At 36.3% G+C, this 72,089-nt stretch overlaps 2 protein-coding genes and 1 pseudogene across 2 annotated transcripts; 1 reads left to right on the top strand and 2 right to left on the bottom strand.

Moving 5' to 3' along the window:
- Positions 1–28,470: 28,470 nt before the first annotated feature.
- LOC105060464 (alpha N-terminal protein methyltransferase 1-like) lies at positions 28,471–30,264 on the top strand (annotated as a pseudogene).
- A 3,920-nt stretch (positions 30,265–34,184) lies between these two features.
- LOC105060422 (exocyst complex component EXO70A1) lies at positions 34,185–52,636 on the bottom strand. Its single transcript, XM_073260661.1, has 12 exons — positions 52,360–52,636; positions 52,101–52,196; positions 51,300–51,505; positions 49,037–49,294; positions 45,315–45,453; positions 45,026–45,238; positions 42,654–42,859; positions 41,848–42,048; positions 41,668–41,767; positions 39,395–39,504; positions 38,920–39,066; positions 34,185–34,621 (listed from the first exon to the last, which is right to left on the bottom strand). The coding sequence occupies exons 1-12, from the start codon at positions 52,507–52,509 to the stop codon at positions 34,504–34,506; spliced, it is 1,944 nt and encodes a 647-aa protein (XP_073116762.1). The 5' UTR covers positions 52,510–52,636; the 3' UTR covers positions 34,185–34,503.
- A 3,348-nt stretch (positions 52,637–55,984) lies between these two features.
- On the bottom strand, positions 55,985–67,152 carry LOC105060423 (serine/threonine-protein kinase Nek5). The gene is made up of 14 exons (XM_029260540.2): positions 66,246–67,152; positions 66,075–66,141; positions 65,924–65,989; positions 65,254–65,300; positions 65,117–65,162; positions 64,954–65,034; positions 64,813–64,855; positions 64,668–64,717; positions 63,834–63,915; positions 63,692–63,741; positions 59,689–59,762; positions 58,515–58,566; positions 57,742–58,395; positions 55,985–57,660 (listed from the first exon to the last, which is right to left on the bottom strand). The coding sequence occupies exons 1-14, from the start codon at positions 66,341–66,343 to the stop codon at positions 56,224–56,226; spliced, it is 2,847 nt and encodes a 948-aa protein (XP_029116373.1). The 5' UTR covers positions 66,344–67,152; the 3' UTR covers positions 55,985–56,223.
- Positions 67,153–72,089: the final 4,937 nt, after the last annotated feature.

Below are 72,089 nucleotides of genomic sequence, written 5' to 3'. Positions count from 1 at the left end.
GATGGGGAGGAGATGGGAGGTGGGGAGGGCATGGTCATAGACACAGATAAAGATAATATTTGGTGATCTTAGTGAAGAGATGCAAACAGAGATAGAGCCACAAGGGCTCAATGATCAATTATCATTAGATGTCCTAGATGGCAAGCACATTGGCCGCCTTAGGAAAGTGGATGGAGATCAAAGAAGAATAAAAAATATTAAAAGATGTTTTATTTTGAAAATAATAATAATAATAATAATAATAAAAACGAGGTTGAGAAGAAAAAGGGTTGAGCTAGCTTTCCATGTGGTTTAGCTAAGTCAAAACTAAAAATAATGAAATATTATTTTTTAAAAAATAATAAAAATATATATTTTTTTTAATATTATTTCCATGTGACTTAGAAGGAGATCACCTTGGTTAGAAGGAGATCTATTGAAGGACTCATTTTATTTATATCACGTTCAGATATTTGATAACTAAAGCGAAGCGATGCGAAAAGATTTCTTGCATCTGGCCATGCTTCAAGATCTAACCAAAGTGCCAGCACGTGTTTGCGCCGCCGGTGGCAAAGGAATGAAATGGGATGGTTCTCAAATACAAGTTCCAAACAAGTACAAGTTATCAATTTTGCCTATCAAGGCAATCTTGCCATATATTATGCCATACCATACCGTCAAAAGCAATTATTATAAAGTATCATTAATTTATAAATTATTTTTGAATTAATTTTTTTTTTTTTTAAATCTCTTGCACCTTTAAGGAAAAAATTGTTTCCAACATATCTAAAATAGATCTTATTACTACAAAGCTCCGAAAGATAGATGTTGACGTCAATAATGAAGCGAGTTGGAGAGCTGAGGACTAAGCTAAGCCGATGTAGACTGCGAATGAATCTACAAAAAAAAATTTAAAACCATGGAATACCCTCCGATTTAGAATCCTTCGATGCTTAAGTTAGTCTGGATCTTGAGAACAGGTAGTGAAAATAAAGAAGTAGAAAGCAAAAAATATGAATTTAAAAGCGGAATGAAGTGGAGAGAACTCTAATTTCTTTCAGTGAAAAATTTAGCAGAGTTTTATCTCTGTAAGTTCAGACTTATCCTCCGAAAAGTATCCCGTCCCCCTTATATAGAAGGAGCTCGCTTAGGCCTTAAGAAAAGTTTGTTAGGCCATTAGAGATTTGTTAGGTCATTGGAGATCTGTTAGGCCGTTAGGGATCTGTTAGGCCATTAGGTTGTTATAACAGAATGGTCAGCTGTGTAGAGATCATGGGGCGGTTGCCAAAGTACTGATGAACTGAAATATATTGGAAGACAATTATTGCTGAGCTAGATGACAGCTGCCGGATAACCGCCTATATATCTGATGGCATGTCGATAATAGACTGATATGGAATAGCTGATATCGGTGACTATCTGAATTGGACATCATGCTTTTAGTGTTAATAGTCATGTCGGTTGAGTACTAAAGTAAGGTGATGAAGATCGGACACAAACCAAGATGAGCATTCTGCCTACCAGCAGTTCTAGATTAAGCCGATCAACAGGTAGTACTGAAGAGGTAGATCAATCATAAGCCGATGTAACCATGAAAAAACTATTAACTCGGATAATAATTTGCTGTCACATGTCCAAATGATGATGAGGTCAGATAATATATACAATATGCCCCCCACTTTTCAAACCGAAATGAAATGCTTCACATTGGTATAGAAAGTCTTTTCAAAGACCTCATCGGATCTGTATTGTCACAATAAATGCTCTATTTTGCAGACGACTGAAAATATTAATTTGTTAATCATCCAAAACGATACACTGTCCTTCAAAAATAATCCACCGTATGAAGTAATGATGGTGTCTAAAAAATCTAAATTTCATAATTGTCCGAGCGGCTGACCTCTAAGACGTGTGTGCCAAGTGTCAAAATGTGATTGGTGGCTTCGGTTATTATCCGGATTCTGCTTATGTGGCTAAATCAGGAAGAGATGCGTTGAAATGATTTTCTGCAGAATTGTTGGATGGCTGATAGGTGTCACCGATATGTGATATACCAAATCAATCCAGGCCATTGAATAGCTCTACAAAAAAGCTTGCCCTACGGTTGAAAACTACTTACTATTTTTCCTCCATCGAAACTCTACCAAAATATTCTCGAAGCCCTACCAGTATTGGAGAAGAAAATCCCTTAAAGTTGCTGAAGCCGGAGAAGAGAGAGAAAAGCATAAAGTCCATCAAAAGCTTCCTTAAGCTCTTTCCTTTCGCTAGGTATTCACCTCCATTTCCATTCCATAAGATCTAGATTTTTAGAGTTTTAGAAGCCTTCCATTTCCTCTTTTAGATAGTTTTCCCTCTCTGTTTCTGTTCTTTTTCGAATCCTTTTCTTTTCTGTCTACTTTTGTACTTCTTTTTTCTGTCTACTTTTGTGCTTTCTTTTTCTGTCAAAATGTCTTCCAATAGCAGTAACGAGACATGTCAGAGCAGTCGGGTACCTCGATCGATCCAACCACTACTTGATTTTGAGGTGGAATGTCCACCTTCGGCAGCAATTGAGGTCAACACCTCAAGTCGAGATGACCCTGAGTCTCCTATAAGGAGACTCATGGATTATCTCAGACCGACTACTGAACAATCCGTTCTGACCAATTCGATCTTCAAAAACTTAGGGAGAAATACTCGATTCCTGAAGAATTTCAACTGATAGAACTAGATCGAGATGGCAGGATAACTGAATCTCCAGATGATTGTGTCATATTTTACGATGAGGTACTTCGGTCTGATCTTCGATTTTCTTTACATCCTTTTTTTAGTAATATTTTTGATTTCTATAGAATCCATCCAGCTCAAGTCACTCCCAATGCCACTAGGGCAATCATAATTTTCATCATTTACTGTAAGTTCTCCACCATAGAGCTTAGGATTTCTCTCTTTAGGATATTCTTCGTCCTAAAGAAATATCTATATAAAAAAGATTGATGATATTTTTTACCTCGGTTGAAATATAAATTTGATCCTGCCCTTCCTTCTTCTATACACAATTGAAAAGACCATTTCTTTTTTGTTTCTTTCAATATAAATTTGATAATGCCCTTCCTTCTTCTATACACAATTGGAAAGACCATTTCTTTTTTGTTTCTTTTGATATTCCATGGGGTTTCAATTACAAATGGCATAACCCCGAAATGAAATAGAACTCGCACAATGAGGTACTTCTTGGGGATGAGGAGGCTTTTGCAAAGCTTCTGGATATGAAAATACCCAAGATGAGCTTACTAGTAATTGATCAGTCTCTGCTTGAAGCCGATATCAGTCAAAGCACTCTCCAAGATAAGTTCGATGTCAATTTATTTCATAACTTTATCATTTTTCATCAGTATTTTTATCCACTAATAACTTCTGCTTTTATTCAATAGAAATAATGATGTTCCATCTACAAAGGATGGCAGAGGCCAAAAAAAGGAAGCAAACTCAAGCCAATCAGTCTGCTCCTACCCCTGCACCTAGAAAGGCCAAGGAGACTGCTCCTTTGAGGTTAGCTGCTCCTCAATCATCATCCAGGGCCATAGTTATCGACAACGATGCCATGCCAATCTCCGCTATCATTTCAAGGCCAGCTCATCAATCTATCGAGGTGGCTCGACCGCTACCTCCCAGAGGATCAACACAATAGAAGGGGTCCTCATCATCACCTCCTCCGATGTCAGCCAAGACAGCTCGGCTAGATGATCAGTGCTTGAGGATCCAGGCCTCAGAGGATCTGCCATCTACTTCATCAGAGAGTATTGACCTGGCAAAGGCACCACTTCTAGAGATGCCAAGGCTGGGCCGAGATCTCTTCACCAAGATGATACCTCAGAAAGATCTCAATGCCCAAAGGAGAGATCTTTCTTCGGATCAGCTAGTGAATTATGGATTCAACAGCATCATGGACGTACATTTTCATTCCTCTATTTTCTTTTCTTTCTTCTTTTTTCTTTCTCAATTTTTTTTTACATTGGCTTTATACCGATCTAACCATATTCTTTCTTTTCTGTTCTTTTTGCAGTCTACCATGTACTTCAGACTACTACACAAACACATGACATGGTTCTATGAGAATAAAAAATCCTTGGAGGAGGGGCTCAAGGCTAAAAAAGATGTCAAGAAAGTGATCGAGGAGATCCAAAAAGCTAGCAGAGAAGAAGATTGCTAAAGAAAATGAAATAATAGAGGGGCTGAAGAAACAACTCCAAAAGAAAATGGATTCAATAAAAGACAAGAATAAGCAGCTGATAGAGAATTAACGTCAACTCAATGAAAAAAATAATCAGCTGATCGAAAAAGATGATCAGCTACAGAATAATGTTGAAAGGATCTCCAAACTGGAGAGCAAGCTGAAGGAGGTTGAAGCAACTATCAAAAAACGTGATGAGGCTTTGGTCACATATCGATGTCAGTTCAATAAGGATAAAGAACGAATGTCCTAAATTATCAAAGACTATAAGAACTCCGATGCTTTTCAAGACAAGGTGACTGAAGCCTCAGAAGAGGCCTTCGACAATGGCTTCAAGAACTGTCAGTGCTTAATTATCAAGCAATTTTCAGACCTTGACCTTAGCAAGATCATAGTAGTGGAACTTTTGGAAGCAGTAGCTGAGATGACTTCGATGCCACTGCCAACCAACTTCCTTCAACTCCTTCAAACTTAATGAAACACCAATAAGATGTGACAACACAAGTGCCATAAATCTATCTAAAAATCCAATTCAACACTCAAGATCCAAACATATTGAAATAAGACATCATTTTATAAGAGAACATGTTCAAAACAAAAATATAATTCTTGAATATGTTTGCACTGAAAATCAATTAGCTGATATCTTTACAAAGACCCTTAGTGAGGATAGATTCTGTGAAATTAGGAGAAATCTAGGAATTCTAGATCCATATACCTAAATTTTTCTCAATTTCAAAGAATTGATGTCAAAAATTATTAGAGCTCAATTTTCAACATCTATCCTGATCCCAAAAGCTCAAATTTATCATTCTAAAAACTTATCATTGAGCAAAACTCCTTCTCCCAAAATTTTAAATTTTTCTGGAATTTATTCACATTTTTCTTGATTTTCTGAACTTCATGAGTCGACCCCCATGAGTCGACTCAATGGCAAACTTGTAAATCCCACCAACTTTCAACGGGCTCATTGTTTTTATATGGGTTACTGTTCATGAGCCGACCCATCCTCTCATCTTCCTCCTTCCAAAAGCCGACTTCTCAAATTCCTTTTGCTCCAAATCCAAGGATCTAGTTCGAGGCATTTCTCCCTCCTCCTCTCCACCAAAAATCGCCACCTTGGAAAGGAATTTTTTGTGCTTTCTCACATTGCTTGGCACGGTTGGAACGTGCCCTAGCACTTCACCGATCTTCCCAAATCCACTTCCTTTCTCCACCAAAATCCTTCTTCACTCTCTTGTGATCCCTCCTCCACTCATTCAAGTGTTCCTCCAAGTCTTCTTACCTGCTACAAAATTGGATATGGCTCCAAAGATGAAGCTTCCTCAAAGAAGAAAGTCAATCCGTGTTCCTCAAGAAGTTCCTAAGAAAAAGGAAACAGGGGATGAGAAAGAAGTCATTCACAAAAGGGGAACAAAGCAAAGAGAAAGAGAAAGATCAACCCCTTATATGCTACGAGTGCAAGAAGCCGGGACATTTCAGATCCGAATGTCCACAACTGAAGAAAGGTCCCAAAAAGTTCAAAAAGAAAGCAATGATGGCAACTTGGAGTGCGAGTGATGACTCAAGCTCCGATGAGAAAACCTCAACAGAACAAGCTAACCTGTGCCTTATGGCACACGAAAATGAGATGTGTCTAGCATCCCAAGGAGGAAACAGGAAATGGTATCTTGACAGTGGATGCTCGAGACATATGATTGGTGATGAATCACAATTCATCACGCTTGATGCTAAGGATGGAGGGATGGTCACCTTTGGAGATAATGGCAAAGGAAAGATCATCGGGATAGGTAACATTGGTATCACTCCCTCCAAATACATTAAAAATATTTTGTTAGTTAAAGGTTTAAAGCATAACTTACTTAGCATTAGTCAATTTTGTGTTAAAGGGTATAAAGTTATTTTTGAATCATCTGTTTGCATTGTGACTAGTCCTATTAACGATGGCATTAAATTTATAGGACATAGGCATGGCAATGTTTATATGGTAGATTTGAATGATTTAGCCAAATTAGACATGCAATGCCTAGTATCCTTGAATGCTAAAGTTAATGAGACTAGTTGGCTGTGGCATCGTAGACTTGCACATATTAGCATGCATTCTCTTTCAAAATTAATTAAGAAAGAATTAGTTCTTGGTTTGCCAAAACTAAATTTTGAAAAGGATAGAATTTGTGATGCATGCCAATTAGGTAAACAAACTAGAGTTTCATTTAAATCCAAAAATACTGTTTCAACTTCTAGACCTTTAGAGCTCTTACTATGGACTTATTTGGACCAACTAGAACCACTAGTCTCGGAGAAAAATGATATGGCTTTGTAATTATAGATGATTACTCTCGTTTTACTTGAGTTTTCTTTTTGGCACACAAAAATGAAACTTTTCATACTTTCACTAAATTTCATCGAAAAGTCACTAAAGAAAAAGGGTTTTCAATTCAAAATATTAGAAGTGACCATGGAACTGAATTTGAAAATCAAGATTTTGAAAATTTTTGTGATGAAAATGGAATAGGCCATAACTTCTCTGCTCCTAGGACACCCCAATAGAATGGGGTAGTTGAAAGGAAAAACAGAACCTTAGAAAAAATGGCCCGTACCATGCTTTGTGAAAGCAACCTTTCAAGATATTTTTGGGCGGAAGCAATTAACACAGCATGTTACACTTTAAATCGTGCTTTGATTAGACAATTTTTAAAGAAAACCCCCTATGAACTTTAAAAAGGAAGAAAACCAAATATTGCATATTTTCATGTTTTTGGTTGCCGATGTTTTGTAATAAATAATGACAAAGAAAGACTTGGTAAATTTGATGCAAAATCAGATGAAGCAATCTTTCTAGGTTACTCCTCCACTAGTAAAACATTTAGAGTTTTCAACAAAAGAACTTTAGTAGTTGAGGAGTCCATACATGTTGTTTTTGATGAATCTAACGATCTTTCTTCAAGGAAGAATGAGGGTGTTGATGATGCAGATCCACTAATAGAAGGTATGAAGGAGATCTCTCTGAAAGATTCAGCAACTCCAGAAGACAAGGATCAAGAAGACAAACAAGATGAGAGAGGTGAAGAAATTCAAGAACAACCTCAAGGTACAAATGACCTACCCAAGGAATGGAGGTATGTTCACAATCACCCTAAGGAGTTAATTATTGGTGATCATATGCATGGGGTAAAAACCCGTTCTTCACTTAGAGATGTAGTTAATCATTGTGCTTTTGTATCTCATCTTGAACCTAAAACTTTTGAAGAAGCTAAAAATGATCATAACTGGATTAATGCTATGCAAGAGGAACTTAATCAATTTGAAAGAAATAATGTTTGGACCTTAGTATCAAGACCTAAAAATTATTCAATAATTGGCACAAAATGGGTCTTTAGAAACAAATTAGATGAGCATGGAAATGTAATTAGAAATAAAGCAAGACTGGTTGCTAAGGGATATAATCAAGAAGAAGGAATTGATTTTGATGAAACCTTTGCACCTGTTGCTAGATTAGAAGCTATTAGACTTCTACTTGCATATGCTTACTTTATGAAATTCAAGTTATTTCAAATGGATGTTAAAAGTGCATTTTTAAATGGATATATTGCTGAAGAAGTATATGTAGAACAACCCCCTGGATTTGAAAATCATGCTTTTCCTAATCATGTCTTTAGATTAAATAAAGCTTTATATGGATTAAAACAAGCACCTAGAGCATGGTATGATAGGCTAAGCAAATTTCTACTAAATAATGATTTTTCAAGAGGTAATGTAGATACAACCCTCTTTATTAAAAGAAATCAAAATGATATGCTAGTTATACAAATTTATGTTGATGACATAATTTTTGGGTCTACTAATGAATCCCTTTGTCAAGACTTTGCTAAGCTTATGCAGGGGGAGTTCGAGATGAGCATGATGGGAGAACTCACCTTCTTCCTCGGACTCCAAATCAAATAATCAAAAGAAAGAATCTCCATCACCCAAAATAAGTACACCAAGGAACTACTCAAAAGATTTGGAATGGAGAACTGCAAACCAATTGGCACACCAATGAGTCCCTCATGTAAGCTTGACAAGGATGATGAAGGTAAATGTGTAGACTTAAAATACTATAGAGGTATGATTGGCTCATTATTATATTTAACTGCAAGTAGGCCTGATATCATGTTTAGTGTTTGCTTATGTGCTAGATATCAATCTAATCCTAAAGAATCTCATTTGAATGCTGTTAAAAGAATCCTTAGATACTTAAATGGTACTCAAACTCTAGGGTTATGGTACTTTAAGGACTCACAAATTGATTTATTAGGATATTCAGATGCTGATTTTGCTGGATGTAAATTAGATAGAAAAAGCACAAGTGGAACTTGCCAATTTCTTGGAGTTAACCTAATCTCATGGTTTAGCAAGAAACAAAACTCGGTGGCACTGTCTACGGCTGAGGCCGAATACATTGCAGCCGGAAGTTGCTGTGCTCAAATCTTGTGGATTAAGCAACAACTCGAAGACTTTGGAATCAAACTTAATGAAACACCAATAAGATGTGACAACACAAGTGCCATAAATCTATCTAAAAATCCAATTCAACACTCAAGATCCAAACATATTGAAATAGACATCATTTTATAAGAGAACATGTTCAAAACAAAAATATAACTCTTGAATATGTTTGCACTGAAAATCAATTAGCTGATATCTTTACAAAGGCCCTTAGTAAGGATAGATTCTGTAAAATTAGGAGAAATCTAAGAATTCTAGATCCATATACCTAAATTTTTCTCAATTTCAAAGAATTGATGTCAAAAACTATTAGAGCTCAATTTTCAACATCTATCCTGGTCCCAAAAGCTCAAATTTATCATTCTAAAAACTTATCATTGAGCAAAACTCCTTCTCCCAAAATTTTAAATTTTTCTGGAATTTATTCACATTTTTCTTGATTTTCTGAACTTCATGAGTCGACCCCCATGAGTCGACTCAATGGCAAACTTGTAAATCCCACCAACTTTCAACGGGCTCATTGTTTTTATATGGGTTACTGTTCGTGAGCCGACCCATCCTCTCATCTTCCTCCTTCCAAAAGCCGACTTCTCAAATTCCTTTTGCTCCAAATCCAAGGATCTAGTTCGAGGCATTTCTCCCTCCTCCTCTCCACCAAAAATCGCCACCTTGGAAAGGGATTTTTTGTGCTTTCTCACATTGCTTGGCGTGGTTGGAACGTGCCCTAGCACTTCACCGATCTTCCCAAATCCACTTCTTTTCTCCACCAAAATCCTTCTTCACTCTCTTGTGATCCCTCCTCCACTCATTCAAGTGTTCCTCCAAGTCTTCTTACCTGCTACAAAATTGGATATGGCTCCAAAGATGAAGCTTCCCCAAAAAAGAAAGTCAATCCGTGAGCCTGAAGAAATTGTCCGAAAGAGGTTCTTTGAGAAAGAGGGCTTTACTTTTGCAAGTAAGATTAAAAATCAAGGATGGGAACTCTACTGCTCCCTTAAGGAAGTCACCTATGTTGACCTAGTTAGAGAATTCTACCAGAATCTACTTTATGGAGATGGGTCAGTGACTTCAACAGTCAAAGGAATTGATATCTGCTTGGATTCTAGGATATTGGGAGAAATACTTCAGTTGCCTAGTGAAGGTTACTCTTATATGGAACTCCCAGTAAAAGAAGAGGGGATCAGAATTATTCTAGGAGAAACTTATTCAGGAAGTTTAAATAAGTTAGAAGCAAAGATTTTGTCCATTGAGATGAGAATCCTGCATCAAATGGTAACAAAGCTCTTCTTTCCTAGGAGTGGTAGACATGACTTACTTTCCAGCAGAGATGTATGTATCATGTTTCATGTCATCACTCAGACCCCCCTGAACCTCCCTGCACTTATGATAGAGGCCATGAGAGAAACTTTGAACAGATCCAAGGCACACTTGCCTTATGGTATGGCCCTTACTAGAGTATTTAGGAGGTTTGGAGTTAGCTGTGAGGGGGAGGCTTCTACAAAGCTCTCTCATGTGGACACTTTCAACCAACACACCCTGCACCGAATGGGATTTACAAAGACTGATGGTGGTTGGATCAAGGGATCTGAGGAGAGAATTGAAGAGAGAACTGAAGATAGAGCTGAAGACAGAACTGAAGGCAGAGTAGAAGAAGAAGGTCCATCATCTCCTGTCCATGACTTCAGGGCAGCATCACCAAATATCCAGTTCATTCCTGATACAGAGGCTGGCCCTTCAGAGTTTACTAGGATGCCCACACCAGTGTATCAGCCAGAGAGCAGAGCACCTCAATCAGAGTTCAGACTGGCTGACGATCAGATCGAGCAAATATCACAGCGTGTGGCTTCTTTGCTATCTAGCCAGTGGAGCAGTACTACTTTTGCACCAGGAGCCACTTCTTCTGATCAGACCATGACTCCCCACATATCCACTGTATTTCAGATGATATCAGATCAGTCCATCCGAATTCAGCAGCTTGAGGACACAGTCTGGAGACTGATTGGCAGAGTTCTTGACTTGCAGGGGCAAGTCCTTGCTTTGGCCCATCCCAAGCCACAGGAGTCAACTATTGAGGTCACAGACCTCACTGCAGAGGCTGGCAGGCTCAGAGGAGCACAAGAAGGTGGATATGAGTTACTGAGGAAAGAGATCCGAAGATCGAGTGAGCATGCAACCACTCAGTTCACTGCTCTACTATAGTCTGTTTCCAGAGCACTGAACGTACTTGATTCCATTAGACTCACCCTCTCTGTTCAGTCCTTAGCCTCTCAGCGTTCTCAGCCTCCCAGTTCATCTCGCTCTCCTGCTCATGCCAGAGGCAGACGAGGTAGAGGACGCACTTCTGATAGAGATCCATCAGCTTCTCATCCCATATCTGATGACTCCGATCCATGACTTCTCATGATCATTACTAGATCCTAGGTGTTAGTGTCTTGTTCTAGGATCTATATTTTGGGGCCATGTATTGACAATTAGCTGGTTGACTTTTATATTATGAACTATGTATTGAAACAATTATCGTTTTATGGTATCATCTTTTACTTATATTTCTACCTTTTGTAATGATGTCAATCATATTTTGGATATATATATTCTCCTTGTTGAAATATTGTCTTCTCTTTGTTGTTGTTTGCTGTTAATAAATGCTGTATTAAGGGGGAGCAAACATCTGTGATTAACTCTAAAGGGGAAGAAATTAAAGAATATTTCAGAAAAAAGAGAAGTTAACCATGTTTGATGATGTCAAAAAGGAGGAGAAATTAAACAAAAAGCAACTCATCAAAAGCAAAACCCTAAATTATTCAAAAGCAAAACCCTAAATTATTCAAAAGCAAAATCCTAAATTATGAGAAATTTGGTATCAGACAGAAATTAAACAAAAAGCAATTAAATTATGAGCAATTAAAGAAAAAGCAACCCATCAAAAGCAAAACTACAAATTATGAGAAATTAATGAATGAATTGAAGAATTTAAAGAACAATATCAAAAGTACAATGCTAAGTACAATGCAATTATGTAACTTTTAAATTACTTCTTTACATATGCTCTGATTTACTTTAAAAATTTTAATATGCTCTGATATACTTTAAAAAAAAAAATTCCAACTTGCTTTGATACATCTTTTGAAATTTTATTTACCTTGATACATCTTAAGAAATTTAACTTACTCTGATACATCTTAAAATTTTTTTTAACTTGCTCTGATACATTATAAAATTTTCTCTGATACATTACAAAATCTTCTCTGATACATTGTAAAATTATTTTCTTGCTCTGATACATTGCAAAATTTATTTTGCTCTGATATAACTTAAACTCAAAATGAGCTAATACACTCTTAAACATACTTTGGCACACATAATTTTTTATCATAAAGCAATTAAAGCACATAAGTATTTTTTGCTCTGATGCTAAAACTAAAATCAAATGAGAATGAAATTTTCAAAATACAGCTTAATCTGATAACAAAAATAAGTTTTCTGCTCTAACACCAAAATCACATATTCCAATGAGCATATCTTCAAATCTTTAAGAAAATAGATAAACTATTTTTGTATATGACCATTTATATTACATGCCAAAAGAATCTTACTCTTTTCAAGCATATAAATCTATAATGCATTCTTTTGAAATTATTGATTCACATAAATGCTTTTGTTCAAATATTTTGTCATCATCAAAAAGGGGGAGATTGTTGCTCCTAGATTGATTTTGATGATTACAAAGCAGATTGAAGGGATACAAATAATTTTAAATTGAAAAAGTTCTTATGCTCTTCAAGGGCAAAATCATAATTTCACTAAAATCCTAATTTGATAGTATCATTTGGTAGAACAAATGATTTGTAATCTATTGGTGAAAATTTCATTATTTTTGGACTTATATTTTTGAAGTTATGAAGGTTTGAAGTGCATGAGTCGACTCATGAGTCAACTCATGGCACTATGAGCTGATTGGCACGCAAAAATTTCCCATGGCACGCTAGTTTTCTGGCTTGGCACGACCTGTGAGTCGACTCATGAGTCGACCCACAAGGCATGAGTCGACTCATGAGTCGACTTCTGCTATTTTGAGCCAAGAAAATCCAGAAACTGAATCTCTGGTCTTTGCAACAGAGGTCGACTCATGAGTCGACCCCTGAAGCATGAGTCGACTCATGAGTCGACCCCTGCGACGGAAAATGTCAGCAACGGCTATTTTTTTGCCCATTTTAATTGCCTTTTATGCTTCCTAAAATTGCTCTAACGGCTCTTTATCTGCCTAAAATGTTTTCTCTTGTTTCTTAAGGCTATAAAAGGTTTCAAATGGTGAAAAAAATAGCAGAGATCAAACATATATACAAGAGGATCCAAAATCTACACGAGAAAGCCTGAGATCAATAAAATACCCAAAAGAATAAGAGAGAGGATCCACAATATACACGAGAGATTGTGAAAAAGAAAAGCAAGAGCATTCAAAGAGAGGATTTTTCAAGCCTATTGTTCAACCTTGATCAAGAGATCTTTCAAAGCCTTCAAGAAGTCTTCAATCAAAGATCATCTTCTTCTCAAGCATTCATTCAAGCGTTCATCCACCTTGAGAAAATCCAAAAAGGGGATTCTTCATTTGAGTAAAGTATTTTTATTGTTATATTCGCTCATTTAAGGAGCTGTTATTGTATTAATTTGTGCTCTAAGCTATTTTACTCTTTGTGAGTATTTGTTCTTGTTTTTGGAGGATTTTCAAAACAAGGAAAGGTTGATCTGAACCTGAAATCGGAGTGTTTTGGGTTGACTTGTGATGCGGGACAATCCTAAAAAAAAAATCAATCCTAATAATCAAGCTCTCTTCTGTTCATCAACAACAAATCACGTCCGGCCAGGGGCTCATTATTCCCAGGACAGACAGTATAGTTGTCTATACTCTGCTCAGGAGGCGTGATTGATTGATACGAGACTAAAGCGAGATCAATCTAAATGATACAGACGAATGCCATTCGAGAGATCAGTAAACAATTAGTAATAAAAAATTTCATAAACAGATAGCAGAAATTAAACATGCTCACGAGTAAATACAAAAAAAGAAATAAGAATGGAATGAGAGAAAATAAAATATTAAACCCGTGAGAAAATCCAAAAAGATGATAAGAATCCGGATCGTGGTAGTTAAGAAACTACTCTGATTAGGGCTCTTAATCTTTTAACCAAACAGATCCATCGATAAAGAACTAGGTCTTTACCAACATCGGATAAAAAAAAATAAAAAAATAATCAAAGATCAACTGTTAAGGAACGAAGGTCCTTGACAGCATATGATCTGTAGAATAAGAAATCACTCATTCTCTCAGCACGGCAGATGAAAATTCTGGAGGAGACAGATCTTCTCTTGACGGAATAGGCTTGTGTGGGTAGTTGGTGGAGTCGATCAGAGTCGCAGAAACACTGAATCTTAAGTAGAAGGAATAGGATAGAAAGTGGGCCTCACACCCTCTCCTTGTGGGACAATTTTGGGTCTCACACCCTCTCCCTCTCGGAGCGATTGACACAAGTATTTGTGGAGTTTGTAAAATCATTCATTGTTTTCTTTCATGAAAGATACAAGGATTTATATAGGACTCTAAGGGTCCTATTTGTTTAGGAATCTCTTATTTTTACAAGGAAGAAATCAACCCTCCACAAAAAAGTAAAGCATTATAATCTACCATAGGAAAGAAATCAGCCTTCAACAAAATAAGTAAGTAGCCAAGAACTCTTAAGGAATTCTAAGGAAGAAATGGAATTTCATGTGGGTGCTTGATGCTTGACACAACTTGGCATGAGCACGGCATATGCTGGCATGCATATTCTTCTCTTGGCATGTGGAGAGTGGTGGCTCCAAAGGTGACGTGGACAAATCCAAGTATGGCCCTATGGACCCAAAGCCAAATGCATTAAAATTTATTGACTGAAAATAAATAACTGAAGTAGAATCAATTTAATGAGGCTTCTTCGATCCAAATTGAACTTAAATTATGTTGCCGATTTTTGATGGCTCTGGTGTCCGCACCAATTCTCTCGAGGTGGAAAAAACTCGACCCTGTCGAGTGTGGGTCGATTTCGCTCTGGTGACGCTCAAGTAGATCGGGATCAATGCGTTGCAGCTCTTCTTGAGTGATCCAGGTATCTTCAGACTCCGGTCGACCTCGACATCTGACCAGATACCGCTGATAGCCTCGACTCCGGGTGGAAAGGATCTGCTCATCCAAAATTCTCTCAATCTGATCGTGTTTTGCTGAAATTTTGGCTGGTGGACACTCAGGGATAGGTTCGCTCTCAAAGGTTGGTTCAGGCTCAAATGGCTCACTAGGTATCCGAGTTGGTTTTTTATAGGCGACAAGATCTGTAATGTTAAAAGTAGAGCTAATTCCAAAATCAGAAGGTAGGTCCACAACATACGCATTTGATCCGATTTTCTTTATGATCTTAAATGGACCTGCTCCTCGGGCATGTAACTTCTTCACGGTTCCGGGAGGAAACCGTTCAGGCCTCAATCGAACCATCACATAGTCTCCCTCTGCAAACTCTTGAACACGTCGATGAGAATCTGCATTCTGTTTATAAACTTTATTACTCATACTAATTTTTTTACTGATCTCTTTATGCAGACTCTTGACATGCTGTGCAAATGACTCTGCAGATTCGGAAATCCTAGCATGCATGGGTAGTGGGATGAGGTCTATTGGTTTTCTAGGTTGATATCCATGAACTACTTCAAAAGGACTCATGCCAATGGACCTATTAACAGAGCTATTATATGCAAATTCGGCTCGGGGCAGCAAAAGATCCCAGTTACCCATATGTTCCCCAATCAAGCAACGCAAAAGATTTCCAAGACTCCTATTAACCACTTCGGTCTGACCGTCTGTTTGCGGATGATAGGCAGAAGAAAACTTTAGTTTTGTGCCTAAAAGATGCCATAGGGTTTTCCAAAAGTAGCTCATAAATCTAACATCCCTATCAGAAACAATGGTTTTAGGCAATCCATGTAGTCTAACAATCTCATCAAAGTATATCCTTGCAACTTTCGACGCATCAGACGTTTGGCAACAGGGCAAGAAATGGGCCATTTTTGAAAATCTATCTACAACCACTAGAATGGAATCATGCTTCCTGGCTGTCCTAGGTAATCCCAAAACAAAATCCATACTAACATCTTGCCAAGGACAGTCTGGTATAGGTAAGGGTGTATATAAGCCGGTGTTTTGTTTTCTCTGTTTGGTCACGGCACATGTTCTACATTGGGCAACAATTCGGGCGACATCTCTTTTCAAGCTTGGCCAAAAGAACTGGGCTTCTACCAACTCTATAGTTTTATTCCTACCAAAGTGTCCAGCTAATCCTCCAGCATGTAATTCCCAAACTAAAAAATCTCTCAAAGATGTACGGGGGATACACAGCCCAGTTTCTCTAAATAGGTAACCATCCTGAAGGGTATATTCACTACGTTCTCTAGATGGCCCCTTACGTAAAGCGGTAAGTATGTCACCAAAATCTGGACACTCCTCATAATTTTCTTTAATCTTATCAAAACCAACAACTTCTATACTAACGGTGGACAGCAAAGTATGACGACGACTCAGGGCATCAGCAGCACGATTCTCTACACCTGCACGGTGTTTCAAAATAAAAGTATAGGCTTGCAAAAACTCGACCCACCTACCGTGTCTATGATTCAATTTCTTTTGAGAATTCAGGAATCTAAGGGCCTCATGATCAGAGTACAAAACAAATTCTTGCGGTAGCAGGTAATGCCTCCAATATCTTAAAGCTTGAATTACCGCATAAAACTCCTTATCATAGGTAGAATACTTGAGTTTAGAATCGTTAAGTTTCTCGCTAAAGTATGCTACCGGATGACCTTCTTGACTAAGGACACCACCAATCCCAACTCCTGACGCATCGCACGCTACTTCAAAAACCTTAGAAAAATCAGGGAGACGTAAGATTGGGGCATGAGTCATCTTGTCCTTAATGTCTAGAAAGGCTCTATTGGCTGCCCTAGTCCATTCAAAATTTTCCTTTCTAATGCAGTCAGTGATGGGAGCGACTATGGTGCTAAACCCTTTTATGAACCTATGATAAAAAGTTGCTAATCCATGAAAACTCCGCACGTCATGCACACTCTTGGGCACCGGCCACTCAACTATTGCTCTAATCTTTTCAGGATCAGCAGATACACCATTGGGGGTAACAACAAAACCTAAAAAGATGATATGGTCTGTCATAAAAGCGCACTTCTTAGGATTAGCATACAAGCTTTCTGTTTTAAGAACTTGACACACTCTTTGGAGGTGATCTAAATGGTCTTCCCTAGTTCGACTATAGATCAAAATGTCATCAAAATATACGACTACAAATACTCCTATAAATGGTCGTAGTACTTGGGTCATCAACCTCATGAAGGTACTAGGGGCATTAGATAATCCAAATGGCATCACCATCCACTCATATAAACCATTTTTTGTCTTGAAAGCAATTTTTCACTCATCTCCCGGTCTAATCCTTACTTGATGGTAACCACTCTTAAGATCGATCTTAGAAAAGATAGTGGATCCGGCCATCATATCTAACATGTCATCTAACCTAGGGATGGGAAAGCGGTACTTAATGGTGATCTTATTAATGGCACGGCTATCTATGCACATCCTCCATGTACCATCCTTCTTTGGAGTCAGTAGTGCAGGAACCGCGCAAGGACTCAAACTCTCCCTCACAAATCCTTTTTTTATCAGCTCTCCAACTTGTCTTTGTAGCTCAGCATGCTCATTAGGGTTCAACCTATAGTGGGGCAAGTTGGGTAGGGTAGATCCAGGAACTAAATCAATGGCATGTTGAATGTTTCTCATAGGCGGTAAGTAATCTGGAAGATCCTCAGGAAAGACATCATGAAACTCAGCAAGAAGGCTAGCTACTTCTTTAGGATAATCCACCTTAGAATCCTCACGAACTTCTCTAGCAACAAGCATCCAAACTAGTGATCCTTCACTCATGATCGTCTCTAATTCTTTAGCACCTATCAGATTGAGGCTTTTCTTCTTAAGATTTTCTTTTGGTCCATCGCCTATCTTTCTATTAGTAGCCTTAGGTGGGGAAGGATTAATCGTGATCTTCTTACCCTGATGAGTAAAGCTGCAGGAGTTGGTACGGCCATAAATCGTAACATCATTGTCGAATAGCCAAGGCCGACCTAATATGATACTTCCGACTTCCATGGGTAAGACATCGCACCACACATGATCCTGATAGGAATGAAGCTGGATGGGCACACGACATCTAAATTTGATGGGAATAGAGGAGGAATCAATCCAAGACACACGGTATGGACTAGGATGATCTATAGGAGTTAATCCTAATCGCTTAACCGTGTCGGTGGAGATGGCGTTGATACAGCTACCGCTATCAATGATCACCTTACAAATTTTATCGCCAAATTTTATGAAGGTATGGAAAATAGAGGTCCTACGCCAGTCTTCACTTTCCTTAGTTTGGGCTAGGACATACCTAACGACTCCAAGCCTAAGGTCTGACTCAGGTGTGGCATAACCTAGGATGTCCTCAGTACTCTCAAATTGCTCGGCTAAATCTGGATCAGCTTCATAAACTTCCTCCTCAATATTTTCTAGAGTTTCTCCTTCTAATTCTTCTACGAATAATGATCGGTTGGGGCATTGTGCAGCAAAGTGACCGTAACCATGGCACTTGAAGCAATGAGATCGAGAACTACTTCCTTTTGATAACTCTCCTATAGCTCCTTTTCCTTTATCTTCTTTTCTCCCAATAGGATTTGTAAGTGGAGGTCTGTTACTAGAAGTTTGATTAATATTAGGTCTCGATCTAGAAGGGGTTACTCGGTTGGGTTCAGGACGACGGGGAGTCGAATATCTAGAAAATCTTTCAAAATCTAAGGCAAGTTGATAAGCTTGTTCCAACGTGGTTACCTCTCGCAGAAAGAGCTCACGCTGAATATCCTCTCGTAATCCAGCTCTAAATCGAGATAAGGTAACAACTCTATCTTCGGCTACTCCACATCTCATGAGGTATTCATCAAATCTCGTGATATACTCGGTGACTGATCTATTCCCTTGAGTAAGCCTCTGCCATTGATCTAAAAGTCTTTGTTGGTAAGAGGTGGGGAGGTACTTCTCTCTGAGTTTTTCTTTCATCTCATCCCAGGTTTCTATCGGATCTTGTCTTCTCTGATTGAGAAGACGCTCTACACTTTCCCAATAAAGTCGGGCTTGCCTCATCAATTTCATCCTAGCAAATCTAACTCTCCTTGCTTCAGACATTTCATACCATCCAAAATAGTGGTCCATACCTGATTTTCAATCTAGGTACTCTCTTGGATCTAGACAACCATCAAAACTTGGGGCTTCGACTTTCACATTCCTAAGAATATGCTCATCTTGATCGAACTGGTTATGGTGCGGACGTGCCCCTATAGGTTGATCAAGTTCTAGATTCCTACCTCTTTGTCCTATAGGTAGTCGGAGAGACTCAGGTTCAAGTTGTTTCTGCCTAGCTTCTTCTAATACCACTATTCTCTCATCCATGGCTTTCATAAAATTTTTCATGTCATCAAACTTTTCAGTCAGAGCATTAATGATGGCTGCTATATTGGGATCCATATTGGTGTTGGGTGGGGAAGTAGGATGTTGGTACCAGGTACCTGATCTAGTGGTCATGCAACTCTAAGATGCAGAAATAATGTGCAATAAAATTAAAATGCTTGAAAGTAAAGTACGAAATTTAGAGTGCGAAAATTTAACTTGCGAAAATTTAAATTGCTGAATTTAAACTAAAGCCCTAATCAACCTGCTCTGATACCAAATTGATGCGGGACAATCCTAAAAAGAAAATCAATCCTAATAATCAAGCTCTCTTCTGTTCATCAACAACAAATCACGTCCGGCCAGGGGCTCATTATTCTCAGGACAGACAGTATAGTTGCCTATACTCTGCTCAGGAGGCGTGATTGATTGATACGAGACTAAAGCGAGATCAATCTAAATGATACAGACGAATGCCATTCGAGAGATCAGTAAACAATTAGTAATAGAAAATTTCATAAACAGATAGCAGAAATTAAACATGCTCACGAGTAAATGCAAAAAAAGAAATAAGAATGGAACGAGAGAAAATAAAATATTAAACCCGTGAGAAAATCCAAAAAGATGATAAGAATTCAGATCGTGGTAGTTAAGAAACTACTCTGATTAGGGCTCTTAATCTTTTAACCAAACAGATCCATCGATAAAGAACTAGGTCTTTACCAACATCGGATAAAAAAAAAAAAAAAAAATCAAAGATCAACTGTTAAGGAACGAAGGTCCTTGACAGCATATGATCTGTAGAATAAGAAATCACTCATTCTCTCAGCACGGCAGATGAAAATTCTGGATGAGACAGATCTTCTCTTGACGGAATAGGCTTGCGTGGGTAGTTGGTGGAGTCGATCAGAGTCGCAGAAACACTGAATCTTAAGTAGAAGGAATAGGATAGAAAGTAGGCCTCACACCCTCCCCTTGTGGGGCGATTTTGGGTCTCACACCCTCTCCCTCTCGGAGCGATTGACACAAGTATTTGTGGAGTTTGTAAAATCATTCATTGTTTTCTTTCATGAAAGATACAAGGATTTATATAGGACTCTAAGGGTCCTATTTGTTTAGGAATCTCTTATTTTTACAAGGAAGAAATCAACCCTCCACAAAAAAGTAAAGCATTATAATCTACCATAGGAAAGAAATCAGCCTTCAACAAAATAAGTAAGTAGCCAAGAACTCTTAAGAAATTCTAAGGAAGAAATGGAATTTCATGTGGGTGCTTGATGCTTGACACAACTTGGCATGAGCACGGCATATGCTGGCATGCATATTCTTCTCTTGGCATGTGGAGAGTGGTGGCTCCAAAGGTGACGTGGACAAATCCAAGTATGGCCCTATGGACCCAAAGCCAAATGCATTAAAATTTATTGACTAAAAATAAATAACTGAAGTAGAATCAATTTAATGAGGCTTCTTCGATCCAAATCGAACTTAAATTATGTTGCCGATTTTTGATGGCTCTGGTGTCCGCACCAACTTGTACCCGGAAAATAAGTAGACTAGCTTGGGATAGCTAGTATCGGAGTTTCCGATGTTTTGTATTCGGGTTGAATACAAGTATAGTGGATTGAAATTCCCAAGTAGGAGCTTGGGGAGTGGATGTAGGTGCAAGGTTGGCACCGAACCACTATAAATCCTTGTGTTTGTGGTGTGCTTTCTTGTTTCTCTTTATTTCTTTATTATATCCTTGCATTCTTGCTTTAGGTAATTAATCTTGAATTAAAGTCTTTGTTCTCATTCATCATAAGTAATTAATTTAAGCCTAAAATTTTTAGAAACCCAATTCACCCCCCCTCTTGGGTTGCATAGCTGGGCAACACATCCATTATCAGTAATTATAACTTAAGGCAAACTAAAATGGCAGATAGTTGACTTTCACACAAAATTCCTCATTTTTCTCAGTGATTTATGCTAAGAGTTTAGCCTCCAGCCATTTAGTGAAATAATCAATCGCTACCATCAAAAAAAATTTTTGTCCTGTGGCTATTGGAAAAGGTCACAGAATATCTATTTCCTACATAATAAAAGGCTGTGGTGCTGCGATAGAAATGAGCTCAGATGCGGACTGATGTTGAATATTGACATACCTTTGACATTGATCACATTTATTGACAAAATCGATAGAATCTTTTGAATGGTAGACCAATAATAATCTTATCTGATTATTTTATAAGCCAAAGATCTGCTCCCCAAGTAATTACTGCAGATTTCTTCATGAACTTCTCAAAGAGCATAATCAGCTTTCAACGATCTTAGACATCGAAGCAATAGAGAAGAATATAATCTTTTGTATAGTTGGTTGTCTAAAATGACATATCATGGGGCCTGTCTTTTAATTCTTCTTGCTTTAACTGGATCATCTGGTAAAATTTTTTCAGCAATATATTTTATCAGTGGATCAATCCAGCTTGGCTCATGTTCAATTTGGACAATAGGCAAGGCCTCAATACTGGATTTTTCAAGAATATCAATAAAAATATTTGAATTAAATTTGGAGAAATCCGATGTGGCCAAATGAGATAAAGCATCAACTCAGATATTTTTTGATCTGGATATGTATATGACTCTAGGTCTTTGAAGATTTTTGACAATTCTTTCATATTATATAAATATTGAGACATAGTGAAATCTTTAGCTTTAAATTGACCTCATATCTATCCAACGACAAGCTAAGAATCAGTAAAAATTTTGAGCTTTTTAACATTGAGCTCTCTAGCCATCTCAAGTTCTACGATCAATGCTTCATTTTCTGCTTTATTATTTGAAGTATCAAATTTGAATCTCAGAGCACGTTCAGTGACAACACTTTCTGAACTTGCCAAAATTAGACTAGCTCCACTTCCTTTCAAAATAAAGGCTCCATCAATGTGCAATACCCAATAAGAGTCCATATTAACATTTTTCAAGCCCTCCAAAATTGATTCTTCATCAGAAATATAGCATTCAACAATAAAATCTGCTAACACTTGAGCTTTCAACGAAGACTAAGGTCGATAATAGATGTCAAATTCACTTAATTTAATGGCCCACTTAGCTATCTAACCTAAAGTATTAAGCTGCTGTAAAACTAACTTCAGAGATTGGTCGGTCAAAATTATAACAGAATGAATTGAAAATAAAGTCGGAGTCGTTTTGTCGATGTGATAAGAGCATAGATCATTTTCTCAATTTTAGAATATCGAGTTTCAGCATCTCTAAGCAGTTTGCTTGTGTAATAAATTAGTTTTTGTATTCCTGCATCACTTCAGATCAAAATTGAACTAACAGCGTTAGCTAAAATAGATAAATACATGAGTAATTCCTCACCTTCTATTGACTTTGATAATAATGGAGCAAATCCAAGATATTTCTTGAGGTCATCGAAGGTAGCTCAACATTCATCTAACCAGGTGAAGTCTTTAATCTATCTTAGAATTTTAAAAAAAGAGAGATATTTTTCAGTTGATCTAAAAATAAATCGACTGAGAGAAGCTACTCGTCCAGTGAGTTGTTGAACTTCTTTGATGAAACTTGGACGCTTCATTTCGAGTGGAGTTCAAATCTTTTCAGGATTGGTTTTAATTCCTCTTTGAGTTACAAAAAAATTCAAAAAATTTTTCAAAGTCACTTTGAAAGTATATTTGTTTGGGCTGAGCTTTTTTTGATACTTGTGAAGTTCACCAAAAGCTTCTTTTAAGTCGATAATGTGCTGATCTTCTTCAATGCTTTTTACCAACATATCATCAATATAGACCTCCATATTGCGATCAATTTATTGCTTGAAGATCTTGCTCACCAGATATTGGTATATGGCACCTATACTTTTAAGATCAAAGGGCATCATTTTATAACAATACAAAACTCTTTCAGTGACAAAGACTATATTTTCTTTATCCTCAGACATCATTCTGATTTGATATAGCCAGAAAAAGTATCAATAAAACTCAGCAATTTGGGTCCCAAAGTTGCATCAATAAGCTGATCAATTCTTAAAAGAGAAAAATTATCTTTTAAACAAGTTTTATTGAAGTCGGTGTAGTTAATACAAATCCTCTACTTTTCATTGACTTTCTTAACCATGACAATATTTACGATCCACTTTGGATACTATGCTTCTCTAATAAATTTAGTCTTCAATAATATATCAACTTCCTTATCTATTGCTTTCCACCTTTCTGGAGCAAAGCTTTTTTTTTTTTGCTGTACTGGCTTATATTTTGGATCAACATTAAGCTTATGTACAATAACATCGGCTAAAATTTCAGACTTATTAGAGACTGATCAAGCAAAGACATCGACATTTATCCAAAAAAAGATAGCAGTTTCTCTCTTAAGTCAGGTTCCAATAAAGACCCAATCTGAACTAATTTTTTTATCATCACCCAAAAAAACAATAACAAGCTTCTCGACTGGTTCTCCTCGATTTTTTCCAACATCAGCTCTATTTTTCTGATCGAATATTTCAATTGGTAAAGCTTTCATAGGTCTCTTCATCTTTGTAGCTATCAAGAAGTATTGTTTAGCAAGCATCTGATCTCCTCGCATTTCTCTGACTCCTTACTTTGTTAGAACTTGGACTAACAAGTGATAAGTGAAGACTACAGCTTTAAGGACATTGAGTCCAGATCGATCAAAAATTGCATTGTAAGCTGATGGCACTTTAACGATCAAAAAAGTAAGTCTTACAGTTGACTGATAGGGTTCTACATCTATAATGACTGGCAAAGTGATATTCCCTTCCATAGCTACTGAATTTTCAGAAAAATTGATTAAGGGTATATTGACCTGCTTTATCTGACCTGCTAAATTTATTTTTTGGAATGCATCATAGAACAATACATCAGTAGAGCTTTCATTATCAACTAATATTCTTTTTACATCATATTTTGCTACTGTCATAGAAACTACAATAACATCATTATGAGAAGTTTGAACTCTTTTGACATCATCATCAGAAAATGAAATAGTATTATATATGTGCTGACGTTTTGGAGAGCTCCTAGTTACTTTGGCTGCCTTCTCAATTTTCTTAAGGCCTGAGATTATGTTGATAACTCTAGCAATGGGTCTATTAAGATCATTCTCGCTGTCTGGTTTATGTCGCTGATCGGTAGATTGATTGATCCGATCTCGAACATACTTACTAAGTTGACCTCGACGTATCAATGCCTCAATTTCATCTTTCAATTGTCGGCACTCCTTGGTGTCATGGCCGTGATCTCGATAGTAACTATAGTACTTTCTTTTATCTCTTTTTGCTGGTGGGGCTCTCATAAAATTAGGTCGGTGAAGATACTCTTGATCCCCGATCTACATCAATATCTGAGCTCAAGGGGCTGACAAGTGTAGGAATCAAATTGATAAAGTGGACTTTCGAACCTTAGATTTTTTTGAGATCGATTACAAATATTTTGTTAATTTCTGTGTTCTTTTCGAGGCTGCTTTTTCTTACTTTTTTCTTTTTTTATCTGACGGAGTATGCTTTCTTCTTCTTTAGCCTAAGCATACTTTCGTATCTGGATGAGCATTTGCTCATAGTTATCCAGATAGTTTCTATTAAGGAAAAAGATCAGATGATTGCTTCTGAGTCTCTGCTTAAGAGTTATCCTCACAATAGACTCATTAAAATTTTTGACTTTCAGTATGGCAGCATTGAAGCGTGCCGCATAGTCCTGTAGAAATTCACCTTCTTGCTGCTTCACAATAAAAAGACTGTTAGTATTTTTTACATGAACTCTATTATTATCAAAATAGGTGACAAACAGTCTAGCTAACTATTCAAAGAAAGAAATAGATCCTGGCTGAAGGCCAGAGAACTAGATTTTTGTAGATTTTTTGAGAGTGATTGGAAAGGTGATATAGAGTAAGACATCAGACGTCCCTTGCAATCTCATAATGGCTCTAAAACCTTTCAAGTGATCCAAAGGATCAGTGAAGCGGATCAGTGAAGCCGTCGAATGACTCCACAGCAGGCATTTTGAATCGAAGAAGAATCGGTTCATCAAGAATCTACTGAGAAAAAAGAGATTGTAAGCCAAAATCTCTTCCACCTTGTGAGCTTCTGATCTGAATTTTCAGTAGTTTCTTTTCAAGATCTTGGATCTTTTGCCCAAGATCTTCTTCTATACCCATCTTCCTATTTGGAATAGATGATTCTATCTCCCAGGACTGATCCGAGAGATCCAGAGCATGATTATGAGGAGGATCTTAGGGAGCCAGCTGCTAAAAATTAATGATGTGATTGAACTACTTAGGGGATTGCTTCTCATTGCTGCTCAGTGATATGCTGGAGCTATTGTACCACTGCAATAAGGGGCTAAACCTGCTAGATCAAGAGACTAAACTACTATGGATCAATAATAACTGATGGTTGGATGACTTCTTGAGCATCTCTAGAAGAAGATGAGGAAGGTAGAGAATGATTCGGTACTTTTTTGTTCATCATTTTTCATCAAAAATTTTCAAAAATCCTTCCTCTAGTACCAATCTATTGCTACAAGGCTCCAGAAGACAGATGTTGAGATCGGTAATGAACCGAGCTGGAGGGTTGAGGGCTAAGCTAAGCCGATGTAGACTACGAACGAACCTACAAAAGAAGTCCTAAAACTATAAGGTACCCTCCGATTTAAGACCCTCCAATGCTTAAGTCAGCTGGGACTGTGAGACCAGATAGTAGAAATGGAAAGGTAGAAAGCAAGAAGTATGAGTTTGAAAGTGGAATAAAGTAGAAAAAACTCTGATTTTCTTCAGTGAAAAATTTAATAAAATTTTATTTCTGTGAGTTCAGACTTACCTCTCAGAGAGTATCTTGTCCCCCTTATATAGAGAAAGTTCGCTTAGGCCTTAAAAAAAGTTTGTTAGACCATTAGAGATCTGTTAGGTCATTGAAGATCTGTTAGGCCGTTAGGGATCTATTAGGCCGTTAGAGATCTGTTAGACCGTTAGAGATTTGTTAGGTCGTTAGGTTGTTATAATAGAATGGCCGACTATGTAGAGATCATGGGATGGTTGCCAACATGATAATGAACTAGAATATAGCTAGAAGACAGTTATTGCTGAGCTGAATGATAGCTATCGGATAACCGTCTATATCTCTAGTGGCACATCAGTAATAGATCGATGTGGCATAGCTGATATCGATGACTATCTGAATTAGGGATTATGCTTTTAGTGTTAATAATTATATCGATTGAGTACCGAAGTAAGGTGACGAAGATCGGATACAAATTGAGATGAGCGTTCTACCTATCGATAGTTCTGGATTAGGCCAACCAATAGATAGTACTGAAGAGATAGATCGGTCATAAGCCTATGTAACCATGAAAAAATTATTAACTCTGATAATAATCTGCTGCCACGTGTCCAGATGATGATAAGGTCAGATAATATACACAAACAGATCTTTCATCCAAAAACTATAAATTAGAGCTTATTCCTGATAAATCTTTCCCAGCTTTTGAAGAAGCAAAAAACTTTTTCAAGACTTTTACCAAATATCTCCTAATCATCCAAAAGGACTCCTAGCCCTCCAAAAACGTTTTCAACTTTTGGAGCAGCCAAAAGGTAATTTAGAATTTTTATTAGATATCTCATGATCACTCAAAAGAGTTTCTGACTATCTACGAAATGTGTTTTGATCTTGCAAAAATAATATTAAACAAGATCTTAGTCTAATATTTTGACCATATTTATTCTCACCATCTCCACAATATGATTCACTTCATATATCATTGGATTGAATGATCTGGCTGTGCTAGGTACTATTCCTCCAATCTATAACACGGGATTTAGTTCAAAGTGACAAAAAATGTAGTATCATATCTAGTCTAGTTCATAATATTGAAAATCATTACGTATCCAACTAGGACTCTGTTTTTTATATGTCCTATTTGAAATAAGACTTTATATTTTAGTATTACTCTATTTAATTATTTTTTTCTATAAATTATTAGTATTTGTGTCCTAGTAGGGCTTTGGTTTGTGAGTCAAAATAGGAGTCAAACTCCTATCCACATGGTGGTCTATTTAAAAGAATCTTTGGTATCTCCTTTGTATGCAAAACCATATGAAAAATCGTAGAGAATGGTAAAAAAAAGAGAGAGAAGATTATTTATGTATATCAAGACTCCTTTGTGAGGCACCTTTGTGAGGTTTTGATATTCATTCTTCTCTGAATAAATTTTTTTTTTTCTTAAATTTTATTCTTCCATAATTATTTTTTTCATTATTTTTTGTTAATATTTTTTGTTTAGTATTTATTTTGGATCTTAGACCGGCATGATCGATCTACTACATGTAGCATGAAGTTCTATATAGTATCAGAGTGAAGATTTTGATATTTGTGGCTTTACACGATATTAAAGCCATAGGCTTGGAGATTATTGATTCGTGCATTAGTAACTTGACGTGATTGAAGAGCTTCCACTAATTCGTTGTGTAGTGGTGCAAACGTATGGGCCCTTATTTGGTGATTCAAGAGTTGAATCATGATTGTTGAAATTGCTAAGATCAAAATACTGAACAACACCAATTATGTGTTCTAGAAGACCTGCATCAAATCTTATTTGGTTGGAAAAGACTTATGGGAGGTCGTGGATGGTACAAAAATGGTGAGCCATTAGAAACTCCAAACACTGCAAAAGTGAGAAACATATGGGAGACCAAAGCCACAAACATTGTTCTTATTCTTCTAATGAATGTGGATGAAGATACTTACTAGCATATTCAAGGCATAGAGGAGCCAAAAAAGATATGAGATGTTCTTACTGCTCTCTACTCAAAGATCAATGAGACTAGGCTTTAATTTTTGACAAATAAGATTGGTGCTCTCAAATAAAGTAATCTTATAATCTCTGAATATTTTTTTAAAGAAAAAAAATTATTTAATGAGCTTGATGTGCTTGATCCAAATTCTCGTTATGATGAAAATAAACGACATAGACTGTTAGTTCGTAATTTGAATAAAGAGCAAAGTGCTTAAATGCTAACTATTTCTGGATGAGCTCAACAACCTATATTAGCAGAGTTGGAAAACATACTTGTTAATCAAGAAGCAAATAATACTCAGATGAATGATTTGACAATATCCCCTTAGAAAGAAAAAAATTTATTTTCTGATAATAAAAATTATAAATTCAAGAGAATTGTTATAGGTGTGAAAAATTTAGCCATAAAATTCAAGTTTGCAGGATGAAGCTCAAACAGTCTAATGTTGCATCCTCTATATCAGAACATAGGGAAGAGAAAGAAAATGGTAGTTGGGCTCTTACTACTACTATTATTGATTCTAATCTTGATTGTCAGCATGCATATATTTCTACTTCTTCTCATGTGTTAGATATTGATTTTGCTCATGATTGGATTATTGATTCTGAATGTTCTAATTATCTGATTGGTCATACAGAGATATTTGATTCTTTGTGTGATTGTATTGCTTCTGATGCTATTGCTACTGTCAATGATTCACTTCATCCAGTTAAAAGTGTTGGTGATTTATCTCTCATATCATCTACTGGATCAAGTGCTGAAAACTCAGAGCATGATAAGATTAATCAGTTTGAAGATCAATCAAGTCTAGAAGATAATTTTAAGCGGGAGAAGTTTGATCAAGTTTGAAAAAGATTATGATTGAAGAATTCACTAATTTTGAGATTACTCAGAAAAAATTGAAGGATGTTACAATTGATTCAGTTATGAAAATATCTATTAAGAAATCAAACCATGCAAACGAGTTTTATATAGAAGCTATCTAAGATTTGGATATTTTTTTATGAAGATTTAGTCATTTATGAAGATGAAAAGCTGATTAAATTTTAAGTAGCTTCAGAGATCAAGAAACAAGAAAAAATCAGCATCGACAAAGCCAAAGATTGCAGCACATGCCACGAATGGCACCGAAAAGGCATCGCTGACTAGCAGGCCGTGGAAGCTTATGTGGATGAGGTCTTGGGAGGCTGCAATCACGTCAACAAGGCCAATGTGAAGGGTAGTGTGGCTTTCTTCAATACCCTCTTGCCCAATTAGTTTGGAACAAAAAAATGGCACCTTGTTACTCTTGATTGTAGTTCCAACTAGGGATGGCAATCGGATCGGGTCGGATCATAAACGAATCAGATCATAAACGAATCGGGTCATAAACAAATCGGGTCAGAAAATCATCAACCCAAACCCGACTTATTTATTAAATAGATCAAAAATTCAAATCTGAACCCGATCTATTTATTAAACAGGTAACCCGATCTGATCCGTTTAATCTGTTTATTAAATAGGTCAAATTAGGTTAAATGGATTAAACAGGTTAAACAGATTAAACAGGTTGGGTTAAATGGGTCAGAAATAGGTTAAACAGGTTTTAATAAATGGATCTTAAATTGGTTAAACAGGTCAGGATAAATGGGTCAAAAATATATTAAACAGGTTAAACAGTTTAAATAGGTTATCTGACTCAACCCGACCTAGATATTAAATGGGTTAAACGAATTAAACGGATCAGATATCTAAAATTCAAATCTGACCCAATTATTAAACGGGTTAAATGGATCGATCCGTTTATGACCCAAATCCGTTTAGCCTAAATCCAAACATGTTTATGGCGGGTGGAACATGGGTCGAGTTGGTAGATCGGATCATATTTTGTCAGTCCTAATTTCAACATTAAACGGGTCACAAAAAATCTTCTTTTAAGATATTTTAATAAGGTTGATCTTGTTGAGCTAGTGTCATGTTGTCTAGAGGCTACTCGTGAAAATTTAGCTCTTGATGGGGATTTTTCAATCCACAAGGCTGCAAATTTTTATTACATGCCTCTTCAGGAATTCACTCCAGAAGTTGGTAGGTATAATGTGATATGGATCCAGTGGTATATAGGATAGCTTCCAGGTGATCGATGATTTTGTCTCATTTTTCAAGCGAGCAAAGGCTGGCCACAAACCTAATGGAGTTTCTGTCATCAAGAAAAATTTTACAAAGCATCATCATCTTTGACATATGCATCAAAAAGAACAAACCAGCCGAGGAATTATTGTCTGGGCCAATAAAAAAAATTTATTATTTAATTACTGATTTGACAAATTATTAGATATTGCTGTGACTACAGTGATGATGGCAATGGTTACCATGGCACTTCATAACATCGATAAATTCAATATTGTTGGTATGGATTTTGCAATAAGGAGAAGTGTTGAAAATCATTGCATGTCCAATGAAGACTATTTTTTGTATATCCTATTTGAAAGAAGACTTTATCTTTTAATATCACTTTATTTAACTATGTTTTTCTAAAAATTGTTAATATTTATGTCCTAGTAGATCTTTGATTTGTGAGCCAAGATACAAGTCAAACTCCTATCTACATGGTGGTTTATCTAAAGGAACCTTTGGTGTCTCCTTTGTATGCAGAACCATGTGGAAAACTAGAAAATAATAAAAAAAAGAGAGAGAAAATTATTTGTGCGTATGGAGACTCCTTCGTGAAACACCTTTACGAGGTTTTAATATTTATTCTTCTTTGAATTAATTATTTTTCTCTCCTAATTTTTATTCTTCTGCAATTATTTTTTTTTCATGATTCTCTCCAAATATTTTTTTGTTTGGTATTTGTTTTGGATCTTAGACTGATACGATTGATCTACTAAGTATAGCATATTGCTCTGCAGATAAAATACCAGAAAGTTCTACTTATAAGAAAACAACAGATGGATGGTGATCTCACTGATGTGAGCTAAATTATTATAAGAAACAAATGTCAGCAAGATTTGTGGCAACAAGCTTCTGATGATCCTATGCTGCCTCCTCACAGCTGGTTTTCTTCTTGCACAGAAAGAGGTTCCCAATATTTTCCAAACATATATGGTCACAGAACAGAGTCTAAACAAATTAAAGTCATCTATTCGACCGACACCTGCGACAACTTTCGTCGCCATTCAGAATCTTCCAACCACAACAAGGAGCCATGCATGGGTTAATGCTGGAGAATCCAACGGGATGGGCGGGGGAAGTGAAGGAGGGAGAGAGGGAGCCCCTTGAGCACCTCCTCCTTCCCCTCTGGCATTCCGTTTCCTCCCTCTCCCAGGCCATCCCACAGGACTAGTCCAAACTAGGACTAAATAATATTACATACTGATTTCCACACAAAAGGGAATGAGACGAGAACCATAAACATCGTGATACAGGTCAGCAATTTCTACAGCAGCATTACATTGTAATTTATCAGGTATTAAAATTTCATCAACCTTTTAATAAAAACTTGCATTTAAAAAGTATACACATTTCGTGAACTTGTTATAGCACAGATCCTGCAACACAGTGACACTGGTTAGAACGTATAAACTCACATTTATTAGCATGAATAGTTCCTGACGTAATGTGGGAAAGCTGTAACTTATACGCAAATATCTCATTGAGGTGATGGCCTGCATCAGATGGCTGGTCGGTGATGGATGGATGGTGAATCTTATCTGGGACGGGTGGATTGCTGATCTGCTGTGTAATCTGTAGCCAATCTTTATCAACACAGAGATAGACAAGTCAATACGGGTGTGAGACCTATTCCAAACCAGAGAAGGGAGTTGGAATGTGGGATTGGTGACTCATCTCTTTCGAGCTCCACTGGCTGCGAAGGTGCTGTCCCATGTGGTTCCTCTTCATAGTGGCCAGGATATGCCGGTTTGAGTTCAACTTATACCCAGAGAGTGGTGATCAAGTTATACAATCCATACAAAAGGGAGCCAGCCAAGATACTGGATGGAACTTGGATTTGGAGGCTTCGAGTACATCCAAGAGTTAGCCTGTTCTTATGGAAGGTCGCATCGAGCTGTATTCTGACCAGAGTAGCCCTAAGAGCCAAAGATATGGACCTTCTTTCTGGTTGTCCTTATTGTGAGTCTATCGATGAGATAGCGGACCACGTCTCGTTTCACTATCCGAGAGCTAACAGCTAGCTATGCTCTTTCTGACAGTTATTCATACAAACTCACCAGGTTAGTTTCTCCTTGAGGCATTACAGTGGAGCATGAAGGCTGAGTCATCCAAACTATAGGGCATCAGGGCTATTTATATTGCCTACCTTATTTGATTGGCTAAGAATAGTGGCATCTTTGAAACGACGTGGCAATTGGCAAGATTTATTCTAGAGAGGGCTCGGACCACTAAGATTGTTTATCTAGCGTTCATCAGACTGGCTTTGATGACTTTAGATATCTGGGACTCCCTACCCACTCATGTAATGGTTTGTTTGGTATTTATTATCTGGAAGCCCTATCTACGAGTTTTCTTAAAGTTAACTTGAATGAAAGTATAAATGATAGCAGAGGTGGAGCTAGTTTTATGATTATGATCTAAACTCAAGATTCATCTGTTCGACAGTACTGTCTCAAGGGCTAAGCTATGAGCAACCTGATCAGACATCATATTTGCCAGGTTGACTTTAAAAGCTAATCGCTTTATCATCAAGGAGGACTCAGCCACTGTAGTAAGATATAGGAGCAGCCTAGGATAGTTGTGATGTACGTACTCTTATAAGACATGTAGCAATTGACGAAAAAATATGCTATCACAGACAATACACACGTCTATCAGGAGGCAAAGATCACCACAGATCAAGTGGCCACCATGAGGTTTTGTGGACCAACGTGGTAGTCCTTCCTATGTTGTCCCATATCACTTTTTTTTTCTTAGATAAATTACAAGAATACCTCCTTAATTTTAGCTCAATTTCACTTATATTTTTGTACTTTAAAAAGTATGAAACTGATCTTTCTAATTATCGATATATTCCAATATAGTTCAGCCATTCATTTTATCAATAAACGATGTTAAATTTCTCTCTTAATGAATAAAAATACCGTTTATTCATGGATGGACTTAGAGGAACAAGAAGATGAGAAGAAAAAATGGATGAAAAGGAAGGAGAGGAGGGGAGAATAATTGTGGATAAGGAATGGATTAAAGGAGAAGAAGGATAAGAAGGAGAAGAGGGTAAAGAGGAAGAAGAGGGAAAAAAATGGATTATCGATAGAAAGGGATGAAAGTGGAAGAGACCGTCGCGAAGGGAATGGCTTATGGGTGGTTTGAAGGAAAAGGAGGATGAAGAGATGAATGGATGAGGAAGAAAATGAGATGGAGGAGCCGAGCCATCATGAAAAAAGAGAAATGAGTGAGGAAAAAAAGGAGAGATTTTTTTTGCGAGTGAAAAGGGGTAGATTTAGAGAAGGAAGAGGAGGAGAGAGGCCGCTGGCAAGGAATAAAATGGAGGAAGGGAGCAGAAGAGGATGGAGAGGAAGAAGATGAAGAAGGAAAAATGGGACGAAGTTGGAGGCCACCATAAAAAGATAGTTTATAGGTGGCTTGAAAAAAAAGAATGAGGAGAAGTGCATGAAAAGGAATGAGAGGAGAAAAGGGAGGAAGAGAATGAGTGAAGAAAGTAGAAAAAAAAGAGGAGAAGGAGAATAAGTGAAGAAAAGATAGGAGAAGAAAGGAGAGAGAAAAAAAAGAAAAAGGAGGAGAAATGGGTGAAAAAAAAGAAGACGAGAAAGAAGAAGAGAAGAAAAGAAAAGAGAGAAAGAGAAATGCTAGCCATGAAAGAGATGATCAATTAGAGAGGAAAAAAAAAATAGATATTTTTATAATTTTAAAAAATTTTATTAATAAAAATAGATGACTGAATCATATTAAAATATATCAATAACTAAAAAGATCAGTTTGATATTTTTTAAAATATAAAAAGTATAAATAAAATTAAATTAAAATTAAAAAAATAATTTTATTTTTTTTTTCTCTCTCTCTTTTCTTTTCCCTTTTAATTATATTGTATCTTGTATGAGTGCTCCATCTTATCTTTAAAAAAAAATCACACGACCACGAGAAAGGCACAAAATATGAAGTAGCACCAACTAGCAAATCGAATATGAATGTTCAAACACTTATTTATTGAATAATTATAAATGAAAAGGCATCAGACCACTAAGTAATGTCAAATCTGAACAGATCTTGTTTTGATACAGTAGCTATAACGTGTGAACTAAAAGTAAAATCAAATAAAGGCTTCTCCAATCAAACTTGATCGAAATATGATCTCATGAATGACCTAACATAAAAACATTTTGTGCAAGCACTGTGGTTATAAATCTGCAACAGCTCTATTTATAGGCTTCAAACAAACTGCCGCATCCCATCGGAAAGTTATGGACCTGAGTTGTACAAAGCATGCCAAGGTGGAGCTAGCCGTCACCTTCTCGTCTCATTCAAGCTCTTTCCCTCAAAAAATTCACCAAGCATGCGCTCAAGATCTTCTGGAGTGTATCTCATGTACTTTACTGGATTCTTGCTATTCTCAACCAGTGGCCTGAAAGGTAAGATAATTGGCTGAGACTAGAGCTACTGGGAAAAGAAATGGAGGATCGAAAGTTACATGAATATAAACATAAAAACGCTGTTAGATACTTTCTCTATACAAGGCACATAAAATTTAAGGGCACTCTAAAGGATGGTTCTAGAACAAGAGAGAGATCCAGGATATTACACTTGAAGTGGGGTGGTGGGGTGGGGTGGGGAGGGAGGGGGCGACATAAATTAAGAAGGTAAGTGCGGTAATAGAAAATAAGATTCTTATTGAATTCACAGTAACCAAATCCAAATTTTATAGATAGTTATCTATGCAGACACTTCTTTGTCCTGATAACAATTTGACCTTTTTAGTTTATTCTCGTAATTATCAGTGGAGAAAAAAACAAACAAAGATACTGCTAAGTTTTCTCTGTGAAACAAGGATTTGAGATATGTTCCATATAAATCTAATTCTTCTAATCATATCTATAGTTAATAAGAGTAGCACTAAAGGATGGCAGATGTGCTTGCCTTCAGTGCCAAAATCAAGCTCTTCCTCGTATCTCGTCATATGATCTTGAATGTCCATGCTTAAAAGCAGCTTTAAATGTTTTCATAACCATGACAAAGCAACATGTATTTGGTACATAATATAGACGAAACTGGCAAGATTAAAAAAAGATGGGAGAAATGGTGATATACGTGGAAATGAGGTTGACAACCACTGGGATAAAGGGCAATTGTTTCACTTCACATGGTTTCTGAATCCCTTCATTAAAAAAAGAAATTATTTATTCATTATACAGAAGAAGCTTGTTTGTGTTGTTGTAAGAAAAATCTAGGAATAGATAGATAAATGAAGAGATCAGAGCTGTTTATAATGTCTGTGAGTGAGTGAGAGAGAGAGAGAGAGAGTAAAGAGATGAAGGAATGGGGGAGAACAGGGTATATGGAAATAATATTGGGGCAAAGCAAACAGCAATTGTACTTCTTGGGCAAGAGAGTGCAATTTTTCTCCACTATTTGGTTGTTGTAATTTATTAATAGGGTTGTCATATTTTCTCCAAGTAGGTTGTAATGCAAAGACTTTAAGGTAAGTTGAGATTCTCACGCCGAGATCTAAGATAAGGATCAATTCCATCATCGGATGAGGGATTGAGTTTGGGCTCTAGCATAGAGTCAACCGGATGAATATAATAAAAATATAAATAAAACAGAGGAGTCACAAAGTTTAAAGAATGTAGCAGGGGATATTGATTTTCTTTTTCCCAGGTCTGGGCCAACCCTAAAAAAAGAAAAATATCCTAAACATTTGGAGACCCGATATATCAGCATATAAAGGAAATCCAGAAATCCTTTTTTGCTTTCTTTCCAATGGGAGTGGAGGGTAAGGATAGATTGATTTTAATAGATTCGCCTTAGATGGCACCAACAAGAGCCCAACTATGCTTCCAATCGGAGTTCAACATGACAATAGTAACGGTTAGTTGCTATACATCTGAACAAAAGCCATCTGACATTTTAGGTAGGGTGAAACAAAACAACAAGCTAAACTATGTCAACAATATATACTTTCATGACTCTATCCATCCATCATGATTTATGCAGAATCATCTTATGGTAGGTCTTCATTCAGCTGTTAAGAGCCCACAGGTGACTGCTAGGCCGATAATCTGGTCCTAGGATAATTCCATGGATTGCCTAAGGAGAGCCTAGGGGTTGTGGTAAATGGTCCAGTCTCTTTGCGAAGTTTAAATCCATGTGAGCGCACACACATTAATCCCCATATCTACCATCAAAAGTCTAAGCAAGAAATCAGCCTATATGGTTGACCATTCGAGCATCAAGACTGTGTATGTGTACATACATTGATCCCTGAATCTACCATCAAATGTCTAAGCAAATGAGTCTATATGGTTGACCTTCCCAGCATCAAGTCAAAACAATCTTATCCATTTTTAAATTAGACGCCCATTATGTGCAAACTAAAGGGTCTCCTGGAACATAAGGCAGGGGGTTGGTGTACGTTGCAGGAATTAGTGTGATACATGAAGGTCTTTGAACGAGTTGCCAGCCCAGCATTAGTGGGCCCAAGGAACTTTTGTGTGCAGATAAGAGACACACTGAAGGATTTTCCTTTTCAAATACTATTTACACCGTTCTATTGACTTCTTCCATGAATTCATAATGTAAATTCCTTAATTGTTCAAGGGATACTGCAATCTTCATTTATTGTGCATCACTTCTATTTTTTAAATAGCAATTACATGATGTCATCCATCTCTTTGCAAAATAACATAAGTTGTTATACAAAACGTTCTGCATATTGCATATTATAGAAGTTATATTTAAAGATTCAAGTACTCGCTGTGCCAGTTCATGCCACTTATCATGTACTGTGCCAGGCCTAAACCAGCATGTAGCACACATGTCAGTGCTTGGTGCATGCATGGCACAGAACAGGACAACAAATAGTACAAGGGCCAGTGTGCCAGTACCAGGTCCTGGCACCATCACATGGCACTTAGAACCTGGGTTAGCCTCTCCATTTGTTATTCAGTATGTTCAACATATGTACCCTATGTATGTAAAACATGCACCATTTAAGAACCCTTTAGGCAAATAAGCTTGAAGGTAAATGCCACCAAGAGTATAAAACAAAAGTACTAACTTCACCACCATCATTCCAGAGTGGCTCGTAAACTCTAATATCAGTTAATAGTACAAAATTATTTTCATATACTAAGATATTTAGCATGTATATTTAGGGGATCTAATTCCTTTCACAAAATAACAACTAGCACCTTTAGTTTAAAAGAAGAGTTATAAAATCCCTATTACTAATGCACTTGTTTTTAAAGGAAATTCACTAGACAAAGTAAAATTCTTAGTCAATCTTCTTAAAAAGATTTTTTTTTCCCAAAGTAAGATTTAACAGCTTCAAAAAATTTATTCATGTCCAAAATGACCCATGGTTTGGTGAAATTTCTATTTAAAACTAGCAACACAGAGGTGGGACTTAAACATGCAATAGCATGCATGTTTATAACACCAGAATTTTCTGGCACAAGCTTTGCACAAAAACAGGACCTATCGCTTCCTAGTGTTATATTTTACCCACTACTCATCAACAATGTAGCATGATTCTTTACAGATCTCCACATTTGTGACTAATAAATTACGAAGTTCAACCAATAACGGAACTTATTTTTGGTATCCTACAAACAAAATAGGATGAGCATTCAGTTTTTGGATTGATACATCCATCTGTAGTTTTATTAGAAAAAACAACTGCAGTCTAATCATACCAAAAGTGCAGATTTATACACAGAATCCAAATGAAGAAGGTTAATCAAACAAGTCAACACTCATGCAATTTGCCCAATTCCTAAGATGATGAATTAACTGGATATTCAATTATACAACTTGCATTAGTCCAACAAGATATTCGAACAAGAGAATGTCAAATGATGGCCTGTCCCTCTTCTCAAGCTTAAGATATCATAGAAAAACTTAAATAACAGAGGGTTATCATACACATAGCCAGATAACAAAGGGCTGAAAATCAGATCTGGCTCAGGTATTAGGGATATCCATATCCAGATTAATATCCAGCTACAATCAGGTGATAAGATGTAGACAAAGATAATGTTGGATACCAAGTTGTGTTTGTATTCTCTCTAGACAAATAAAGATACAGATCAGATAATAGTTGATATGTACTAATCAACACATGAATCTGAAATGGATGTGAGTAATAGCTGTATATGCTTTTTATACATGTAAACTTCATTTCATTATGCACAATATTCATAACTTATAAGCAAAATCAGACATTAATTGTACTTTTATGATGTCTATATCATTTCATGCATGGACAAATAAGTCTTACGTAATGAATATGATAGAATGAATCAATAAATCCAAAAGCCAATAATAAACAATATAGAACTAATCATAAAATTAGAACTAAAACCTAAATACCTCAAGGGAGGTGGAGGAACCATGTCTGAATATCCATATCCATACCAGAGCCTAGGGAAACTATTCAAAACTTATCCAAATCCAAACTGCATAGAGCATGCATATACATGAACATCTCCATACACATCCAATTTTGGATATCAATGATGCAGTCCTATCAAATCCAATCTGTTAAAATCCCTACATTTGATCCTACTAAGACAATTCATGTCTGCAATCAAAAATTAAAATATGGATGCATATATATAGTTCTGAATTCTGACATAAATCTGTAAGAATGCAATGGTTCTAAGAATACTCAAGGATAAAAGGCGGCATGTAGAAAAAACATACCCAAATCGTCTTATAAAAGATCTATACGCAGGTAGTAGAACTTCAGCAACCGCAAGCCTCAAAGATTCACGCAACTCTTGATCTGGGACCATCCATTGACATTGCCTTTGATGAAGCTCCTCAAACTGAAAGTTGAAAGACCTAAACCTGACGACAGCAAAGGTGGGTCAGTTTTTTGACACATTTGAGCACTACCAGTATTCTTCATGTGCTTTTCTTTTTAATTAAAAGTGGGGTGCCTCCAGGGCACACTGGGCAAAAGGAATGGAAGAAGGAAACAAGGCACACTTGTTGCTACTCATAATGAGGTTGGCCCACAAGTCTTTTTTTTTCCTTTGTTTCTCTCGTAATTGTTACCTAGGATCCTAGAGTCTAGAGGCTTCACTCTTGGAGTACAGTTTTGCATTGCCAACTCCAAGAGTTCCCATTATATATAGTAGATCAATGAGCTGGAAAACCAAATCTACTTCCTGACCTCTCTTTCACAGCTGCTCTTGAGACTCCGCTGCTGTTACCTCCATCACTTCCTACCATACTACTACCTCCTGATGAAGTCAAACCTTGACCAGAAAGGCTCTGTAATACCTGGAATTGACCAAAAAAAAAAGGTACAGTTATACAGCCTGGAATATTTTCATTCAATATAAAAAATATGCTGTTTGAATATGGTGACCGATTTTTATGCCTCATGTAAGATCCTTAGACAAAAACTATTAATATTTGGCTACTTCGTAACATTCAAATCAAATTGACAACTGACAAAAATCAATCAGTAATTTAAAATTTGAGAAGAATCAAATTACACATTAGAGTTGGCATGATTTGGCTATCAGTTGGCAGTAAAGAGACAAAAGATCACAACCTCAGACCAATCATCTATATAATAAATGTTCATTGTAGTGGCTTCAACTCTTATAATCTTTCTACAGTTTGACATATGGTAAATTGCTTTACAGCAAATTGGCAAACTGACCTCAATTTATTTGGTCCAAGTATGGGTTTGTAGAAAAATGAGCACATATTTATTCCTTTATTTCTATTTAAAATGTTAAATAAAAAAATTGATAAAATAAGTATGACAAAATAATAAGCAAAATGTATGAGGATTTGTATTCAACTAAGCCTAGCTACATTGCATCAGAGAACATTTAGTGTCTAACAATTTCCATATCCTCCTTTTTGTGTGTATGTACAGAGCAAATTACATGCATCATCCACTGTTGCATCATGTGGATTGATCTGTACGTCCAACATGCATATCAGTGCAGTCAGGTTGTACAATTCTGTTCTTCAGAAAAGGTGGAGGATCAAAGGATTTTGAAAATTATAAGGAAACTCATCTGGCAAACTCTACTGAGATGCACCATTAAACAGAGATTTATTTAGAATTTTAAAATCCTGCCCAGAGTTACTTTAGCAGATTATTACAAACTACTAGAAATTTCCTAAACGAGTTGAGCAAAATTCAAAATGTATTCTATATTTCCAAAGAAATGGTTGCACATCGTAGAACTGGAAGATCTCAATATATACACTAACATGCAGTTATAGCTTTATACACATAATGCTACCCAATGCAACTAAAAATTCAATATTTAATGCACATATGGCTCAGTATGTATGGCTCAAAATCATGGCTATATCACTAGCTAATATGCATTTTTCAAAAGAAAAATACTTAGCCAGGCCCACAACTGGGCTGGAAGCTGCTCAGTTTTAGCTGGGGATTAGCAGACCCCAAATCCAATCCATATTTGAATCAAGTCAAGAAATTGAATTCAAGCCTAATCCACATTCATTGAGGACGGATAAGATCGGATTTAAGATTATATTATTAATCCATCAGGGTTTTCAGTCAAATTGATCAAGAATAATCCATACACAACCATAAAAGACATGCATAAATTTGTTTTATGTCAACATATTATGCAAGAAAATAACAATTAAACAACATATAAACACCACCAACAATTCATTCCAATAAGATTTGATTGATATCCACATTTATGATAATCAACAATAAAATTGGTGACTTCGTACATAAAAGTTACTACTAAAAAGCAAATTATTTTTCCTAAATCCAAAGAGGGTTGCAAAACATGTAGTATATTACTTTCAGGTCAGTTTATGTTGGTCTGAATTTGATGGCAGTCCCTGATAACTAAAATCCCATCCATTTTCAAAATGGTCATATCTTTCAATCTAAGCCTAAACAAAATTACCATGCATTAGACCAGGTTATTTTTTAACCAGTTTCAAATTGGAAGTGGGTCAATGCAGTCCACTTGCAAGCTTACAACCCCTTTCATTTGATTCCAGTAGCATTAATGCCAGTATGCCATCTCAATGTTTCAAGCTACTTTTAAAACAAAAACCAGTTTTTAAGTAGTTACAATTCAGGTTGCACAGCACCACAGTAGTTAAAAACAATATTTAGAACTGCTGGCATCTCCATCTAAGTCATCGAAAACCAGCATCACTGACTTGCATAATAAATCTTAAGCCAAAGCACCAAAAGAGATCTACACATCACTATTCACTAAAATGTTGCTAAAAAGTCTTCAATAGACAGAACACCAGGGTGTAGAACAACACTTCCATAAATATCAATGTTGAACAAAAGAGGATATTTTGAATGGCAAGAAGTGAAGAACATTAAAAAGCATCAATCTAGCATGTGCTGCAAAAAATGCATGACATTTTTGAAGAGGCTTGATTATATGTCCAGTTGGGTTCATGAAATTAAACCTTCGCCCAAGCAACCCTTCTATACTGATTTGCATTTTGCTGCACAATCCTTCGGTGTCTTTGAATCCAGTCATCACCCAATAAATCCTTTGCTTCTGACCTGAAAATAATAAAGATGCACTGTTTTTATCTACTCCAAATGCTCGTCATGTAACATCTTGTAACTGGATGACAACATACCTGCGCACAGATCTGACCATATAGTGGATGTTGTTCATAAGAAATAGGTATGTCAAAGCAGGATCCTTGTACTGCTTGGACTTTCCATCCAGGTTAGTCTGAAGAGCTTGCATAATTCGCATTGTTACAGATGCCAGTTGGGAGTTTGTATCATCCCCAGGTTCAAACTCCTGGAAAAGCTGCTTCAGTGTTGTTTGATAACTGTAAATAGTTGGTTAGCAGCTTTTCTCAGATAGCTGTCTTATGCATTTTATCTTGAACATGAAAGGACATGAAATAATTATTTAAAAGTTCAACCAAACAGTATAATTTCATAATCCACAGATCAAACATAAAAATATTAAAAAAAATCAAAAAAGATTTTGAAGAGTCCATTTTAAAATGTTTGACATCAAATAACAATCCCCCATTTTTGGGATAAGCCCTCTAGAATTCATAAACCAGACCAAAAATACACAGAACAATGCTTTTGTCTTACACCTACAGCTGCACTTTCCAAAAGTTAAATCCATGATAAGCAAATACAGCATCCATATCCAATAATAATGGATGATCCTTTACAGATAAAACAATGGCTTCAATCATTTAAGTTATGTTAAGAAGTAAATGAATGGGACAAAGGGAAGGAATATATATATATATTATTTATAATAACAATTATAACTATAGACAAATCAACTCAAGTAAAGCAACGTGCAAGAACAGAAATAAGTTTAGTGGCATTCCTACAAGACAGCTAAGAAAGAATTGCTCCTCTTAGACAAAAAAAAATTGGTAGCTAAAAGTAGATAATTGAAAAGACTTACTCAAAGAGAAATTTCACATAATTAATGACATAGCTAGTTAAAGGGTGGACAGTTCCATCAGCAACAGTTGTTTTTGTTGCATCTTTCTCAACTGCTTCCTCAAAATCACCAAAAGTTTCCTTTGCAGTTTGAGCCAAGCGCTTTGTCAAAGCCAATGCAGATTCTCGCATTTCAGAACAAGATTTGCTTTCAAATGTAGCTTCGATCTAACCAACCAGTTAAAGACAATAGTCATGAATTTCATCATCAGTTTTTATTGACAAGAATAATACTTCACAAACATAAATGGTTATTATAGATATACTATTACCACTAAATAAAATGGGATGAGATAAAAAAGAGTAAAGTGAAATGAGTCAGGTAAGGTAAAGTGAAATGAGTCAGGTACAGCATGGAGACAACTATAGCCTCAATACAATTGCCCGAAATGTCAAGAATTTGCATAAGTTCTGCTAAAGCAATACCAAATCCAATCACAAAAGTTCCATTAGGGAATATCAATCTAACATGAAATCCTTTATTAGTAACTATATGTCTGTGAAAAAGAGCTAGCCCTGTTGTATCCATACTCCCCTTCCCCAAATTAAAGCACACATAAGCATACACATAAGCACACATATAAATACATCTATACAAATACATACATTTTGGGCATTAAAAATATCATCCCTGGCACATTTACATATGTTGAATGTGTCATCACTGTTTCCAAAAAGTCATCAAGACCTTTATAAGAAAGCCTGAAGAGAGAATACCTTTTATTGTACATTATGTAAATACGTAAACAAACTGTGTCTTCCCCTTGCTTTCTCTGCCTTTTACAGCACTTATTCACATGCTTGTCCAGATATGACATTTCTTTCAAATCTCCTTCCTCCTCGTGAAATTCAAAGCTTTCTATATATAACCCCAGTGGTCCCACTATTCCATTGAAAATAAAGAAACTTCATGTAATCTATGTTCTACCAACAAGGTTGCACTATAAATTTAAATAGTTTCTCTGATATTTAATTTTTCTAAACTTTGTTATCAGAAGCACTACCTTTCCTCACTTTGGGAAAGAAAGCAGCAATTCAAAAATTAAACCCTTTTGTCCCACACACTCAATTTTTATTGTTACTTTTTGTCATTACATGCATTTTTTTCACTTATTATATTTCTAAACTTTCATTTCCCTACATTTTAACATTGTAGCACTATACTTTGACTACTTCTAACTTTTTTTCTTCCAAATTATATATTTCAATCTAGTATCTTCATTAGTCATTTTTTATGGGTACATTCATCTTCATTATCTAATTTGGAAAGTTCTTCATATCTGTGCCATTTTCCATGTCATCATGATATTTCTTGGTGCATATTGTCTGCCTTACTTCTTTATTTTATGTTATTCATTTTCAACTTTGTTTTGCAGAACCGACAAGATAGTGTTGTTTCCTTTAGAGAACATCATTACGAACAAGCAGCAGTATTAACAAGTCAAAAGTAAAACTTCCATTGTTCAAAATGTTTTGCACAAATCACTAAATAGCATTATCTTCAAAGTATTGAACATTTTGGTTGATGTCACAACATAACAAAATATGACACTATGACGTTATACTTAATATTGTCTTCAGCAATCATCTAGGCACTTGGACAATCCACCTAAACCATGCTTAGAAAGTTCATGTTTCAATAGCTACCTCAATCTTTATGTGGCCACAGGCGATCATTTGAACACCTATTCCCATCTATTTCTCATGTAATAGATAGATATCCATTATAAGAGAATTTTATTTCTGGCAACAGTATTAATTATGTCATACAAATAATGTATTCCAACTTTCAAGAGTTCCACTGGTAAAATTGTACAAGTCAAAACAAATTACAAAAGTTTATTAGTCAAATGAACAATATTAGATAATTGTACTTGCATAATATAACGTGTAATATTGTCAAGTCAACATGGTGTTTGGGGTCTTTAGACTCCTGAACCTTTTCTGAAGAATCTGTAAAAAGCAAGAGATACAGAGTGAAACTAGATCTGATAAACTAAATAACTAATGTATGGATTTTTAAGATCCCCAAGCATCTTGAGTATCTTACTATGACATGGAACAATGCTGACAGAACCTACATTAAGATATAGTACTGTCACAGCTTCAGATGATAAATAAAATACATACACATACTTTGAACTACAGACAGAAACATTGGTAAGAAAGAATGCTTCATAAAACATTACACTATGGAATGTCATGTATTATAATGACACTATAAATTTTGTCATCTTTAACTGTTGCTGAATGTGACTAGAAGTTATAGCATGCAACCACGCTTATGGAAAGATTAGTAATATTCCATCCAGGGGGAAAGAATGCTTACTATACCTCTGGTTGAAGTTCACGCATTATTTCATACATGTCTAGAAGCACAAACAACTTTTCTGGCGACCTTTTGCTTTTAGCAATAGCCTCTCCAAAACTAAGTAGCACCACAACACTGTTTGCAGCTACTTCAGCAAAACATTGATCCTTGAGAGAAGCAATGCCTTCAAAGATCTGATCACATAATTGTCGTTCCCCAGCAAACAGCAGCTTGACCTGTTTCAAGAATGGTCAAAATACTCGAGGAACAAAAGAAATACACTCTGAAGCTGATTTTCACACACATCCTTACTGCAATTCGCATAAAGTGAATCCAATTGCCAATTTTGGCCTCCAAGGACTCCCACTGCAACTTCTGCACCTCATCTCTACTGAGTTTTTCCACTCCCAAGCTTGAAAGGCTCTTCTCTAAAGCTGTAGCACGAATTTCACTGAATGGCAAAAGAATAACATCCTTGAAGTAAATACTTTGTACTAAATTAGAATAGAAAAAGGCTCATGAACATGGATACATGGTAAACATGAACAGAAGTACATATAATCAGATTATTACAGATTACTCAGAAGATGTTCATAATGCAAAGTTAGAAAGATGGTATCTTTACGCTAAAAAGCATGATACAAGCAGGGTATGTGAATAGTAGTATTTCTAAATAAGATGATACCATGACAAGGTATGTTCATATCGCTTGATCTTCAAGGGAAGCCATCTGTTTAAAGATGTCTATGAGGTTTATAAAGTTGACATGCGTAATCATTATAATTCAACCAGTATATCTTCAAGTAGGTTCACACATAATGCAAGGAAGATGCAAAAAATATATGGGCATATGACAACCTAGTTCTTGATCAAGTGAGGCCATCAAATAGGTCAGAATCATAGCTGGTGTCCACAAAAAAATCTACTACATCAGCCATCATTGTGTTCATGATGGTTGTGAACCTACTTGATATTCAAGTAAGCCCATGCCAAATGCATGGCATCCTCACCTCAACCCATATGCATTGAGTAATGGAGCAGATACTGAGACAACAAGAATTCAATGTGAATTAAAGAAATTGAATCAGGGCTTCTAATATAAGGTAGGGATCATTCAAAAATGGAATGTCATTGCTAATGAGTGGTCTAAAATCTCAAACTCAGAGGAATAAGCAAAAGAACCAATAAATATAACCTCAACTCAGGATTGGTTCTATGTATCAATTTTAATCATAGGTTGCATGTACATGGACCCCAAAGCCACACAAACCAAGGAGTCCACATTGAATATGTCCCTAAGTAGCTGATGTAATTTCTATATCTGCCTCTCACATTTTTGGAGTGACGTAAGTTCATAAGTTATTATGTCTAGACTTTTGTCATTACATCTGACTAACATGATCCTAACCAAGGTTTTTTGTGCCAGCACCAAGGCCCATTCTGTGTACAGCCCCCTACTGTTCCATGCTAGGTCCGAACCGACACGGTAGAGAGAGAGCAGGGGAGAGGGAGAATCGGAGAAAGGAAGAGAGACAGAGAGAGAGATGGAGAGAGGGAGATGGCGGAGAGGCCGATGGTAGCCGCCGGAGGGCCATGGAGGCCCTCCCATGATCGAAGGAGTGAGGAAAAGGAAGTATCAAGAGAGAAAAAGAGAGATAGAGGAAGGGGGAGGAAGGGAGAGGAAAGAAGTGGAAGAGGGTGGAGAAGCCGGCAGTAGCCACTAGAGGACCGTGGGGCCCTCGGATGGCCGGATTTTCCTCTCCGATTCCACTAGATCGAAATAAGGGTGACTCACCCCTATTTCGATCAGGATTTTAAATTTTTTTTTCCCGATTCATAGTGAAGTCGGCAACATTGTTTGGATCCTGTGGGAATTAACTGAAGTCAGCAACAACTGTGAATTGGAAAAAAAATAAAATCCAAATCAAAATAGGGGCAAGTTGCTCTTGTTCCGATCCAACAAAGGCCAGGGAGGAAAATCCGGCCATCTGATACAATTCGAATGCCAGAACTGTCCCAGTCAGCTGCAGATACAACTAGGCACACCCCGAACCGGGATGGTTCAGCAAACCTTGATCCTAACTAATTATAATGATAGATAATTGATTAAAGATGACCACATTTGACCATAGCTAGACAAATCATCTTTGTAACTTCCAAAAGGCTACCTTCCGGACTGGGCCAAATCAAATCATCTTTGCAAGTTCCAAAAGCCTATTGGTCTGTGCCAAATCCATAACTGGATTTTATCTTCCAAAAACTCACTTTCAACATTTCTTGGACCACATACAACCAAATTAACTATAAGCATTACACCTCTATTAACCAAGTTTCTTTAAATTTTTTAACACAATTTCCCTCCACATTGTCTCGCATCTTCCATAACAATTTCCTCCACATTATTTCCTCCACATTATCACACAAGGTTCAAAGGCTGTCAGGATTGCTCAGAACTTTAGTTTCATTATTAATTTTCCACTATTTTCTTAGAAATTCCTTCGAATTCAAACTAATCCAAATGGTTGTATCACTTTAGCCTACCGAGTGTAATTGATAAATAAATCAAGGATGGAATTGAAACTTCTATTGAAGACAGGTAAGTAGTGGGGGACCTAGTACCACCTAAATTCTGGTCCGCTCCTTTAACATTATAAATAAGATGAAAATTCATGGAGGTGATCAAGTCTCCGTCTCCTCCATTGCCTACCAACTAAGGTGGTGATACCCAACCAATAAGGTTTTTCACAAACACCCAAATTAAAGTATTTAGGTAATCTTATATCTGTCATGACAAAGCCATGAATTAAGCTGTTCCAAGACTCACTTCCTTAATTTTCTTTCCATTTTTCAAAATTTTCCAATGCAAGCTTGGTTGATTAATATATTCACTCCCTTCTTCTCTATCACAGGGGAATCCTATTATAACAATGATTTTGAAGAGAGATCATAAGCCCCAAAATTTGCGAAATCACAAACCAAACTAGTTTGTTTTGCTAAGAAAACAAACTTTTATGAAGAAATCATGAAGTCAATTTGTTGTATTAAGCCCAATACACACTCATATTGCACAAAGAGCCTAGAAGGTAGATAACCTTCTCGTCTTTGATAGTTGAAATTTTAGTTTGCTGTGAAAACTGAATCTGGCTGGTTGGTTACAGGCAAAAAGGGGATTTGAGAAGAGGTGTGCATAAAGGCAAAAATTTCCTTTTCCTTGTGGTACAGTCATGTTTTCTGAACTGGTCCTCTTGTGTCCCTCCATAATGAATCCTTTCTGAAATAGCACTAAGCAAAAGATCATACATCATCTTAAATAATACTAGATTAATAAAAATGACCATAGATGTAGTCTCCCAATTTTAAAAAATAAAAGCTTGAACTCACTGGAAAACTGATTACTTGCAGTGGAATCAAATTCTACACAGAAACAGCTAAGCATATTCATATGGTGGTCTCTCCTAATACTCATACATATTTCTCTCCAAATTTCACCATAACCATTTTATCCTTGCTCTCACTGCATCAAATAATTACATCTCTGACGTTCCTCTCCACCTCTTTATACCAATCTCGCATTTCTCATCACCTTATTAAGAGCAGACTGATAATATATAGGAGCAGACAATATTTCATACTTTGGTTCTATTCCACTTCCTACAGATACATATCTTTTCTTAATACTGCCATTTGAACCTTCAAACTAACACCATGAAGTTCCACGTACAGGTGATCCTGATATTTAGACCTTTCTGGAACTGACCTAGTTACTTTTAAAAAACAATACAAACTGAACAGTGCATTAACTAAAACAACAAGAGCTTATAATAGTAATAATACCTAAGGAATAATTCAAAACTTTATACAACAATTAGATATTTATTTCACATGATAAGTTGGAAAGATTATCAAACATTATTTCTGCTCCCAACGTTAGGTAAGAGCAGTCCTCATATCATCATGTAAAACAGATTATTTCTAGCCTCTTCAACAACATAAGAAGACAAATAGCTGAAAGACATCAAAAATGAAATCCATACCTGTAGATCTTTAAACATTGATGTTGGTGTCCAGCTTGAACCAATTGTTGAGCTAACTTACGCAGTAGAGGCAAAATCCTAGGAGCAATGAGAACTGGTGGTGTGTATACAGCAGTCTCTAAGTTTTTGGCTTGATGCTCGGAATTATTGGTACCCAATGGGTTTTTATCACTATCACCCTGCTGCCCTGGTGACCCTGATGATGGTCGGAGGGCATCCGGAAGACAATCAAAAAGGCGATCAGGCTCCACTGGTTTGCTGAACCAAAATTGAGAAAGAACTAATTAAGGTGCAGAATAGTTGCAAATGAATGCACTTCTTTTCCGATCAAGCACAAGATATTACTTGTGCAATATAGAGGGAAAACATTTAATTGTTTGACAGCATGAGCAACATAAATCAGACATTGTACCAACAGAAATATTAAATCGCAGACATTCTACATCATATTGAGGAGAAGCATTTTATAGTTTAACAGTATGAGCAACATAAATCAGGCATTGCACCAATGGATGTATTAAATCACAGGCATTCCACATCAAACAGAAAACATTTAAAAGAACATCTTGCCTTTCGGCACAAGTTGGTATGTTGTATTTTAAAAAGCATTTTGCATCAACTTGCTTAATTACTTCTTCATTTAACCTGGTAGATCCATATGGGATAGCTGAATGTATGTAGAAACAGTTTTTCTGTTATGTCAAGGTTAAACTTCTACAGCTTAGCGACGAGATTGTTTTTGAACTAAAATTTAACTGAAGTTGGTTGATCAGAACATGATTTAACCCTAAGGCTGAACCCAAACCCTTCTATAGGGGATCAAGTTGCTTCTAGATCTGCAAATTCTGAAAGTGAAAGAATGAAAGATTTGAGAAGATCATCAAACAGATTATTTTCCTACATTATTCTTCTTCAGTGGTAAATTATTTTGGGGTTGTTGCTTGTCAAAAAATGTCCACAGAGTATCTCTCATTTAATGAATACCTCTCTTTCATCTTAAAAGGAATTTATATACTGTGGTGAATGGATAGTCTTGTTAGAACAATTTATTGATAGTGTTTGTTCAATGGCAATGGAGTGACAGTAGCAATGACATGAACTCAACAAATCATCTTTATTCATCTTTTAGCATTAAACCTCGTACCTTTTTTTTCATGTGGATACATAAAATAACACATTATCACCAAATTTCCTCAAATATCATGAATAATATGGTTTGAGCAGTAAGTGACATCCCACCTGGTAGGGAGTGACTTAGGATGATAAAAAGGAGACACCACTCCTAACCCAAATTACAAACAAGAGAAATAATCTGACACAACCTAATTGATAATATTTTAATACTTATCTTACTACCACAACATAATGCATAATTATTGATTGTGCCCCAACATAATCATCTCAAGTACTGCTCATACAGATTTAATGATGAACTATCACATTTAAAACCTAATGAATCGAGCATTCAATGATAGCAAAAACATGTACTGCTCATATAGATCTAAATATGAATTATTGCACTCAAGACCTAATGAATCATGCATTGAATGGTAGTATCAAGACAACAACAACAAACACGGTTTGCAGTCTCGGTACTAGATGATACTTGCAGGAGAAGGTGTGGTATAGTACCGTACTGGAAAACCAAAAACAACATGTTTTTTTTTTCTTTGCTTTCATGATTTTTAAGCTTCTTTTATTCAGTTTTGACTTTGAGCAGCATTTTACGTTTGCTTTTGATGTTTATTTGCATACTTGATGTTACATACCTAAAGAATAGTGTGACTATATAATATATGTTAAATTAACTAAGTATAATACTGAAAATGTAAAACATCTATAGTAAAAAATTGAAAATGCAATATACATGCATCCACTCAATTCCAAATCAAGTGTCGACATCCCTTGTACATGCCTGGTCCACATTCATAGTGGATGACCACTTGCTCAATCTTCCACTCTCCCCTTCTCTTTCTCTTCTCCTCCTCTCTTAACCTGAAATGACGCGAGTAAAGTACTTCTCCCCTAATTATTAAGGCCCTGAACCGATTTGGGACCCTTACCAGGCCGAATGCTCGGAATCGAGCAATTCCAAGCATGTTGGCCGGGTAAAGACCAGTTGCACCGATTCAAGCCAAATATCATACCAAGACCATGAATCATCACAATATGATGCCGACTTAATGGGGTGGTTCTGTATGCTAGTGTATACCACTATGAGGATGACAACAACAAGACATCCAATGAATTAACAAAAACAAACCTGTGTTTGGCAAGAAGTCCCCTAAATTCATCCTCCAGCTTCACAATGGCCTTACCAAGCAAATTATTGACATTGCTAAGAACTCCATCACTGCTCCTGAAGCTTTTATTTGAGTTAAAAAAGCGCAATACACTTCTCAACTGATCAACTGCCTCCAAATAATTTTCTAGGTCCTCGTGCGGTCCCTTCAGCACTTTAATCTCTGCCTACATGTTCAACAGAATCAACATTAAGACTGAAACTTTAAACAGACAAGCAACACATGACATGAGCCACAAGTTGCTTAACTTTAAAATAATCAAAACCAATCTTTGGGGCAACAAGCCCAATTTTTTGATTTCCAGCAATACTATCAACTACTAAAACAGCAAGTACACTATGCTTCCATATGTGACACATTGTATGCCATAACATACTGCCAACCATCGCTCCTTTTTTCCATGAACTCCGCATAAAGATGTTCAGAATTAAAGATTACGCAATGTGTTAACCGCACCACCCAGACATCCTTGTGAGTATTTTCACCATTTTTTGAATGTTAGACACCTTAAAATATATATGATCAATAGCATTTGTTCTGAACTAAAAGTACTTCCGAAAATTTAGGCGAGATATTTTAATTAGAAGAACTCGAATCTCAAACACTATTGCCTGTGCCTCGTATCGGTGACATAATTTCAAATGAAACTTATCATAGCAGCGGACCAAAGAATACAGAGGCAAAACCAATTCTTGAAGTAAAATTGGTACCAAAAGTGAGAGGGGGGAGAGAGAGAGAGAGAGAGAGAGAGAGAGAGAGACCTCTCGTGTGCGATCGAATTGGCCCAGTATAACCTCCGCCGACTTGAGCGTCTTGTCAATGTTCTCGTGCGCTATCCGAACCGCATGCGTTCTCACCTACATCATCCATAAATCAAACCAAAAACAAAAAAAAAAAAAAATCAAAAACATAAAGGAAACCCCAGAAGTACCAAAATAAAACCTAAAAATCTCAAGTAATCGAGACCAAAATTCACATAAGAAAAGATCAAGAAAAGAGAAAAGAGGAGAAGAGAGGGACCTGCGTGGGGCGCATGGCAGCTTCCAGTGTGGAGAGGCGGTGATCGAAGGAGCCGAGGATGGAGACGATGCCATCGGTGATGGTCTGGCTCTTCTGGAGCGACTCCCGGAGCAACGCCGCCCTCTCCGTCAGCGTCTCGATTGCCCCCATCGCCGCCGGCGATCTCCTCCTCCTCCTTTCTTCTTGGATCTGGAGGAAGGGCGTTGGAACTTCGAAGAGGGATGCTTTTCTACTTTTCGTTATTGGGTTGGAAGCGAAGCGGGGCGGGGATGGTCCTCGGTAAGGAGTCGGCGATATTTATAATTTACTTGGACCCTTTTTTTTTTCGAAAGATACTATTATCAAACAGTCCCTGGTTTAAGTTTTATTTCTTGAAAGGTCCCTAGGCTCGGTCTGCGTGGAGTAGGTGGCGTTGCCTCGTTGGAGGTTGCGGAAGATGGGGCAGCTGAATTGACTTTTTTTTTACTTTACAGAAAAAAAAAGGGGGGGGTTAAAAAGGTTAAAAAAAAGTTGAAAAGGGCGGGAATGCTTGAGGGTAAAGTAAAAAGGCACGCGAGGTTCACGTGAGAGGAAATTCATGGCACATGTACCATTTGTGTGAAGTGGTAAGTGCCCTCTCCATCATAAATTTCTACTACTTAAAACATGAAAATTTAGAAACCTAAAAAATATTTCATTCAGATTCAATCTATTATCTTTTATCCTTAAAGTGCACTTTCATTTTTTTTCTAGATTATCTTCACAATCATTGTAATATACAAATAAGAAAAATAAAATTTAGAATTTAAATCTATGAGAAAATTTTACTTAATTACTATTATAACATAAATAAATAAGTAAATCATAAGATTCAAAATTCCATCGTTACAATAAATATAAAAAAATCTTGAAAATCATAATACAAATGTATTTATATTATTTTATCTTAAATATGTACTATACGTATTTGGATATAAAATTCCTAGAACATCAATCATGAAGCATGCTAAAATAACTTAAAATATTTCTTTCCTATTTTAGCTAAACTCTTTGGATTACAAATTTGAGATATAATGAATGTAAAAGAGATGAAAAATTAGAATTAGAAGGAAGCAAGTCATCTGAGAAAAAAGAGAAAAAAAAAAGTATAAATAGATAGAAAGGAAAATACAAAGAGAGGGAGAGAGCAGAGAAGGGAGAGGAGGGGTAAGGGTGTATGTGTGGAAGAAAAAAAAAGGAGTGGACATCAAAAACTTCAAAAAAAAAAACAAATCTTAACCATTGTACTATTCTTGTCACAAAAGAAAAAAAAATCATATTTTGGTAAAACCTGATATCAAGTCATTTATTTTCACTACAAAAGAAAAAAGAATGAAAAAGCTTAGTCTAATATTCAAAATGTTCCTTTCTATCCAAGATAGTATTCATTCAAAGGATATTCATCCATGAAAAATGCACTCATTATCTACTAAATTGAAATGAGATAAGAACATCCGCCACATTATTTAAATTTACTTCTTTATTTGAATCATCAAATAGTTTCAATAAATATATTAATAAATATATTTGTTATTATGAGAACAAGGTGACTATGATTGTGCTAAAATATTAAAAGTATTAATACTAAACTTTTTCCCAATCTGGTTTAAATCCATTCATGCAACTATAGTTAATAGGATACACACAACAACTCAAATCTATGTTTCTTAACAGGGAAAAAATAATCATAGATGTGGAGCATCCCTTTTTTTTTTTTTGGAGAATGCTTAAGAGTATCAATTAATGTGCACATAAAAAGTTACATGGCATTACTAATATTGGGTTGACGCCTCAATAATTAAAACCCTTGGCATAGTATGAATTCCCACCATTTTTAACAGCCTACTGTGGTGCTAGATGCACAATGAATTTCTTGTGGATAAAAAAATTAGCTCACCATAGCAATATTTCACTTTGGCCTTAATCCATTTTGCCATTTGTATCCAAGAACACTTACAAGAGGAGATCTAATTCCGCCGTCTGCACTAACATCTCGATGCTGCAGAATCATGCACAAACATACATACATATAATATATATATATATATATATATATATATATATATATATATATATATATATATATATATATAATTTTTTGTATGATATTAATTAACTATTTAAATTGAATTATAAATTAATTAGTTATTTATATAATTAATTCATTAATAATTAATTTATTAAATTATTTATTAAATTAAAAATAAATATTTATATCATTTTTTATATAATTATAAATTATAATGATTATAAATTTATATATTATTTACTTGTTTAGTATAAATATGTGTTATAAATTGATAACAATAATATTTTTATCTAAGACTAGTTTAGTAAAAATATTATATAAATATCATTCATCTTCCCTTTCATTTCTCCTATACCAAACAAAAGAGAAAATCATTTCTATCCATCCTTCCATGTTTTACCAAATATATCAATGGATGGAAGATATCCATTCTTCATCCTCTACCCATCTTTCCTTCAATCCATCCCTCATAGCAAATAGAGAGAATTCTGTCAAAAGAAGCTAACAGTAGATGCTTTGCATACCAATTTTTCCTCGCTGCATTTGGGCACCATCACTACCTATCTTATCCTTCCTGTCTTTCCATGGGATCATGACCATCCTTTTAAGTGTTCATCTTGTGTGTCAAGCATGTGCTAGGTTCTAGTTGACCATTTAATAATTGAAGTGAAGGTTTAGTGTTAGCAGCACTTTCAATATGGTCATCTGGGCCAGTCCACAGTTTGTGGATCCAATCTACATGACCTACAGCATGAAAGCTTGATGGTGGGTACAGCTCCAGCCTGGTTTAAGTGACATATACAAATGATGTTTTCCTCATGTTTAGAAGCAGTTTTGTTCGTATATTAACAGACATAACCATATGCAACCAGTATTTAAATTGGTTTGCTGGTCTATCTACAAACTATTTAACTGACATCGACCAAGAGGTGAACAACAAGCTTATCAAAAGTGGGGACATGCCAAACTTGGAATTTATCTATAGCTTTATCCCTTAATAAAACCGAGCAATTATATTCTAGTTTACAATGGAATGAAAAAAACAATTGAGGCTACATTGCCAGGCTTACACGTGGATGCATTATCAGATAATCATCAAACTCTGGTTACAACCCTTTTAGAATGGGTTATGCTCCAAGACACCATGCAATAGATCAAATCTCATGTATGTAACCAACAGGGAAAGTTGAAAACTTTTAGGCCAGAAATAAATGGAAGAGAACGTAGATTTAATTTTGTACAACAGTTTCCATTACTATTATTGGAAGCAACCAAATAAAACAAACACCAGAACATCAGCAAGTGTATGTAACTTATTAATGAACTAGTACACCGAGTTGCCAATCACTGCAGGCTTAATCTACCATATGAACAAAATCTCCAAGTCCATTTTGTTTTATGATCAGACATTAGTGAAAAGGAAACAGGGAAAAAAAATCTTTCATTATTCTTATCCTACAATATAACAATGTAGATGTTGCATATCAGCTTCAGGAGGAGTTTCTGATGGTCTGATACATGGATTTGAAGGTGATAGCGTGATGCAATTTGCTAAACCTACGAAGCATCAAAAAGCAATGCCCAATAAAAATATCTTCATCCTACATCATAACATGCATCTATCATTTCTTCCAGCTCATGCGTTTGCACAAAAGATGTCTTATTTAGTACAAATCTGACTATTTACAGCAATTTTTTGCAAAGAATACAAAAAAAAAAAAAAAAAAGATGTGGAAAACAAGCAAGAGCAACAGATATTACTTAACATTTTGGAGTTAGAAAAGGGGAAATAATAATCCAAAGAGGGGTGTGAGTTCTCATCCCAGGTGGTTGCCATCCTCATTCATCATCCCTTTAAAGCTCTTTGCCAACCAGATTGCGGTTTCTCGTGGGGAGACCTTATCCTTTCCAAATGGCTTTAAAACAACTGCAAGCTCTTCCAACCTATTATGCTGCAGTAGCTCCGCTGAAAGCTCTAGCAAGCCTTCAAGTGCCTCTGCTCTCTGTCTAAAAGAATTTACATCCAGTGTTTCTTTAGCTGGAGATTCCTCTTCCTTTGATCCAAGGTTGACATCTGATGAATTTGATCTGAGCTCTGTGGAATTTGACCTGACCTCTGTGGAATTTGATTTTACAGTTTCTAAGTTGTTTGGTTTCTCCTTGAGAATATTGTTTTCTAAAACATTAGATTTAACAGTTACAGCTTCAACAAATCCAGGAGGTTTCAGGCCTGGTGAGATACTCCTCACGTCCACATCTTCTCTGACTACATTCAATAACTTCCCCATATCTATGTTCTGAACACCCTTTTCAATATTCTCAATTGTTGGCTGCTCACTGCCAACACGAAAGCTGCTGTGTCTTATGACATGAATGACATCCTCAAAAGCTGGGGTTAGATGAGCTGCCGGCTTTTCCAAAGTCTGATTTGGAACCAGTCCCTTCTCCATAAGAGTATTCTTTGGGGTAGCTGAAACAAAAGGTGCAATATCTGTTATGGATGAGAGGAGCTCTCTGACAGTAAACCTGTCGTCACCACTTTGTGTTGCAACAGGATTCTTCTCAGGCTTGATCACAGATGCATCATCTTTACAAACAAACTCCTGCTCAGACCTGGGAAAGGATGGCTCTAGGACTGAACTCAGACACAGTTCATCATTACTTGCACTACTCTTTTGCAAGTCTGCTGTATTGACCTCAGTAATTGGTGTAGGTTTATAATCATGATCTAGACTTTCTACAGATGAATAATCAACTATTGAATGTGTGAATGAAGAAATTGAACATCTTGGTGGATTAGATTCAGAAGTTTTAGAGAGCAAGATCTCATCATCATGATCAATTTTAGAGTTTGAGCTCCCTGTCTGTAGAGATTCCTGAATCTGAACAGATGGTGCTTTCGAGTTGCCTGTATCAGTCTGCATTCTTCTTGAAGGATCCAAAGAAGCCTTTTCAGATTCCTGAACCTGGCTGATGACTTGCCTGGGGATAGACACAGTTTGACTTTGACTCCTCTCATGCTCTGGAGTTATCTTCACAGGAACACCCCTGTTACCATTGTCAGTCAGGCTTGAACCGTCAGGCACAGCAGGTTTTGGTTCAGGGACAGAAGGCCTTCTGACAATACTTGGAGGTGGAAGCCTTTGCTTTGCCTTGATACGGATGCCATCTTCAATAACTTGTTTGACAGGAATGGAGGGTGAAGCCCCCTCATATCTAGGTTTAGATTTTGGGGAGCAGTCCAAAACTGGTAACTGCAACAAGTGACAGATAAAAATTAATGAAAAGGGACAATGCAAAAAATGCAGGTGAAAAATAATGGAATCTACACTTACCAGATGCTTCAAAGAGTGTGATGCCTGTGCTCTTTTTGCAGAATCACTATTGGTCTTGATTGATTCACAAGCTGGTGCTTCTGCATTAGACTTGGAGCTTGAAGAACTGGAACTAGAAGGCTTAGATGACCTAGGAGATGGTTCTGTGCCATTTTTATGGATTGGTGTACCACCAATTTTAACACGACTGGCTCTTGCAGGTGAGCTGCTCTCTCTAACTCTGCCCTCCTCTTTAAGAGCCATCATTATATTTTTAACAATCTTTGGGTGCTTAGACTCGACCTTTGGCTTCTGATCAACATGCAAGGGCTTTGATGAATTTTGTCTTTCTATCTCAATTTTAGAGACACCACGATCACCTCTGACATCTTGTGAGGGAACTGAGGCAACTCCATCATTTGAAGAAGTGACTTTTTCAACTTCCTTGTGATCACAGTTGACAGCTAACTCTGATGTGTTCCTCTCGCTTGACTGCAAACTGTCCTTATCACTGCTAGAAATGCTGCTGTTTTGGCTTTCAGACATGTTCTTCTGACCACTGCATGAAGCAGAGATGGGCTTCTCTGGTGACTGAGTTACACTTGAAGGATCAGGGGATGGCCGATACTGATTGGCATATGGTTGTAAACATGGATGTCTTAAAATTTCAGATGCCTGATTGGATTTAAATCACTTCATCATTACACAAAGTTTTGAAGATAGTATTATTTAAACATAAAGAGACCAAAAATTATGAATGGCCAACATTGTCAACCTTAAAAAGAAAGGCTTACATTTGGTCGATGCTCTGGGTTCTTTCTCAACATGCTCTTAATAAGTGTTTTCCTGCATGAAATTACACCAAAACAGATATCTTCAACTAGTTGATTCTTGCCAAACAAGAAAGCAGAAATCAAAAGGAAAAAACTGAATGGCAAGTTCACAAAACATGAGCCTGTGGTGGATATTTTTAAGTAGAATAAACCAGTATCAAATCATTCACAGAGAGAGTTGTTAGGAGATTGCCATACACAGTCAGTCCATGTCTAAATTGCCTCGCCCATAAGGCCCAACCAAACAATGATGCCAACTGATATGGTCAAAAATAATGGTAACAAAACTTTCTCAAATGTTTTATAGGAGATTTTGAAGTTTTTAAGTTGCTGGGGTTTTATGTGGGAATGCTGTAAGTGTGCATATCAATTGGAAGAAATCTGATAAACACTTAAAAGATTACGGACAGTACATTTTCTCATGATAATACAGGAAAAAATAATAAAAGAAATCTTGATGCTACTATAGTAATATGCTTATAATATAGCAGATATTCAAAAAATAGATTTATCTGATTCTTCTAGGGTTTGACTTGTTTTTTTTTTTTACAAATTTCAATCTATCTAGAAACTATTATAAACACAAGCAATCTGCTACTGTGCTTTATAACAAGGATAAAATAATAAATGATATTTAATTGAAATATTTATTTACCCAAACCAAAAGGCCGATAAGGACAAACATGATCTGAAGCCTTAACTCTGTCAAAAGGAAGTTTGCAAGCTTGGGGTCTTAGACTTGGCCATGCCAAACTAGAGAGAAAAAATAAATGAATTGTTATACTGACTATACCATGTTGTGTATCTTGTCTGCTATTCAATGTTGATTATCAACACCACTAGATTCTACCATTGTTAAGCACTTGCAACTGAAAAATGCTGAAGATACTGGAATTTCCAAGTCAAATGATAAGAAATACTAATGCATCAAAACAGAAAGAACAATTTTATCAAATACCAAAGATTAATATATGAAGACCAAAAAGTTGATATCTTTCCATTGAAAGAAGCAAAGTCGATGAGTGTGAGAAAAACAAAAAGAAACTACCCTACAATAATAAATGATCAACAATTTCATCCAAGAAAAAATGTCATTAAGCTTCAACAAACATGTAATAGCATAGAGAATACTCACAGGGAAGAAGAGTAGCAGGAAGGTAAAGGGCCAATAGAAGACCTGTTTATCTTACTTATCAATCCAGCCATATCCTGAAAATGTTTCCACATGAGTCATTAACAAAAATCTTAGCTGATATTTATGCCATAAATGCTTTGTGCCATATTTTTTATCAGAATAAGGGATGGCATATGAAAAGATGTGAAAGAGTATTAACTAAACATATAAAAAGGTACAGAAGAAAACTGATTTAAGCTATTCCGACACAAACTAATTCTTCAGAATAAGTAAATAGAGTGAAAATGTGAAACAAAGTAGATTAAGATGCATGTTAACTATTTAAAAGACTATGGAAAGATCAAGTAACTATCTTCTATAAGCTGTAAAAGGCTCTAACCTGTAATAAGACTGACTTAGAAAGGACTAAAAGGATAAGGTTCAACTACAACTTATACCATCTAGAATCGAAGCCCTAAACCATGTTGCAGAATAGTAATCCAGCTCAGTTGGTACCTTGAGATAGAAGCAGCCACTGGATGCATAACCTTATATGTTAATTTGTATCCAACACATGAGCAAAACTGTCATTGCTTATTGTGGCAAATATTGTAAAAAATCAAGAATTACAGATGGGATCGCCATGAACACATTTTGTCTGAGAATGCATGTACAAACATATACGCATGAGAGAGACAGACAGACAGACAGACAGAGTTGAGCTAGAATCCTACCAAGCCAATTTAATTCTAAATTATATCAGTTCAATTACATGATGAGGCCATTAAAATAGAGAATCTAACACTTAAAAGTTTCAAAGGTTTTCCTTTTTGGGTAAAATGAGTCTTAGTGCATTACAAACGAAGAAAAGGTGCATAGATATAATTCTCCAGATAGAATATTTTTGAGGTTGGGGAGCAAATGATCAAAGTGAAAACATATACTCCTTCGGATGACTGCTATGTCTGGCTTACTGGTGCGACTAATTCAATGTATGCCACACAAAGAAGCAATGAGAATCTGTTGTTTAATCATCAACCCATAAAGCATCTGACAGAGTATAAAAGCCCCATGGTGGGGCCTTGTGACTTAAAGCATAGTCAATAAGCAATTAGCTTTTGTCATCTCAATTTTGAACAACCTCAATGTGTGTCTCAGGGATTCAAACTTCAAAATACAAACAAAGAGTACCATATCTCATAGGATACCAACAAAGAGTACCAACTGGTACATTTTGGCATAACTAATACACCATATGGTCTGTTTTGGCCTCCAACTCTTTTGCCTTTTATTATGTTTTTATTGTTTCATTAGCTATGTTTTTTGCATAAAACTATATCTTCAATTAACAATTGAAATGTAATAAGGCTACCAGACATAAATGGCTTAATTAATAATGTTAAAGAAGCCTCCCTAATGCCTTTAGAGCTCTCTTCCACCTTCAAATGATCAAGAAGGAAAAGAAAGGGCCTTGTTACTTGCTTAGGGCCGAGTGGTACCAAGCAGCCTGGGCTGCGTCCACGTGCAAAGTGATCGCAGTTTGAGCCTGCTTTGGCTGCTTGGGCATATATAGCCATAATTTACCTGCTCCTAGCCAGCTTGAGTCCAGTATGCCCCATCTTTTGATCCCACAATTTTCTCAACATGTTGCATTTCAGTCATGGTTCTCTGAATCACTATCGGAGGTCATACCAACTAACAACTAGTTCAGTATGGTATGGATTTTTGTACGATATCATTCCAAAGCATTCTGAAACAGGAAGAGAGAGGAGGCGAGAGAGAGGAAGAAGGAGATAGGGGAGAGATGGAGAGAGAGAGAGAGAGAGAGAGGTCGAAGGCCATCGACCAGCAGCTCCAAGTGCCCCAAATTTGGCGATGGATCGAGAGGGGAGAGGGAGAGGGGAATAGAGAAGTTGAAAGCCATCAACATGCAGCTCTGAGAGCCCTAGGTCTGGCAATGGACCGAGAGAGAGGGGGGAGGGAGATGGAGATGTTAAAGGCCGTCGACAGGGAGCTCCAAGAGCCCAAAATCCGGCAACAGACTGAGAGAGAGAGAGAGAGAGAGGGGAGGAGAGACGGAGAGAGACGCTTAACTGGAGACATTGTCGTCATCGTTGTATGGCGGCATCATTTACTTACAGGGACAAAAGCAGCTAGGGTTAGGGTTTTGAATTCATGCAAGCTGCAAACAGGTGAGGGGCCTCGTTTATATCCTGGATTGAAACAATGAACCGTGCCAATAACCGACTGGTCTGGTTTGATGCTTTTCCCGATTTGGCTAGTTTGGTATGGTTCAGCTAACCAAATGATTTCCTATGAATAACTTGGGTGCTTACAATGATCTAGACTATTTAGAATTCCTAAAATCCAAAAATAAAATGTTTTATAAGTTTCTTCTTAATGGATCAGGCAGTCATAAAATGGATAGTTGGATACATAAGTTGTTTTTGAAAATGCACAATTGGCTTGGTCAATGATTAATCCTAATGATCATGATCTTTGAATTTCATAACACATAAGATCAACATAACTTGGTTTAGATTTTTCAAAACTATAAATCACATGAAATCTTTATCTTGCCCTTGAGAACTTTCATTTTATGATTACCAATAGTCCAAGTAATAACGGATTTGATTTTTGGTTTGACCATTGAAGCTAACAAATATATATAAATAATATACATATACATATAGTTAAATTCAATATCCAGTTTGCTGGTCCACGATTCTTCATACTTAACATCGGAAATAATTATTTTCATGGTATATTAATCAACAAAAATGAAAAGTTATGACACTCTAGTAGAAGTGTCCACACAATTCACAAATGTTTTTTGGCATGGCAAAGGTTGAGACTTGAGTTGCAGTTGCAATAGCATCATTTAACATGATACTTCAGAACACCATTTTCCAGGTGGTAAGTAAAAAACAACTTCCTTGCTCAATCCTTTTATATCCTCTTTCTGCAGTGTTTTGGTATCCACAAAAGGTTTCCATGCTTCAACCTTGAAGCTCTTAAAAAAAGAAAAAGAATACTCCACAGGGAGGGTGGGGGGAGCACTTTTCAGCAATTAAAATGTAATAGAGATCAGGTTTGATGCTGTGTCATCAAACTGCTGTGTGACAAATGTTAAAGGTTAAATCAGTCTTAGCCCATGTTTCAGCCAACAATAATAGAGTATCTTTTCCATGGCTTCAACAAGTCAATGTCCTTGAAAAATTATTCTTGTTGAAACTGACTGAAAGAGCACGGGGAACTAGAAATCAGCTCACAAACAATTTTTTCAGAAAATGAACACTTTAAAATGGAAGGGACACCAAGATGATGCTCTAACTAGCTCAAGCCTCAAAACCAATATTCATTTAGCTGAAACAAGTGAAATAAGGGCCAAATTTCTAAAACAGAGACCATACAAGCGTCTATCAGTTTCCGAGGTCCATTTATTTATGATTGTCCAAAATTTCAAAATAATTCAGCCAGAATATTTGGTCTCAGGCCTTTAGCCATTACTTGAATCTTTGTATGTTTTGAACTTAAACCATTTGGTGGCTTTGTAGAACTGTTGCATTATTTTGAAGTAGAGGCAGAGTTTAATTGGAGAATGTATGATGAACTTTTTTACTTAATGTCTTCCTCTGTTTAATAACAAAATATTTTTCATAAAATACTGACTTTTTGAATTCTATTTACATTAGTTATCATTTCTTTTTATTCACACATATATAATTCAAAACAATGCCCATAATAAGTTAACCATGTATCATTCATCTTTTGTTGAGAAGCAGAAAAGACAGAAGGTAAGCATGCCATAGGGTACTATTTTCCTCTCCATTATTTCACTTATGATACAATGGAGACATAAGATAAACTGATCATGTTCAGCATAAGGTGTAAGCTGGCACTAATATCAGTAAGGAACCTCTAATCGAGGGAAATATGCTAGAAGCTGACATTATTGAGAATTAATGCCATCCCATCAATTTTATAATAACCAAGAGGGGAAAAAGAAATGAAAAAAACTTACAAACGCTTTAAAAGCAGGTCGATGAGCAGCCATCTCATACATACAACATCCTGCCCATCCAAGTTCCATTCAAAGCTCAAAATTTAGTACATATCTCGAACAAAGCATCTGCAAGAACAAACTTATAATTTAGTTGTCCTACCCAGAGACCAGATATCTGACTTGAAGCCATATGGAATATCAGCAAGCAGCTCCGGACACATGTAATTGGGAGTTCCAACAACCTAAACAAAGCAAATTCCCAGCCATCAGTCTCTTAATGACATGGCAAGCATTGCAAATTCAACAGTATATAGAAAAACAACAACAAAAAAATGTAAAACAATGGGGAGGTCATTTAGCTATTATGGCTGCTCCGATGGCAAAGATATAGTTTCCTATACCCTAAAAAGGAAAAAGACTTTCCCACATTTACTTTCAATAAAAGACATTATCTCATAGCAACATTTTCTAAAACATGACATTAGTTTTCTAACAAAAGTTTCCATGTAGAAGACTTCCAAAATAGAGAGGCTCCAAAATCAGAATATCGGTATGTCAAGAGCACAACACATGAAGAGTTTACAATAGAGTCAGCATGCCATAGATTAATGTCCTTGATAGCAATCACAGGCTGGGGAAAATGCCATGGCAATCAGTTCTTTCCTTGTTTTCCATTCTTGGAGGAAGGTCATGGAATTCGTTTGAAATTCAAGAATCATGCAGACTGCAAACTTTTGGAGCTATGATGCGGTTTGTCAAGTTTGCCCCCATGAACAGATATGTTTGGATAATGTTAGCATATCTGTGCAATTTTCCTCAGAAGTTCTCTAATGTTCTCACTTAGCAGTACTTAACAACATCAAATGTACCCAGGTTTTTGATTCCTCAAACAGCATGTTTCACATAAAAAATAAGGACCGGCAAATATTGATTATTAAAACCACTGATTTCAAGAAATTTTTAAATTGAGAATTTTAAGTAAAATCACACATACAGAAGAAGCCAAATCATTTGCTTTGAGGGTTTTAGCAAGTCCAAAATCCCCTGCACATGAATAAGAAACACAGGCAAAAAATAAAAGTTAGCATTATGTTAAGAAATATATGTCTCTCCATATGTAAGGGTCCTAAGAAACTAACCAAGGCGCACATCTTGATCCTTAGTCAGAAATATATTTGAGCACTGCCAAGAAGGTTCAAAAATAAATTTGCCAACAAGAATCAGTTGATATTTTACTGTGTAATAAAAAAAAATGGAATTGCTTCCATATACTCACAAACCTTGAGGTCGCGATGCAAAACAAAGTTGGAATGCAGGTATTCAACAGCTAACAATAGTTGAGTAAACCATTTCAACAATTTCTGAGGAGCAGTAACAATTATCAATAAACATTCAGCATATAGAGTACTTGTTTAAGTCAAAATTATCCAGAATTGTCATTACCTCTTCCGGGAAATATGTTCCATTCAATCTCTTCATCAACTCAGCCCTGCCAGATGCCACAGATATAAAGTAAGGCAAACCGAGTTTCCATTTTTATGGAAAAAAAAAAGAAAATCCGATATCAGAAGTGCACTCACATATCTCCACCTTCACAGTATCCTGTAACTATACAAACATAGCAGCCCTGCATTGGGAAGCATGATCTACACATAAGCTACAAACAAGCCATATATGTATGTATGTATGTATGTGTGTTGTGTGTGTGTGTATGTGTGAGAGAGAGAGAGAGAAAGAGAGAGAGAGAGAGAGAGAGAGAGAGAGAGAGAATTCGACTTGGCTCCACTTGAGTCGATCTCCACCTATATTCGATCAGATTGACATTGGACAACAAGGGTCCCATATCAATGATCAAAGTTGTTGGATATGATCTACTACATCTAAACTATTTACACACTAAAAATCATATAATTTAGAGACTTCTAGCCTATGCATCAATTGGTCAAAATTAGATAGTGTAAATAAAATTATATGTCTTTTTTTGATCACTTGAGTCTTAGGCTAAGGATCTCCAAATCACATTTTTTTTTTGTGTATAGGCAATTCAGACATAGTAGATCACATCCAATAGCTCAAATCATCAATATAGGACCTGCATCGTCCAATGTAGACCTGATTGGATGTAAGTGGACATCTAATCGAGTGTAGCCAAGTCTAGTTCTTTGTCTCTTTCTCTATCCATATGTGCATGTGTATGTGTGTATATAAACAAGCTAAATATATATGAGTTCCAGCTGTTTCTTTACAAACCTTCTCCACCCAAGCTTCCTTGAACTCAACGATGAAAGGGTGTTGCAGCCGTGCAATGAGAGCCATCTACTCTCAAATTTTCATAAAGATTAGAACACAATTTCTAAACAAAACCAGAACAAGCAAACAAAATCCCATCTATTTCACTGACCTCTTGATGAGCTGATCTTCTGCAGCGCTCGGTTTGCCTTGCAAGCCGGATTTTCTTTAAAACGTACCTGAAATCCAAAAACTCTTAACCAGTTGAACAAAGACCCCCGAACTACAAAGAAATAATCCCAAAATAAACAAATTTAAGCTAAAAGCACCGATGTTAACCTACTTCTTCTTCTCCAGCTTATGATTCACTAGAATCGCCGCTCCAAAGGCTCCTCGCCCAATTTGCTCCATGATCTCGTATTGATCCATTCGAGACTCCATGGATCTGAACCACCAATGCAAATATATTGTAATATATCAGGAAACCTTCTCTGATCCCCCCCAAGAGCAGCTTTTTGCTCCCACCTGCCACCACTCTCCTCAGTCCCCAATAGAAACACCCTGCTCCATAAATCTTTAGCTCATTTAGTGAGATCCCCTATAACTTCTCCAACTACATCTAATCCTCAGAGAAATAAAACAATTAAATCCACATTTCTGACTCATAAAAAGACTGAGGTCCGAGATCCGATACTGTTATAAAAGCAAAACCAGACGAAAATTTTCCCAAATTGAGATCCAAACTCCACCGAAAACATTAGATCGAATCTACCAATCCCAGAAATCACCTCAAAAATCCACCTTCATTTCTCTAACAATCGGAATCCCATAGATAGAACTGCTAACCACCCGATCCCTCACCACCTCTCCCACATTGCCCAAAACATCGCCTTTCCACCTCCTCCACTCCCGGAACCAGCCGATTCCCCTGTCCTCTATCCCAGACGACTCCGCCACTGCCGCCGATCACCGGACTATCAACATCGGGCGAGCAAACGCCATTTCTCTCTCCCGAACGCCGGAAGGCGAATCCAGCGGCGGGAAAAGATCCAATCGAGATCTTGGAAAAGCTCTCTTCCGCGCCGCTCGATCTCCAGCAGCGTCGGAGGGCGAGGGCCGCAATGCGTTTGGGGTTCCGATGGGCTCTTCTGGAGCTCTCCCTCCCTCTCTCCCTATCTCTCTCACTCCCGCGCCGGAGCGAGAAAGCCTTCTTTCTTATTTATGCCCTTTTTTTTGGGGGGGGTTTCTTTTCTACGCCTCCTCCTCATTTTAAAATTGTTCAGTGGGAGAATAATATATAGCTGAGGAAGCTCAGAGCACCCACTAACCATGGTTGAGGGCAGGTAAGAATAGACTTAATTACTTGATTTTGGAGTTAAAAAAAAAAAAACAAACTTAGGTTCTCTCTTCTCTCTCTCTCCCTCTCTCCCCTGCTGCAATCTTCCAGTGGGGTTTTCAATGGTAGAACAGTGGATTGTCATCTATGTCCTTGCCGGATAAGCATGATGGTAATAAACCTGAAAAGGAGGAAGGAAAGAGGATTAGGAAGCTCCTTTGGCATAAATTTTCATGATAAACATGATTCTAAATGAAGATTTAGAGTACAAATGGAAGAGACCTACGTTGTGATGCATGCAAAATGATGCAGTGGCCACATAAGGCAATGGTTGTTATGTCATGTCTGCGCAAAGACATCATACAATTGCCATAACAACCACTAATAATATATTAAATGTGATACTTTTTGTATTAATAATTTCATACATGAGGATGTTGATATTGTAGGAAATGTAGAATCTTGTAGTATGTAAGCAATGTTCAAGCAAATATGATAGTTATCACATGTGCATTGCAAATATATATGGCCACTGATGAGCATTTTGATATTAATCTAGTACATTTTATGGATAAATAAATGTTAATTTATGAGATGTTGTACTATAAAAACATCAATGATATTGTCAAATAGTATGGTTACTCTTGTTATTTTCATTCCAAAAACAACATGACAGTTATTGTCTTCCAAAATGAAACGACCGAACTTTATGCTCAACAAATTGCATAATAGTCATTAATTCGATTGCAACAGTAAATAACTAAACTTTAAGGGTTATTATAACTGAGAAGTAAGACTGCAGGTACTTTTCCCAAGTGGTCCCTTGATTGTGACGTGAATAACCTCGAAAGAGCAATCTTGTTGGCAGATTAAACTTTTGGATGAAGATAGAGGTCCTCATGTGCCTATTTAAGGATGGCATTCTTTTTCTTTATGTCTCCACCAAGATAATTGGTTAAATTGTCTCTCATGAAATGGTGCGAAGTACTCATCAAATTTCAAAATCCTGTTTCTATTAACCAGATGCAGAAAATGACTAATTTTTGCAAACAAATATCTACGAAACCAAATTAGATGCAATTAAAAATAGAATAAATGATATAAATCTCTTTCAATTTTTTATGATTTATATTTATATTCTAAATATTTTAATTTTTTTAATTAAATCTCAAAAATTACAAATTGATTGTAACGTGGCCCAGATGTCATCCAAGCTCAAACACAATTAACTGCAAGTATAAAATAATTAATATATTTTTTTTATTTTTATTCATGCCAAAATATAGCTCACATAACAATCACATATTTATGAATTTTTATTAGGGATGACAATCGAATCGGATCAGATTATAAACGAATCGGATCAATACGGATCGGATAAGAAAATCATCAATCTAAATCCGATCGGTTTATTAAATGGATCAAAAATTCAAATTTGAACTTGACATGTTTATTAAACAGATAATTCGATCCGATCATTTAATCTATTTATTAAATAGATTAAATTACGTTAAACAGGTTAAACAAGTTAAACGGGTTAAACAGGTTAAATAAGTCGATTAAATTGATCAGAAATATGTTAAAAAAGTTTTAAATAAGTTAAACGAATCTTAAATGGATTAAATAGGTTAAACAGTTCGGATTAAATAGGTCAGAAATAGGTTAAACAGATTAAACTTGTTAACTGAATTATCTGATTCAACCTGATCTGAATATTAATCGGTTAAACAGATTAAACGGATCAGATATCTAAAATTTAAATTTGATTCAATTATTAAATAGATTGAACGGGTTGATCTATTTATGATCTAAATCCGGTTAGCCTAAATTTAAATTTGTTTATGATGAATCAAATATGGGTCAGATTGATGGATCGAATTATATTTTATCGGTCTTAATTTTGATTGAGGTAGATGGATGAGGTATATTGTATTCAAAATATAAATTTTAAAATTTATTTTGAAAAATTAAAATTTTGAGAATATAAATATAAATAGTGGAAAATTGAAAAATGCGTCACTACAATATTTTTGTTTAAAATATGAGACTCGTAAATGGCATTTCCTCCTATCCTTTTGCGTTCCAATATGCCGACAGCGCCAGCTCACGGCACGGATCAGAGACATCGATTCTGGTGCTCCTCGGAGCACGTTAAAGAAACCTACATGTCTCTACGTGGCATTCTCCGAGTTCAAAGTAGAACGACCCTAGGGCGACATTTATGGCCCAGTGTCAGGTCATTGTTGCACTGCCGCACTGGTAACGTGGTGTGGGTCCCAGTGTAGTACAAAACTTGGACGAGGAACGTGAGGTCCATTGAATGAAGGGTTGGGATTAACGTGATGGATCGCGGGAGCATTGGGTCCTTTGGCTGTCAGTCAACGTCCGGTAGGAGGAGGGAGAGACAGCCAATCGTTTGAGGTGGTTTGAGATGAGGTCCAACTTACAAGAGCTGTCAAGGGCCGAGACAATTGAAACATTTGTTTAATGTGTCAAAAATTATGTAGGGGGCTCACTAGACATCTCAGATGCAGGTGATCATCTAGCATCTTTCTTTTTGGTTTTAATATCAAATCTTCACTAAAGTAATTACATAATGCTTGTTTGGATTTATGTGTCATGCATGATTTGCTTTAGTTTAATGTCTAACTTAATGCTATTGGTAATAGTCAGAGGTGGGGTAGGTTGAACATGTTATGTCAGATCCTAAAAAGTGTTTGTATAGATATGTATCAAGTCAAATATGATATGAATTTTAATATATAGCTATAGGTCTAGATGTATAAGGTATTCAACTAAGATTAGACTTGGTATCGTGTCTAATTTTTTTTTTTAAAGAAACTGAAAATGGACATTGCGAAAGAAAAAACATGAGAAATGAATAGATCAACGAAAAAGATGTTGGGACTGAAGAGGATGACAGAGAAAGTCACGAGAGAAGAAGGTAGCAGCAAGGAGTTAGGAAGAAGAAGATGATAATGATCTCACGGAGGTAGAAAAATGGAGTCAAGATTATCAAATTGGGTAGAGGGGATGAGAGAGTGGGTGAAAATTAATTTTTAAAAAAAAAAGAAAGAGAAAGTTTTTTACTTTGATTTTTCTTCGAAAATAATGAAAGTTGTTTAAAAAACTAAAAAATAGAAATAACATAATTAAACATATTTTCAGCATTGAATTTCATATTTCTATTTTCTAAAAAATAAAATAGAAAAAAAAGATACCAAACGGGGCCTTAGTATGCCTCTTTTTTTTGTCCGGTTTGCAGAAAACTAGAAAAGGCACATTTGGTTTAAGTTACAAAGAAAGGAAGGGAAAATCATAAAGCAAGGGAAATAGCAAGACTAGTGAATGAAATAATTTTAGGAAGACTGGAGAAGAGAGAGCAAGATTCATGCAGGAATTTGTTATCATTTGCTCAGGAAACACGAGGAAATGAGAGATTATTAGGTGGAGGTTATGTTAGATTTATAAAGGAATCAGGTGAAGGTGGAGATTAAGCTAGGGAAGACCATGATTGTAACTAAAGGTTGTCATCACTGTAAGCACACTGGAATTATAGACAAAGTAAATCTATGATTGTCTTTCTATGCTATAACCATAATTGAGCTAACCATGGATCGATACATACACATTTGCATAGCCACATATATCAATTTTACAGGGGCTTGCAATGGCCAGAAGCCACCTTATTAGGCTTAACTGGAGCCATATAACAGTAAATGTGGGTAAAACATGCACATCTTTCCTTGCTTAAAGGAGATGCCAACTATATCTAGTAGGAATTGTATTAAAAACATGATGCTTATATTCCTCAGAGATAATACATATTGCAAGAAAGTTGGTTATAATGCTATCACTCATGTTTCAGCATACCTAATGATTCTTTTTTTAGATACTATGCACCGATCATGTATGACAGGCAAAGGAGACCTTCATTATCAGTTCTGTTTGCCCTTCCAATGTCAACATTAGGATCTAACCCCTAATAAAGAAAAAAAACATAGTAGGAGAATAGGATAAGCAATGATAAAAGTGTTTGATGCATAAAGGCAACTTGAAAAGCTAAATTTGAACAACAAAAATTTACGTTAGTCAATTATGCTTTTCTTTTTTTTAAAAAAAACCAATTTTATCAAATATAAAAATTTTGATCATTATGTATATGGTACTTAAAATTTTGAATCTTGAAATGTCATAATTATTAGAATTTTATGCGGCAATAGAACTAATATGAAGAAGAAACCATCGATGTCGTCCACGATCTCTAGAATCAACCTACTTACAATAACAAGAAAAAATGAGTTGGATGTGCCTCCCACTGTCCATCAGCAGCATCTTGGGAGTATTTCTGATAGGAAGGAACTCGCAAATTCTCAGGTGAGTTGGAGATCAAGTCCACAGAAGATATTTTTTTATAATGTATATCATCTTTCAAAGGTAGTATCTGAATCAGTCATAAAGACTGAGATAAACATTATCCACGATGGTTATGTAGAGTTTAACTTTATCATAATAACCGTTAAGTATATCTTTATCACTTTATTGGAAGCTTATTTTAGTTAGAGTCTAGATCAAACTAAACCAACTAAAATAAATTCTGATGTGTGTTAATATGGGCCACATCCAGATGGGGCTTAATCGGATAAATTCTAACAGTAGTTACATCCTCATCCTCTTTTTTCTTCTTTCTTTTTTTTTTCTTCTCTCTCTTTATGTATAGTTTTCATTGATTTGGTATCGTCCTTAACTAAGACACAAGTATTTTTGTGGTCACTTTGATGATCGCATTGAATCAATCAAATCAAAAACTTTTAATTTTCTATAAATAGTGTCAATAAATTTTATATGCAA

The sequence above is a fragment of the Elaeis guineensis genome, chromosome 7 (genome assembly GCF_000442705.2).
Source record: "Elaeis guineensis isolate ETL-2024a chromosome 7, EG11, whole genome shotgun sequence".
Classification (NCBI taxonomy): Eukaryota; Viridiplantae; Streptophyta; class Magnoliopsida; order Arecales; family Arecaceae; genus Elaeis; species Elaeis guineensis.
The sequence above is the reverse complement of the archived record's forward strand: the minus strand, read 5'-3'. Positions and strand labels throughout refer to the sequence as shown.

Bases quoted from the DNA above. Each gene is read 5' to 3' on its own strand.
- LOC105060423 (XM_029260540.2), bottom strand. From the start codon at position 66,343: ATGGAGTCTCGAATGGATCAATACGAGATCATGGAGCAAATTGGGCGA. The intron at 65,990-66,074 runs GTCAGTGAAATA...ATTTGAGAGTAG, and splicing joins GAAGATCAGCTCATCAAGAG to ATGGCTCTCATTGCACGGCT. The intron at 63,916-64,667 runs GTATGTGTGATT...TGCTTTGTTTAG, and splicing joins CAAATGATTTGGCTTCTTCT to GTTGTTGGAACTCCCAATTA.
- LOC105060422 (XM_073260661.1), bottom strand. From the start codon at position 52,509: ATGGGGGCAATCGAGACGCTGACGGAGAGGGCGGCGTTGCTCCGGGAG. The intron at 49,295-51,299 runs GTTTGTTTTTGT...ATTTTGGTTCAG, and splicing joins GGACTTCTTGCCAAACACAG to CAAACCAGTGGAGCCTGATC. The intron at 34,622-38,919 runs GTATGTTTTTTC...CTTACCTTTCAG, and splicing joins TCTTTTATAAGACGATTTGG to GCCACTGGTTGAGAATAGCA.